Source organism: Vitis vinifera, chromosome 18 (genome assembly GCF_030704535.1).
Source record: "Vitis vinifera cultivar Pinot Noir 40024 chromosome 18, ASM3070453v1".
Lineage (NCBI taxonomy): Eukaryota > Viridiplantae > Streptophyta > Magnoliopsida > Vitales > Vitaceae > Vitis > Vitis vinifera.
This window is the reverse complement of record NC_081822.1, coordinates 34,544,711-34,615,451: the sequence shown is the minus strand read 5'-3', so window position 1 is coordinate 34,615,451 and position 70,741 is coordinate 34,544,711. Positions and strand designations below refer to the sequence as shown.

Genomic DNA, 70,741 nt, shown 5'->3' with positions numbered 1-70,741 from the left:
CCAATCATCTTAAAGTCCGTGTTATATTTGTAACAAAACTTTCGCATAAATAATCGTTTTCATGATTAGGAATTAGAGAAAATTTTGTAGAAGATTTTTCCAAATTTGAAAATAACCATGGAAGGAATTCAACTTAAACACGTTTCTTTGTGGAAGAGTTGCATTGGCAAGGAAAGATACACACATTCATTGAACAGTCTTAGGCCCATTTTTCCAAGCAGCCTAGCACGTTGTTTGAATTAAACCCCTATGGATTGATATTAATTGGATCCATTACCAGTCATGCATTCAATCCCAAAGCGTTGATTATTCTAACTTAGGGATACTTGGTAAAACTTAATACTTATTATTTAATAATTTGAGTTGATTTTAAATTAAATTATACTTAAATTGTTGACTTAAAACTTATTATTTTAAGTATTAAGATATAATATTAACTTAAAATTTATTTAAAATCATTAAATTGACATATTTATTTTTATAAATTATAATTAGATAAGAAAAGGTTGAGTAATAATAGAAGTTATAGCGTTGCAAAAGAAATCATGACGGTAATTAAGACAAATAAAGATAAAAAGATAAAATAAAAATATAGACTTAAAAATAAATTAATTATTTTTATTTATTACATAAAATTATTTTTTACTTTAAATCATATTATTAAGTTATTTTACTAAACATACTTAATTTACTTAATGACTTAAATTAAGTTATTAAATCATTTTAAGTTATTAAATTGATGTATCAAATACCTACTTATTGAATGTAAACATAAAAGGAAATTAGGAAAGCAAAGTAGATGGTTTATTAGGTGAAAGCATATCAAATCCACATATCAATATATCACACTTTTACCAAAAACCCACCTCATGCCAAGCCTATAAGTTGTCAAGTCCTTGCGATCCAACATCCTTCTTATGGTTCCCATATGGATTTCTATTATTATCAAAACAAAAAGTCTATAATAATTTATTTATTTATTATTATAACAATTAAATAAAAAGATAAACTCATTTGTGGAATATAATTAATAAAAAAAAAGAGAAGTGTTGGAGTTTTAAATTATTATTATTTTATATTTTTTATATTTTAAATAAAATAATAAATAATATAATTAAAATAATGGATAAAAAAAAAGTGCACTTTCAAGTTTTATACCTTCAACCTATACGAGTTGTAATATTTTCAAGTTGGTATTCTTTAACATAAGTCAAATTCTAACTTATTCAACTTTGACAATTTTAACCTAACCCTCGTATTGGTACAAATTAGACTATTCTACCCTGCTTAAGGTACCGTCCTAAAAAATTCATGAGAATTATGGACCCATCTTATTACGAATGTTGTATATTAAATTTCCAAAAGTCATATTTAAAAATTAATATTTATGTTTATATTTCACAGTACATATTTATCTTTACTTTAATATATATATATATAGTTGATAGGCAGAATTGTCCTTAATGGCCTTTGTACATAGAGTACGTACCTGGTCATAAGAATACGTGTCAAATATAAACATGCTTTTTAAATTTAATCATTTATATTATAAGTTTATTATTATTATTATTATTATTATTATTAAAATTTTATTGTATACCTTGTAAAAATAAAAGTTATGATCTTACATAAGGTTGAAATTTGAAGTTCAAGTTCATTAAACTGTGCAGAGTTTAGCTTTCTATTACTCTATATACATATATATATATATATATATATATATATATATATATATATAATCAATTCCATCAATTCATTATTTTTTAAGATATTGAAAATTACGTAAATATTGATGGTTATATTTTACGGAAACATTGAAACAAAACAATAATAAATTATTAAAGTTGTTTTACTAAATAAAATAATATAATCATCGTTTTATATATATATAAAAGATCAGTTCATTATTTTTTAAGACATTGAAAATTATAAAAATATTGATGATTATATTTTATGAAAACATTGAAACAGAAAAAAAAAAAACATTATATATATATTCTTATACTTTGTTTATTAATAATTTTGTTCTTTTTCATTTTGACTTAAGAATCTTTTTAAATAGTGATTTACTCTTCATCGAAGATTCAAAGTTATTTTTCAATTAATCGATCATAGGTAAGTGTGAAAATGATTGAGTAAAGACAAGTTAATCATCACAAATAAGTGTGAGAAGGACCGAGTAAAAACAAAGGGTTGAATTGGAAGTTTTAATTTACATAAAATATTTTAATTAATTTGAAAAGAATTTTAAATTGAGAATTTGAAAAAAAAAAAGAAATTTCCAAATAATAAAAATAATTTAGAAATGAATTTTAAATTAAGGATTTAAATTTTAAAATTTGAAAAAGGAAAATTTTTATAAATCTTTTCTAATTTTAAATATGAAATATTTCCAAATCTTTTTAAAACTCTTAAGTTTCTAAATTGTTTTTAATAAAATATAATCTTTAAATTAATTCCAACTATATTAAGTTTTCTCCTATATACATTCTACCTAAATATATATTTGATGACAGTATGACTTGTCTTATCATTCCTGATCTCTAAAGAAAGAATTCATTAGAATGACCTACATCCCTTCAGAAGCTTAGAGGAGCTGGAACATTGGAGGTAATGCGTTGTGGATGTGGATTAAGGTGTAAGTGCTAGAGAGTAAATCATTAAGGCAAAGCGGTTAGGTAAATATGCGTGCTTTGAGTTTAAATAGTGGATTGTAAATTAGAGGTCTTAGACCTTGTGATTTTTTATGCCCACAATTAGTGTTGATATTTTCAACTTAAAATTTCTTGTGTCCCTTATTTGATTATTTTTCTTATTTTGATCTTTAATTATTTTGATTATCCCTATTATCTCCTAGTTTAAATTGAGTTAATATTATTTAACTCTTATATTATTATCTTTAAAAATCACCCCACTCTCAATGTCATCCTCCTGGACAAAAGCACATATATAATTCACAAATCATGAAAATATATTTAATATTAAAATATCATTCCATGTAATTTGGATGTATTCAAAGATGTAAAAGAAATGATAATATATGTATAATTATTTTTTATTTAAAAATGTTAATAATTACATTTGCAACTTTATTTTGTCCTCTTTATTTAATTAATATACAAAAAAATATGAAAATAGACTTATCAAAAGAATTGTCATAATAAAGCTTTATATTATTAATAATAAGTTAAATTAAGGTGATGTTTATTTTTTTACTTAAATCTAAATGAAAATTAATTTAAGTTAATTGTAAATATAACTTAATAGAATTAATTATTATATTGTTTGTTTTTAATTATTTTATTTTTGTTAAGCATTAAATATTAATTAGGCGAGAGTCCTACTAAGGTTGTGCTTTGATTGATTCAAAAAATTATTTTGAGTATTGAGAAAAAAGTTAAATATTTTACTTTTATCTATTCATAAAAAAACAACTTAAAAATTAATTTTTTGTTAGAAAATATGAGAATTTATCGAATTATGGGAACTTGTGGATGATCATCCATATTGATGTATATCTCTTTGTAACTCCCTATAAAAGGGAGATACCTCTAATGAAAATCTATTCTATTCTCTTTCTACATTTTAATTTCTCTTTCTTGTTTTCTTCTCCTTTCACTTTATAATTTTACAACACGTTATCAGCAAAAATAGTCTCTACAAAATAAATAAAAAGATTTTTCTCTATTCAGATAAATAGAAATACGTTCTTCCCTTCAGAGAAATAGAAAGACTCTTCCCTATTCTTTCTCACAAAAAGGTATGTGATAAACTTATATTATGATTTTCTATTTTATTACCCTTTGATCTCTATTTTCATTTATTTTATTTGAATACATAAATATGTATAATCCCCATAACCAGAAGTTATGGGGTAAATTATAAATTGTGGGGTAAATTCATAACTAGAAGTTATGAAAAATATGTGCAATTCCTATAACCAGAAGTTATGGGGTAAATTATAAATTGTGGGGTAAATTCATAACTAGAAGTTATGAAAAATATGTGCAATTCCTATAACTAGAAGTTATGGGGAAAAATTACAGAATTATAGATACATGACCAGAAGTTATGTATATGATACCTAATTATTTATTTTTAATTATACGGTATAACTGGATGTTATACCAAACAATATTATATAGCAAGAAGGTATAAAATAAATAAATAAATAAATGTTCATAGCTTGAAGCTATGTACAAATTTACATAATAAAAGTTCAACCCAAAGTTATACACAAATTTACATAAAATAATTCATAACTTGAAGTTATATATTACGTTGCACATTTTTATTATGATAAAATAATCATAGCCTGAAGCTATGAAAAAGAAACATATATATATATATATATATATATATATATATATTAAATTCATATTTATACATTTTTACCATATTTATAATTGATAAATTTTAGGTCATTATATTTTTAGATATTGTTTACTTGAAATATTGTTAAAGCATTTTATTAATAGTTTATTATAATAATTGAAATATTTCTCTGATTAATATTATATATAGCTTTCAGATAATGTCAAACCTTGCAAAGCTTGAATTTGTTGTCCTCGATATTTTGGACAAGAACTACTTATCTTGGGTTCTAGATGTTGAAATTCATCTAGATGTGAAGAATCTTGGAAATACCATTAAAGAAGGAAATGATGCATCCCTGTAGGATCGCGCCAGAGCTTTGATATTCCTTCGCCATCACATTGATGAAGAATTAAAAGGTGAACACCTTACGTTAAAGATCCTTTCATCATTTGGAATAATCTAAGGGAACGATATGACCACCAAAAGACCGTAATCCTTCCAAAGGCACGCTATGATTGGATGCACTTGAGATTACAATATTTCAAGTCTGTTAGTGAATACAACTCTACCCTATTCAAAGTTAGCTCACAATTAAAATTGTGTGGAGAAAAGGTCACTGAAGAAGATATGCTCGAAAAAAAATTCACGAATTTTCATGCCTCGAATGTGCTCTTACAACAGCAATATCGAGAGCGCCGATTCACTAAATATTCAGAATTGATCTCATGTATTCTTGTGGTTAAACAAAATAATGAGCTATTATTGAAAAACCATTAATCTCGTCCTACCGGGTTTATGTCATTGCCTGAAGCCAATGCCACATCTGTTCAAACCCTTGGACATGGACAAAGACATGGATATGGACGAGGTCGAGGACGTAGTCGCGGTCGAGGTTGTGGTAAACACAATTCTTCTCATCGTAGTGGTTCTCAAAGTAAAAAAGAACAACTCAAACGACCTGAAATGAAATAATTCAGAGGCACAACCTGAAAAGGGGATAGAACCACAAAGTAAACATGCTCGTGAGAATAAGTGTCATAGATGTGGCATGAAAGAACATTGGTCACATACTTGTTGTACTCCAAAACATTTTGTTGACCATTATCAAGCCTCAATAAAAGCAAAAGGAAAAGAAGTTGAAATGAACTTCATTGATAGTGATGGCCTAGTAGATCTAACCCATTTAGATGTTTCAGATTTCTTTGAGAATCCTAATGGGAAAATTGATCATCTAATTGGTGATAGAAATGTTTGTTATGATTAAATGTTATATTCTTATTTAGTTCTTTACAAATAGGTTTATTTTGTTATCATCTTTAAACACATTTTTATTATTCATCTTTTATAGTTTAGTTCACATTTTATTATTTCTTATTTAAATTCTTCTCTTTATTTATACTTGAAGATACATGGATCTTTCTCATACCGTGGTACATCATACGACATCCAATGTAGATGCATATCTTGCAGATTATGCCACAACACACACAATCCTTAGTGATAAAAAATATTTTTCCAACATATCGTTGGTTAAGTCTAATGTTAATACAATATTAGGTCCTATAGACTTGATTCAAAGCTCCAAAAGAGCATCTATTATTTTACCTAAAGGAACTAAAATCCACATTAATAATGCCCTTTATTATGCTAAATCCAAATGAAATCTTCTTAGTTTCAAGGATATTCGTCGAAATGGATATCACATTGAAACTATGAATGATGATAGTAATGAATACCTTCTCATTACTTCAATTATTTTTGGGGAAAAACACATCTTGGAAAAGCTTCCTTCTTATTCTTGTGGGTTATATCGAACAATCATTAGATCCACTGAGTCATATGTTGTCATGAACCAAAAGTTTTGTGACTTAAAAACTTTTATGATATGACATGAACATCTTGGTCATCCAGGATTATCCATGATGTGTCTTATCATCAACAATTCTTTAGGTCATCCCTTGAAGAACCAGAAGATTCTGATGCCCAATAATTACAATTGTGTTGCTTGCTCACAAGACAAATTAATTATTAAACCATCATTTACCAAGGTTGAATATGAATCACCAACCTTTCTAAAACGTATTCAAGGTGATATTTGTGGACCTATCCATCCACCTAGTGGACCTTTTCGTTATTTTATGGTTTTAATTGATGCATCAACTCGTTGGTCTCATGTTTGTCTTCTTTCAACTAAAAATATTGTCTTTGCCAGGTTACTTGCTCAAATAATTCGACTCAAGGCACAATTCCTTGATCATCCTATTAAGACAATTCGTCTTGATAATGCTGGTGAATTCTCCTCTCAAACATCTCTTGATTATTGTATGTCGGTTGGTATTGATGTTGAATATCCTGTTGCTCATACCCATACTTAGAATGGATTAGCTGAATCTCTAATTAAGCGTTTGCAACTAATTACAAAACCATTACTCTTGAGAACAAAATTGCCCTTGTTTGCTTGGGGGCTTGCTGATTCGTGCCCAATTGGTGTCTCAGCTGATTTGTGTTCAGCTGGTGCTCCTTGATTGAGGGAGTAATCAACAAAATTTATTACCTATAACACCATACACTAGGGTAGCAAAGAAAAAGCTACTATAGTATAGTGGCTCTAGGGTCGTTCACTGGGAATGATTAACAAGCAATCAATGATACCAATTCCAAGTGAATTGGTCTTGTTTCATTTCAAGGTTAGATTAAGAAGTAAAACACAAACTTTGATTGGTAAAGGTTTAGACTTAAAATAACTAACATAACAGAAGTTTGGAATAATTTAGGAAGAAAACATTCCTTGGAGAGTTAGGTTCACTAGGGTGGTACCTCATGCAAAAGACACGGCTCTGGTCAGATGGTTCATTTCCTTGTGTTAGAGATTCAACATATAGTCAATTCTCTAACCGGTGTTGTACAGAGACTCCTTCAATTAGATTTCACTTTAATTCTCTCATTGATGCAACTTGCAATGGTTTAAGCCTCTCACTAAGCCTTAACCATTCAAGGTGATCTTTAACCTTGGATTACCCGTCAAAAGCTCGCAAGAGATAACTAATGGATGTCTCCTAGGAGTCCAAAAGCTTATCAAGTGTTGGCTATTCTAGAAAATCCTACCTTGAAATCACCTACCAGAGGCTCGCAAGGGGTAAACTAGTGCATTTCCATGGTTGGAAATCACTTGCCTTACCAAGTGTTAGCCCAGGTGACTCTAAGGTGTTTTAAGTTAACTAAAAACATAGAAATCACTAAAGGATTTCACTTGCTCTTCATTAATAGCTAAAACCACAGAGCTTTGCATTCTTGCACTTGGAACCTTCCCCGGCAACCTTAGCTCCAAGGAATTAGAGATTTAGTTACTCATTCTCTGGGGAAAACTCCTCAGAGAATTCATAACTTAGTAAGAAATTGAAAATACAAAGTGAGAAGGTAAGACAGTAGAAAGAAAATAGACTTTACTTGCTTACCCAAACGTTTACAGAAGGCACTCCTCTCTGAGAACAGGCTCCCGAGAGGTATATATATGAACATAATATAAAACTAATTATTACATAGATATTTAGTCTTTTTACTAACTTAAAAACTAAGGAATCATGTAATTGGTGGTTTACAAGGAGTATTTTGGGATTTAGACAACAAAAATCTAATAGAAAATATCTCCCAATGTTGGTAGCAAATATCGGGAGGCTTCAGGAACCATTTCGCAGGAGAAAAATGGTGTCTGCGAAATTTCGCAGACACTCAAGAGGGCTGCGAAATTATTTCGCAACACCAAGCTATCTTCACAGGGCTGCGAAATTGGCTTCCACCTTGAGGTTCCCAGCTCCCTTCTCGCGGCATGGTTCGCGCATCGTCAGAAGGAGAAACACCTTACTGTACAAAAATGCTGCGAAATCACTTCGCAACAAAAGGGTGATTTCGCAACACTTTGCAAAATGCTTCCTTCAGCTCGGAGTGATTGGCTTGTAATGGCTACAACTTCTTCGTTTCAACTCCGAATTGCACACCGTTTGAAGCATTGGATTGTTGACTTCCTGAGCTTTGAAATGGTATATAGAATACATCATTTGGACTTCAGAAAGTGCTCCAAAAGTGGCTGCTACGACTGTCATCAAGAATAGGCTTCATGGCAGATTCTCTTTGCTTTTTCTCCTTGCAATCCGGATTCACTCTTGGCAAATGACTTCTAAGCTTTGCCCAAGATTCCTCATAGCTCTCCTCAGTCTTGACTTGCTTTGGTGATCAAAATACTAACAAAAACACCAAAACTTGCACAAAGTGATCAAAATTGCTTTAAAGGATCCTTAACATGCCAATTGAGTTAAAAGGCCTAAACTACTACTCAAAAGTGTTTAAAAGGATTAATTATAGGCTATCAAATAGCACTTTTTGAGTAGTAATCACTCCCCCCAACAGACATATTGCTAGTCCCTTAGCAATATAGGAGAGAAAAAAAAAATGAATAGCTAATTATACTAAAATTTACAACATCATGCTGATAGAAAATAATTCTCAAATGGCATGATGATCTAATTCTCACATGAAGCATTAAAGAAATACAAACCCAAATCTCAACAAGAGTCATAACACCTATGCTAAACACTGTCAATCAAGAGAGTGCATTATGCAAACTGAAGTTTTAAAACCATTTCCACTTTCTAAGAACCAAACTTTAATCTTCCACAAAAATCTATGTGTATTGGTTCCTTAGCTTCCGAGAATAATATGCTAAACTAGTCTCACCCCCCAACCTATCTCTTTTCAACACTTTAGCAAACTGACCAAAATCAATAAGAAAAGAAAACACCTTTTTTTTTTTTTTTCAAGGTAGCTTTATGGGGTACTCTTTCTGACTTGTCCATGTAATGGGGGTCCATCGATGACTCCCAACCAATTAAGGTTTAGGGCACCAAGCTTTAAGGATCTTTCAACCACTAACTCCTCGGATTTTTCCCCGGACTTTTAAGAATGAATTTCTAATACCCAAGCATCTACCATATGCTAACTCTACCTATTCACCCTTGTAACGAGCATTGAGGTCGGTGACTCCCAACCAATTAAGGCTTAGGGCACCAGGCTTTAAAGATTTTCACCATATACCCCTCAGACCTTGCTCGGGTTTCAAGGCAAGCAAACAACTTTCTTTATTTTAAAGGCTCATTGGCCTTTTGCAGGGTGTTTCAATTTTTATCAAGTGAGGTCAAATATACCAAGTCCCAAAATTATCCTAAGTCAAGAGGGAAATAGCTTTTCATCTTATAATCGGAATCTAATGTGCACAGTGTGTGAATAGCTTAAAGTGGAAGAACTAAATTCAATTTCAATAGAAGTTTCAACAATTGAACCACTTTAGTAAGCATAATCCATACTCTAAGTCAAGTGAAAAACAACAGTTCAATTTCTCTTGGTTTAATTTGAAAATTTTTCCTCAAAATTCATGGAGAATAGAGTAACACTAGTAAAAAGTAAAATCTACAACTAATTAACCAATATAATTGCAATACCAAAAAGATTTAGAAAACTTCCTTCCTCATACCCCCCAACCGAACTGAGCATTGTCCTCAATGTGATTTGAATGATTGTAATAAAAGGGAGGAAGTGGTACCTCCTTGCTGATATCAAATTCGAATATTGATTGGGGAAAACCACATGTTTCAAAAAGAATAGAATATGTGAGAAAAAGAAATAAGAATAACTTAATGCTAACTTTTAACAAGAAATATTCAACTTGTATTACTTTGAGTTCATTTGATTACAATGCTAAAGACAAGTAACACAAGGAATCCCATATATAGTACCAAAATACTGGGACTTCATTTCAACTAAAAAAAACAAAAATGCATAAAAACATAAACAAAAAATATATATAATGTCTGATTAGTGGGGTGGTGGTGCTAGACAGAAGGATCTGCCTCTTCAGTAGGTGGATCAGCTGGGGCTTCGGGCTCTGGAGGATGAGACTCTGAAGGCTGAGAGTGTGGCTCTGGTGGAGTAGAAATGGAGGGCTCTACAGCTTGTGGCAGATCGAAATGGACTTGAAGCTGCCTTAAGATGGCAGCTTGTTGAGCCTGAGAGGCTAACATCTGCTCTTGGCATGCTTTGATGGCTGCCATCTCCTGAGCAAGATTGCTCTGAGAAGCTGTAAGAGTCTCCAATGCACGACACAACTCTCAATATTCAGATATAGGAATGACCATCCTCGGCTCAGCTGATGTGGATGGCTGAGATGAAGCAGGTGCAGCTGGTGGAGCTCTAGGAATGGCAGGAGCAGCAACTGTTATACCCTCAGGTATATGTCTTGGGGAGGCTCTCCTTGCAGCTGGCTGAGGCTGCCCAGGCTGATCAACTTTGTAGGCCGTCATATTGTTCCATTTATCAAGAGTGAATGGCTCACGGCATATTCGCTTTCTCTCCAGCTGAGGCTCTGAGGGGTATCCCAGATGCTCCAAAATTTGGCATAGCAGCCTTGGGAAGAGGAGGGGAATACAATCTGCTCTCTGAAGCTTCTTCTTGTGAACCTTCTCTTCAAAATAGAGAAGGGCTGCCATGATCAGATGATGAGGCCCAAAGAAAAATCCTTCTGACATCTTGTAAAGAGCTTCCAGGAGAACTCCCCTTCTTTGGGTCCAATGCTGCAATGGATATATATTATGGCGCAAAAAGGCATCAATCAAAAACATAACTGGAGGAAGCTCCCCCCTCAGCAGATGTGATCGATTTGCAGCTCCTCTGGAAAGGGTGCGAACCATCTCTAGCTCAGTAGGATTTGCCCACAATGAATCATGAAGCCTAATAGACCAATCTTTTCTGTTGGAATTCACCACTTTCATCAAGATGTTCTTTATTTCCCTATTAGCTAGCTCAACTTGCCCGGAAGTCTGAGGATGATAAGGTGTGGCCACCTTATGCTTCACTCCATACTTGGATAACAGAGCTTCAAAAGGTTTGTTGCAAAAATGAGCACCTTCATCACTGATTATGGCTTTGGGCACCCCAAATCTTGAGAAAATGTTCTCTTTAAGAAACTTGAGAACCACCCTGTGATCATTTTGCTTACAGGGGATTGCCTCAACCCATTTAGAAACATAATCTACCCCCACCAAGATGTAAGAATTACCAAAAGACATTGGGAAAGGTCCCATGAAGTCAATGCCCCATACATCAAATAACTCAACTATCAGAATGTGGTTCATAGGCATTTGATTTCTTTTTGTTAGCTTTCCAAGCCTTTGGCATCTATTACAATTCCTACACATGATGTGGGCATCTTTGAAAAGAGATGGCCAAGTAAACCCTGATTGCAATACCTTCATGGCTGTTTTCTGAGAGGCAAAGTGGCCTCCACATGCATTCTCATGACAATGAGATAGAATCCCTTGCTGCTCATCTTCAGGGACACACTTCCTAATAATCTGATCTGCACAATACTTAAAGAGAAAGGGCTCTTCCCAATAATAAGCATGAATTTTGGCAAAGAAGTGCTTCCTGTCCTGTGCATTCCACTCACTTGGAATTTCACCAGTTACTAAATAATTAGCAATATGAGCATACCAAGGAGTTTTCACTAGGAACATGAGTGATTCTTCAGGAAAATCATCATTGATAGGCAAGGGATGGGAATTATGTGCTATAACTAACCTTGACAAGTGGTCAACTACTACATTCTCCACTCCTTTCTTATCTTTGATTTGAAGATCGAATTCTTGTAACAAAAGGATCCATCTAATCAACCTTGCTTTTGCATCTTGCTTTGTCAATAAATACTTCAAGGCTGAATGGTCAGTAAAGACAATAATGAAAGACCCCACTAAATAAGCTCGAAATTTGTCCAAAGCAAATACCACAACTAATAATTCTTTCTCTGTAGTTGTGTAGTTCCTCTGAGCTTCATTTAGTGTTTTACTTGCATAGTAAATCACATAGGGCTTCCCATCTTCTCTTTGGCCAAGCACAGCTCCTATAGCAAAGTCACTGGCATCACACATCAGTTCAAAAGGTAATTGCCAGTTAGGGGCTCTCACTATTGGAGTTGTTGTTAAAAATTTCTTCAGTTGATCAAAGCTATTCTGACACCTTTCATCCCATATAAACTTAGCATCCTTAGCTAACAGCTCACAAAGAGGTTTTGAAAGACTTGAAAAACCTTTTATAAACCTCCTATAGAACCCTACATGGCCAAGGAACTGCCTTACTCCTTTCACAATTGTTGGAGATGGTAATTTGACAATAAGCTCCACCTTTGCTTTATCAACTTCAGTGCCTTTTTCAGAGATGATATGGCCAAGGACAATTCCTTGACGTACCATAAAATGGCATTTCTCCCAGTTCAGCACCAGATCTTTTTCAATGCATCTATGAAGAACTGCTTCCAAATTAACCAAGCATTCCTCAAATGTACCTCCATACACGGTGATGTCATCCATGAAAACCTCCATAATTCTATCCACCATATCACTGAAAATACTCAACATACATCTTTGAAATGTAGCAGGTGCATTGCATAAACCAAAAGGCATTCTTCTATAAGCATATGTTCCAAATGGACATGTAAAAGTGGTCTTTTCTTGATCTGCCAAGTCAATTTCGATCTGAAAATACCCTGAATACCCATCCAAGAAACAATAGAATGGATGTCCAGAGACTCTCTCCAGCACTTGATCAATAAATGGCAATGGAAAATGATCTTTCCTGGTGACAGCATTCAGCTTTCTATAATCAATACACACCCTCCATCCTGAAGTGAGGCGTGTAGTAATTTCTTCCCCTTTTTCATTTTTAACCACTGTGATCCCTGACTTCTTTGGTACCACTTGAGTAGGACTCACCCAAGGGCTATCAGAAATAGGGTAGATGATTCCTGCTTGAAGTAGCTTCAGCACCTCAGCTCGCACCACCTCTTGTAGATGAGGATTCAACATTCTTTGAAATTGACGAATTGGCTTTGCTTCCTCCTCCATATATATATGATGAGTACAAACTAAAGGACTAATGCCTTTCAAGTCAGATATTTGCCATCCTATTGCCTTCTTACACCTCCTAAGAACTTCCATTAAACAATTCTCTTGATGACTGGTCAGAGATGAAGATATTACAACAGGACATTGATTATTTTCTTCAAGGTATGTGTATTTCAGCTCCACAGGTAAAGGCTTCAGATTGAGTTTTGGAATTTCTTTTTCAACAGCTGCCTCCTCTTCCTTATTGAACAAAGGTAGAATTCCTTCTATCTTTCTCCAACTTTGTAAAGTAGCAAGCCCAATAGGAGATTCAGAAAAACCTTCCTCAATATCCTCAAGACTTTCATTCGACTTGTCTTGCATATGTTGATTGCAGTGCTCCTCCACCAAAGTATCGATTATACATAGCTCTTCTGGACCTTCTTCTTCCTCCGGAGTGATTTGCTTTTTAGAAATGTAGAAAATATTGAGATCCAGTGTCATGTTACCAAAAGTGAGTTGCATAAGCCCATTTCTACAGTTGATGATTGCATTTGAAGTTGCAAGAAATGGCCTTCCAAGGATGATAGGAACTAAATTAGCTTCCTTTACAGTAGGATCTGTATCAAGAACAATAAAATCTACTGGATAGTAGAAATTATCCACTTGAACCAATACATCCTCAATTACCCCTCTTGGAATTTTCACTGATCTATCTGCCAGAGATAGAGTGATTGTTGTTGGCTTCAACTCTCCAAGGCCCAATTGCTTGTAGACAGAGTATGGAAGCAAATTCACACTTGCTCCCAAATCTAGCAAGGCTTTCTCCACTACCTTTCCTCCAATCATGACTGAAATGGTAGGACTTCCAGGGTCTTTGTACTTCAAAGGAGACTTACATTGTAAGATTGCACTTACTTGCTCAGTCAAGAAGGCTTTCTTGTTTACAGTCAACCCTCTCTTGATAGTACATAAGTCCTTTAGGAATTTTGCATACGTTGGAACTTGTTTGATCATATCCAGCAGTGGAATATTAACTTTCACTTGTCTCAATACTTCAAGGATTTCAGCTGCATTTCTAATCCCCTTTTTCCCATGTAATGCTTGAGGAAAAGGTGGAAAAGTTGATTTCTTCAGCATTTCTTCCTTCAGAAGCTCCTTCTCTGGAATTACTTTCATTGTTGCATCAGAGTCCTTCTTTTCTTCACTGATCTCACTCTCTTTATCTTCCATTTCCTTCCCTTTCTTTATCTCTTCTTCTTTCTCAACATGTGGCTTGGGTGTTGGCTGCTCAATTTTCTTACCACTCCTTAGAGTGATCAAGGCTTTGACATCTTTCACCTGTGATGATTCTCCCTCTTGGCTTTCCACTTCATGGACACCTTTGGGATTTTGGTGAGGTTGAGAAGGAAATCTTCCCTTTTCTTGCAGTGTATTCAAATTTGTAAGCCTTGAAATTGAATATTGGATGTTATCAAACTTTTGGTTCATATCATTTTGCATTCCATCCATCCTTTTATTCAAGATACTCTCCACTCTATCAATTTTTTGATCGACTCGAGCATTAGTGGCTTCTTGCTTTTCAATAAAATCTCCCATTACCTTGCTGAGATTGGCTATTGCTTGTTCAATACTTGAAGATTGTTGAGATGGTGGATCCGACTGTTGGTATTGAGTTGCTCTGGCCTTCCATGAGAAATTTGGATGATTCCTCCAACTTGAATTGTAAGTATTTCCATAAGGTGCATTGTTATTGGGCCTAAATTGTCCAACAACATTTGCTTGATCTCTATACATCTCCCTTTCAGTTGGAATTGCAGGGCACTCCTCCACCAAATGTTCAAATGATTGACAATTGGGACACAACTTCACTTGCACTGGTGCTTCAGCAACAGCTTGCACTTCATGTATTCTTTTCAGCTCCAGCTCCTCCAATCTTCTTGTCATAGCTGCCAACTTTGCTTTCATGTCATCATCTTCTTTTAAATTATACATCCCAGCCTTTGTATTGTAAGCATTCAACTGAGACTTCATCTTTCCCACTTCTCCTTTAGTTGGTTCATCCCATCCCCTTGAAACATCAGCTACATAGCTCAAGAAATCCATAGCTTCCTCTGGATTTTTGCTCATGAAATCTCCTCCACACATTGTCTCGAGGAGTTGCTTCATTGAGGATGACATACCATCATAAAAATAGCTCACCAATAGCTAAGTATCAAAGCCATGGTGAGGACAAGCATTTATAGCTTCCATGTATCTTTCCCAACACTCATAGAATTTCTCATTCTCTTTAGCTGAGAAGTTTGAAATTTGCCTTTTCAAGCCATTTGTTCTATGAGTAGGAAAAAATTTCTTGAGGAATTCAGCTTGTAAATCAGTCCAAGAGCGGATACTCCTTGGCCTTAAAGAATTAAGCCAAATTTTGGCCTTATCCTTTAAAGTAAAAGGAAATAATTTAAGCTTCATCAAATCAATTGAAGCTCCTCCCTCTTGGAATGTATTACAAACATCTTCAAATTCCTTGATGTGTGCATACAGATTCTCACTTTCCATCCCATGGAAAGTTGGTAGAAGTGGAACAAGATACGGTCTGATCACTATCTGCTCTGTAGGGGGCACTATACATGATGGTGCACTCATACGAGGTGGATGCATACGGTCCCTCATTGATCTGAATTCATTGAGATTATCTTGACGACCTTGGTGACTATGCTGATCTTCAGGTGTAGCTTCCATGATATTCAAGATTACTTCAAATTCTCCCCTCTGAGGTGTATCACACTTAACAAGCCTTCCTCCACTGTCTCGTATCCACTTTGGCATACACAACTAGTATCTATCTGCAACTTAAATAAAAATAAAGGACAACAAAAGAAACAGGGCTCCTACAACAAAATTAAACTAAACTAAATTTTAAAAGATAAACTTAGATTATGAATAAACAAAGAAAGAATGAAAATTAGTAAAGTGAAAGAAACTTTACCAACTTGTGATGAAAATCACAAGTGCTCAACAATGGTATCACTATAAACTTGACACTGATCATTCCCTAGCAATGGCGCCATTTGATTCGTGCCCAATTGGTGTCTCAGCTGATTTGTGTTCAGCTGGTGCTCCTTGATTGAGGGAGTAATCAACAAAATTTATTACCTATAACACCATACACTAGGGTAGCAAAGAAAAAGCTACTATAGTATAGTGGCTCTAGGGTCGTTCACTGGGAATGATTAACAAGCAATCAATGATACCAATTCCAAGTGAATTGGTCTTGTTTCATTTCAAGGTTAGATTAAGAAGTAAAACACAAACTTTGATTGGTAAAGGTTTAGACTTAAACTAACTAACATAACAGAAGTTTGGAATAATTTAGGAAGAAAACATTCCTTGGAGAGTTAGGTTCACTAGGGTGGTACCTCATGCAAAAGACACGGCTCTGGTCAGATGGTTCATTTCCTTGTGTTAGAGATTCAACATATAGTCAATTCTCTAACCGGTGTTGTACAGAGACTCCTTCAATTAGATTTCACTTTAATTCTCTCACTGATGCAACTTGCAATGGTTTAAGCCTCTCACTAAGCCTTAACCATTCAAGGTGATCTTTAACCTTGGATTACCCGTCAAAAGCTCGCAAGAGATAACTAATGGATGTCTCCTAGGAGTCCAAAAGCTTATCAAGTGTTGGCTATTCTAGAAAATCCTACCTTGAAATCACCTACCAGAGGCTCGCAAGGGGTAAACTAGTGCATTTCCAGGGTTGGAAATCACTTGCCTTACCAAGTGTTGGCCCAGGTGACTCTAAGGTGTTTTAAGTTAACTAAAAACATAGAAATCACTAAAGGATTTCACTTGCTCTTCATTAATAGCTAAAACCACAGAGCTTTGCATTCTTGCACTTGGAACCTTCCCCGGCAACCTTAGCTCCAAGGAATTAGAGATTTAGTTACTCATTCTCTGGGGAAAACTCCTCAGAGAATTCATAACTTAGTAAGAAATTGAAAATACAAAGTGAGAAGGTAAGACAGTAGAAAGAAAATAGACTTTACTTGCTTACCCAAACGTTTACAGAAGGCACTCCTCTCTGAGAACAGGCTCCCGAGAGGTATATATATGAACATAATATAAAACTAATTATTACATAGATATTTAGTCTTTTTACTAACTTAAAAACTAAGGAATCATGTAATTGGTGGTTTACAAGGAGTATTTTGGGATTTAGACAACAAAAATCTAATAGAAAATATCTCCCAATGTTGGTAGCAAATATCGGGAGGCTTCAGGAACCATTTCGCAGGAGAAAAATGGTGTCTGCGAAATTTCGCAGACACTCAAGAGGGCTGCGAAATTATTTCGCAACACCAAGCTATCTTCACAGGGCTGCGAAGTTGGCTTCCACCTTGAGGTTCCCAGCTCCCTTCTCGCGGCATGGTTCGTGCATCGTCAGAAGGAGAAACACCTTACTGTACAAAAATGCTGCGAAATCACTTCGCAACAAAAGGGTGATTTCGCAACACTTTGCAAAATGCTTCCTTCAGCTCAGAGTGATTGGCTTGTAATGATTGCAACTTCTTCGTTTCAACTCCGAATTGCACACCATTTGAAGCATTGGATTGTTGACTTCCTGAGCTTTGAAATGGTATATAGCATGCATCATTTGGACTTCAGAAAGTGCTCCAAAAGTGGCTGCTACGACTGTCATCAAGAATAGGCTTCATGGCAGATTCTCTTTGCTTTTTCTCCTTGCAATCCGAATTCACTCTTGGCAAATGACTTCTAAGCTTTGCCCAAGATTCCTCATAGCTCTCCTTAGTCTTGACTTGCTTTGGTGATCAAAATACTAACAAAAACACCAAAACTTGCACAAAGTGATCAAAATTGCTTTAAAGGATCCTTAACATGCCAATTGAGTTAAAAGGCCTAAACTACTACTCAAAAGTGTTTAAAAGGATTAATTATAGGCTATCAAATAGCACTTTTTGAGTAGTAATCACTTGCTATTCTTCATGCTGCCACTTTAATTCGAATTTGCCCTACAACTAATCTTGATTGCTCACCTTTACAACTTGCTTTAGGCTCCCAACCAAACGTTTCACATTTTCATATTTTTGGTTGTGTTGTCTATTTCCCATAGCTCTACCTCAACGTTCCAAGTTAGGACCTCAACATCGACTTGGTATATATGTTGATTTTAATTCTCCCTTTATTATCCGTTATCTTCTCTTTTCACTTTATAATTTTACAACATTTTTTGTTTTAATCAAAATAGTGAATGGAGTTTGAGCCGAATTTTAATTATTTGGTAAAATAATAAAATTAATTTTTATTTAAAAGAAAAAATAAAGTTAAGTCAAAGATATAAAGATAATTATTTTATTTTAAATATAAAAAAAAAAAGATAAATGAGCTACAAATTTTAGGATTAATTGATTAAAAGGGATGAAAAGATCCCAAATTTGTAAACTAACCTCTTCCATTTTTTAACTTGAAGAGTAACACATGTTTGACATAAATACCCTTCAACATTTTCATTATTTATATGTGCCTTTTAAAAGAAAATGTTACTTTTGTAAGAAAAAAGTGAGAGTATTCTTATCCAAAATGGGTATTTTTTGGATGAAAAAAAATGGTTTGCAATTTGATATTTCTTTCGCCCTTTTTAATCGGTTATCCCCAAATTTTATTACGGCAAATACAAATTCTAAAAATATTTGGTTTTATTGCTATTTTTAAATTTAAATATATTTTTACCTTAATTTTATTTTTATTTCAAAATAATTGATGATGATTTAGTTGGATTCTAATATTTAATGGAGTTTTAGTTGAATTCTAACACTATAATATAAAGTGACTCGATAAAATTATAAAATCATTTTTATTTAAAAATAAAATAAATAAAGTTGAGTTAAAAATAGTATTAAATAAATTAAATTTTAAAAATAAAAATTAATAGTTTTATCTTAAATAAAAAATATTAAAAGAAAAAAAATTAGATAGATAGGCTTTAAATTTTATTAAGAGAAACATAAATTTTTTTTAAAAAAATTGTTTTTATTTATTTTCAATTTTAAAATTTTATTTCTATTTTTTATTTAAATCTATTTTCAAATTTTATTTTAATTTTATCTAAAAATAGTTAATAGAGTTTTGGTTGAATTTTAAGACTAAAATAAGCGAATAGATAAATTATAAAATGAAATTTTTTTATTAAAATGAAAAGAAAGTTAAGTTAAAGATACTATAAATTATGATTAGAAGAATGAAAATCAATAAATAAAAAAATAGTGGTTTTATCTTAAATTAGAAATATTTAAAAAAAGAAGATAAATGAATAATATATTGAAAAATATGACTTTGTGGTAGAAGAGCAATGACTATGCTCTTTGGAATACCATAGTTTATGTTCATTTTTTTAAATTTAAAAAGAATAAACATCTTTTAGATATTAACAAAAATAAATTTAAAATCTTAAAAACATTTGTTGTTGGCCAAATAATCCAACTATGAGCCCTTTTATGACAAGTGAACCTTCCAAATCTTCTGAAGAATTTTTTATCTTAGTATTAAAATCTAAAAGCAGAATATATATACTATGAGTTACCTTTTTAACAACTTATTTATTTTATTTAATGTAATAATATACATTAATATAAATTATAGTTGACTTGAGTTTTTTTTTTTTAATTTGGCATATGCTTGTATTACTTTGTTAGCTTGGAGGACAAAAAACCTATACAAATAATTAGACGTGAATTGTATGTATCAATGAAATTGTAATTTTTAGATTGCAAAAATGAGTACATACGTTAATATATATGAAAATATATAGTGATTATGACATTTGATAACCTATTTATTTTGAATGATGGGAATTAAACTTCGTAAAATTTTAAGATAGATTGGAAGTAAATTTTTTTGTTACTTAAAATGTGTACAAATTCTTCCTTGTAGTTATGTTATGTGTAATAGAACTTCCATGCACAATCGTTTTCATGATTAGGAATTGAATTAGAGAAATTAAATTTTGTTGAAGATTTTTTCAACTTTGAAAAAATTGCATGTGGAGGAGTTGCATTGGCAAGGAAATCTACACACTCATTGAAGAGTCTATGCCCACTTTTCCAATCAGCCTAGCACGTTTTTTTGAATTGAATAACCACGGATTGATATTGATTGGATCCATTATCAGTCATTCAATCCCAAAGCATTCATTTGTCAAACTCCATGAAATATAGGTTTGGCCGAGTGGACATTTCAATACTAAACTTGTCCAAATACATTAAATTGATATTTTTAGTAAATATGATGCGTTGTCTTTTAGATCCAAAATGGATAATATTTACATGTTAGAGAGTCAGTCGTTGCCTTTTATCTCTAATCCACCCTCTTAAATCCCTAACCCAATCTTGGAGTACCACAGAAAGTTTAAAGATTATTAGTGATTTTATAAAGGATATTGACAAAAAAGAAGATCATTAACCACGTACTAATCATGTTATTTAGTGAATATTCGATCTATTGAATCAAATCATATCTTTTATAACAATAGCTTAACCCTTTTCACTCTTGTACATAACTTCGACTCAAATGATTTTGAAATTAAACGTAACATGCTATTAAGTGAATATGGTCACTCAACTCATAAAATTTCACAAAAAGATTATTTAAATTCACATTTTCTTACATTTTCTTAATAACATTTTTTTTTCTTTTCGATGTAAAGAAATTGCATAAAGTTTTTTCACTTGGAGCTACTAGACATATTGCATTCTCATGGTAATAATTTGGGGTTATTTAAACATCATCTTCATTTATTAAACAGAATCAAGAGTTTCTTTAGAATAATCTACAAAATTAATTGGTATTGATAGATGGGGTTTTAACTTTTAAGAATTAGACAAAATTTTGTAGAAAAGTTTTCCAAATTTTAAAAGATTTGTATGTGGAAGTACGATTTGATATGTCTCTTCCTACACGTACGTGAATTGCATTGTCCTTCTAGCTAGATATTGATTAATGACCACATAAAAAACTTATCGGCAGGCCAAACTGATACTCACCATGTGCCCCAAACTGATCCAAATTGGTTTTCAACAATGTACAACCACTGCATGACTTTATGCATGGTAGAGAAACTTTTTAAAATGTTCTATCAAGAATAATTCTACCATAAATTAGGATTTCATGTCCAACTTTTTATTTATTTATTGAAAAGATAAAAATTTTAAATGAATTCATTTTTGAGAAGACAATTACAAATAATAAATTTCTTTTATTAAAAAATAAGTTTAATGTAAAAAATAAATTGGCCTTTCGAATAGACAATTTAATTTAAAAATAAGATAATAGACATAAATATGGTATTATTATATTTATTTTTCAAATAACTATTTTTTAATAATATTTTTTGAAAATAATAAAGAAAATTCCTCCAATGACACTGGAAGTTCCGCCCTATAAATACTAAGGAGCTTGCCAAGCTATTCCGCTCATACTTGCCAATTCATCATTTAGGGTGTTCTATCATTGTTCCAAGGAAGTAGCATGTCTATTCAAGTCTCAACATGTCCTCTTGTCCAAATTCCTAAACCCGAACACCGCCCAAGGGCAGAGTTTCACCCTAGCATTTGGGGTGACCAATTCATTGCCTACACTCCCGAAGATGAGGTAATTCAATGAAAATATGTGTCAAGATTAATGGTTTATCAATGTGTTAATTGGTAAAATTTGTTGGTACAGGATACACGTGCTTGCAAAGAGAAGCAAGTTGAAGATCTGAAAGAGGAAGTCAGAAGGGAGTTAATGGCTGCTGCCCGTAACCCTTCCCAATTGTTGAACTTCATTGATGCAGTGCAACGGCTTGGGTTGGCATACCACTTTGAAAGAGAGATAGAAGAATCATACAACATATTTATGATAGGTTTCATGATGCCGATGATACAGATGATAATCTCTATAATATTGCTCTTCAATTTCGACTACTGAGACAACAAGGGTACAATATTTCATGTGGTAAGAGACCCAGGAATAAATTATCATTTCATAGGTGAAAAATGCAACCATCTTATCGTACAAAGGGTGGTATTCATGCAGGTATATTCAACAAGTTCAAGGATGAAAAAGGTAGCTTCAAGGAGGATTTGATCAGCAACATACAAGGCATGCTGGGCTTGTATGAAGCTGCACATCTCAGGGTTCATGGAGAGGACATACTTGAAGAAGCACTTGCTTTCACCACCACTCACCTCAAGGCCACGGTAGAAAGTTTAGGATATCCTCTTGCAGAACAAGTTGCTCATGCCCTGAAGCATCCCATTAGGAAAGGTTTGGAGAGGCTAGAGGCAAGATGGTATATATCTCTCTATCAAGATGAAGCTTCCCATGATAAAACTTTACTAAAGCTGGCAAAGTTAGATTTCAATCTAGTGCAGTCCCTGCACAAAGAAGAGCTAAGCAATCTTGCACGGTTGGTTTTTAAATCACCCTTCATGCACTCGGTCATTCTTACAGTTGAGTGTGCTAATTATATATATTGATGTATTTTAGGTGGTGGAAAGAATTAGACTTTGCTACAAAGCTACCTTTCGCACGGGATAGATTTGTGGAAGGCTATTTTTGGATACTTGGGGTGTACTTTGAGCCCCAATATTCACGCGCTAGAAGAATTTTAACCAAATTATTTGCCATGGCTTCCATTATAGATGATATCTATGATGCATATGGCACACTTGAAGAACTCCAGCCCTTTACAGAAGCCATTGAGAGGTTTGATACACGGAGATTACCCAACTTGATTGAGTATTATATGTAAATATACTTCTAATCAGGGTTGGGTATTTTATGTTCAGGTGGGATATTAGCAGCATCGATCACCTTCCGGAGTACATGAAACTCTTCTATGTGACACTCTTAGATCTGTACAAAGAAATCGACCAAGAGTTGGAGAAAGATGGAAACCAATATCGGGTTTACTATGCAAAAGAAGTAGTAAGACACCTTTAACTCTAAATCTCCACATTTTGCATTATGATATTTTAATGAGTCTCATACACATATAGATATAGCTAAAACTTGGATGAATGTTCTTCAGTTGAAGAGTCAAGTTCGATCTTACTTTGCTGAGGCGAAATGGTCCCATGAAGGATACATACCTACAATAGAAGAGTATATGCTTGTTGCACTCGTGACCGCAGGTTCCTGCATACTTGCAACCTGGTCTTTCATTGGAATGGGAGAAATCATGACAAAGGAGGCCTTTGATTGGGTGATCAGTGATCCTAAGATTATCACAGCTTCAACTGTAATTTTCAGACTCATGGATGACATCACAACACATAAGGTATGGTGAATGTACAGGAATTGCTTCCAAAGACAGGAAATGAGTTAGTAGGGCTGTTGGATCAAGTTGTCAGCTTGATATGTTAACTTAGTGAACTTCAACCCAATCACCTAATAACAAAATTTTTAGGTCAAATTTTTATCTTTAGAGTGAGAAAATAATATACTCATGATTTTCCTAAACTTTTTTGTTAATATTATGCATGCAGTTTGAGCAAAAAAGAGGGCAGGTGGCCTCAGGCATTGAATGTTACATGAAGCAATATGGTGTCTCTGAGGAACAAGTGTACAGTGAGTTCCACAAGCAAGTTGAGAATGCATGGCTGGATATTAACCAGGAATGCCTCAAACCTACTGCCGTTCCAATGCCTCTCCTCACTCGTGTTGTCAATCTTTCACGAGTCATGGATGTCATTTACAAGGAGGGAGACGGGTACACACATGTTGGGAAAGTGATGAAGGATAATATTGGATCTGTGCTCATTGACCCCATAGTATGACCAAATGGAGTTATTTATAATAAATCATTATAATAAGGTGTGTTAGAGAAATCCGTAGAATAAAAGATCTACGGATTATTACAAATGGTGTCTTAAATACAGTTTTAGTGGTCAAGATCTAGGACTGAGTTTTTTCTTGTTCTGTTTTCAACAACTTAATAACAACCTGTAACAGCAAGCTAGTACTGAGATCCTCAACTCTGAGTTTGTGTCTTAAGGCTGGAAAATTGGAAGTAGAGATGGCCTTTATGAGAACATCAGCTATTTGATCTTGAGATTGCACATGATGAACTTCTAGCTCCTTTTGCATCACTTTCTCTCTAGCAAAGTAGAGATCCAATTCAATATGCTTTATTCTGGCATGTAGTACTCGAGTGTAAGCTAACATGATAGTACTCAGGTTATCATTAGGAACCTGTAATTCAAACAACAATGATTGTAACCAAGATAATTTTGTTGTTAAGTTGGCCAAACTGCTACACCCATCTTGGCTTTGGACAAAAGATCTGCTATATACTTAGTTTGGGAAAGATGCAAACCTTCTGAAGTTTGCTTGACTTGTATTCCCAAAACATAATCAACTAAGCCAAGATCTTTTAGAGTAAAATGATCATGGAGCTTATCATTCAACTTTTGTACTTTTATGTCATTGCTTCCTGTTACAGACTAAGATAAAAGTGGAATGTTGTGGAGTGATGCTTACAAAGAGAGACTGATCTGACTTTGCTGACTTGAATCCAAGCATGAGTAGAGCTTTATACAATTTTTCAAATCAAGCTCTTGGAGCTTGTTTAAGACCATAAAGGGATTTGCACAAACAACAAACCATTATAATTTGATAGGGATCTTGAGAACCATATGGCTACAGCATATATACTTCTTCTTGCAAATCTCCGTTGAAAAATGCATTATTAACATCTAATTGTTTAACCACCCAATTTCTTGCTACTGCAATTAATAGAATTACTCTTATAGTAGTTGGTTTCACCATAGGACTAAACATTTCATTAAAGTCAAAGCTTGCAACTTGATAAAAGCCAATTTTCGTTTTGTATTGCTTCATCAACAAATTCAAGTTGTACAGCAGAATATAGACTTTAGGCTTGTAAATGACAACCTTGGATCTTGTAATCATGTTGTGTGAATTGGTGATATGCAACCTGTCCTTGTTAGGTAAGACCGAATCAAACAAGTCAGTAGCATCAACACAAATGGCTGAATTAGGAATACCAGTACATATAGTAGAGTCTGGAGATTCAACTCGATGACCAAGAGTTTCTTGAAATTGGTTGAAAACTAGAAGATGAAGAAGTAGAGTTGGATGGTTTTATAGAAGAAGATGTCAAAATTAGAAGTTTGGCTAGTGTGCAATGTGAGTGAAAGTAGAGGCAGCACAGGGTTCTATTATAAACAACATTTTCTCGACTTTCATATTAATTTTTTTTTAAATATTGTAAACTCTTTGAACAAAATTAAACAATGAAATATAGAAACTCTAATGAAACTGTGGACCCCACATTTCGTACGATACATTCCCACTCGATGTCGAGCTCAATTTTTTTATTTGAAAATGATTTTATTTACTAAAATAATGATTTGGAGTCGCCACTTATTTTTGTTTTATTTTTAAAAGGGCAAACAAAATAAGAAAGAAAACCTTAAGTGTGACTCCTTATTTTGGAAAATGTGATCTGTGAAAAATCGGATCAGGCTCGAGGGTCAGGTTACTTATCGAGAAGGTACGGTAAAGACCGTAGCACCCCTCTAAGTCCCTAAAGTAGAGTCTCTACTAATAAAATGAAGCTGACGTGACAATCAATAGGAAAATCAATGGATACTTAGGGTGATCATGCACATGGGAGAATCAAAACACTCAATAAAGGACGACAGAAGTGAGAACGAGGCATACCTTGGCATCAATCAATCAATGCGCTATAAAAAAAGAGGGTTAGTATACAATTAAAAGAATAATCTCATGCATGTCATAGAGCAGAATGAATCAATCATGTGTGATAATCAAATCAATCAATCAATCAATCATAAAATCACTTATGTAAGGCCCCCACCGAAGCCCGTTTATTTTGCATGAATTAATGTCACAGATTCCATTATTCTGGAATTATGAAAAATTCATTCATGCTTATTAAAATCAAGAGGAGCGGAAGATTGTTTGAAAACCAGAGTGGAATTAAAACTATTTGAGAGAAAATTGGATTTTTGAAATTTATTCGAAAAATTTGAGTCTCGAAGATTACTTGAAAATTGGAGTTTTAGAGTTTATTTGAAGATCGGACTTTTGGAAATTAAATGTGAGAATGAGAATTTTAGAAATTACATTTTGAAAGAGATTGAAATTTTGAAAATGATTTGAGAGTTCGGGATTTTTTTAAAAAAAATTAAATTACGAAAATTGGGACCTTGGAAATTAAAATTTGAAAGAAATCAGAATTGAAAGTTATTTGAGAAGCATAAATTATGGAAATTTAATTATAAAAATTGGAAATCTTGGAAATCGCTCGAAGGTAGAATTTTTAGAAATGAATGAAAATAATAATAATAATAATAATAATAATAAGTAACGAAATAAATGCGAGAATTGGAACGTTGGAAACTGGAAATTAAGTTTGGAGATGGGAAAATTGGAATTTCAAATAACTAAATTTAGAAATCGGAATTTTGAAGAATTAGATTTTAATAATTGAGATTTTTAAGAGAAATAAATAGGTAAATATGGAATAATGTTACTAATTAATCAAAACGATATTTGAATGGATGAAAGTGAATAGTGAGATTTTTGAGGTTGGAAATTAAATTTGGGTGATTAAGATATTTTAAAAGAAACAAACAGATAAATATAGAATGATGTTACTAATTAATCAAAAACAATATTTGGATGGATGAAAGTGAATAGTGAGATTTTTAGTTGAAAATTAGATTTGGAAGTTAGATTTTTGATGAACTTTAATGATTGGAATTTTTTTAAAAGAAATGACTAAATAAATAAATGGAATCGTAATAATAATGACCAAAATAATATTTAAACGAACGAAAGTGAATAATAGAATTTTTGAGATTGAAAATTAAATTTGGAAGTCATATTTTTTTAAGAATTGAGCTTTAATGATTGGAATTTTTAAAGGAAATAAATAAATGGAATAATGCTAATAATAACGAAAATAATATTAATTAAATAAATAAGTGTGAAAAGTTGGAATTGGAAATTGAAAATCGGAATTTTGAAAAATTGTTTAAAGATGGGATTTTTAAAAATAAATAAATAAATAGAACGAAAAATTATTTAAGGGTGAAATTTTAAAGTGAATAAATAAATAGAATAATAATAACGAAAATAAATAATTAAATAAATGAACGTAAATATTAGAATTTTGAAATAGGAAATTGAATTCAGAGGTCGGAATTTTGAAAAATTGTTTAAAGATGAAATTTTAAAATAAATAAGTGAATGAATAAATAGAATAATAATAACAAAATAAGTAATTAAAGAAAAGAACGTGAATATTAAAATTTTTGAAACAGGGAATTAAATTCGGAAGTCGGGATTTTGAAAAATTGTTTAAAGATGAAATTTTAAAATAAATAAGTGAATGAATAAATATGAAAAATTTTTTAAAGATGGAATTTTATTTTTATTTTTATTTTATTTTAATAAAAGAAAATTAAATTTGAAAATAATTAAATTTTAGGAAGTCAAAGTTTTGAAAACTAAATATTTTTTGTAAAAAAAAAAAAAAGGAGTTTTTGAAAAATTAAATTAAAATTGGAGCTTTGAGAAATTAAATTAATATTGGAGTCTTGAAAAATTACCTTGAAATTAAAATTTTGGAAATGAAATCTTTGACATAAGAAATCGGAGAAAACTAAGGAAGTAATAACAATAATAATAAAAAGGAAATGGCCACACCAAACGTGTACAGCAAGTCCATAAGGAATAAACAAATGAAAAGAAAAAAAACAAGCCCATTCTCCAATGCACCTCTCTGCCATACCCACAATAGCCATTCACTTAATGCCCTGAGGATACTCCATTTCTTTCCTCTGTTTTCCTCTGTTTTCTCTCAGTTTCTCTCCGAATCACAGTCATTCAAGTATAAAATAAGACGCCGATCAATAAGATCATTCTTAAAGTTGACTTGACAGAGCAAGATTTCCTTATCAGCTCCCACGAGGAATTATTGCTTGGAGAAGAATCAAGGACAGCTTTGTATGCAGGATTTGACATGGCTGTAGCAGCTAAAACACCAACAAGCTCACCAGCAGGGAAGAAACGCTGGGGGTTAATTCTAGTCTTCACTCCATACTCAAATTGGATAATTGAATTGCTACAAACATTCCTCACTGTACCATCATAACAGATAACAACATCTCGAAGAATAGCCATTAAGTTTTTAGACAAGGTTCTTGGTTCAGACAAGCCCCTTGATGATCGTACAATTATTTCTCTTGTGGAAATTGAATGGACCATTTCCTCATAAGGATAAAAATACATGGGCATGATCTCCAAAAAAAAAAACAATTGCAGTGATGAATCTACACTCAGAACATTCCAAAACGAAAAATAAAAATGCACAAGTAGTCTTCAAGTGTCAAAGGAATCCACAAATGACAAGAAACAGAGGAGAACAGTTCAAAATGGGAAAAGTAAAAAAAAAAAAAGGCAGAAACCATACCTAGACTAAAAGAATAAGGTCGAATGGATCTTCTGATTCTCCTCAACTTCCTCTCCTCTCTGTCTCGTTCCCCCCTGCACCTTCAAGCTCCCTCTTGACTTTTTCTTTTCACCAAAAAAAAACTCTGTTTTTTTCTTCCTTGGCAAGCCACTACTTGCTTTCCTATTCATCCCTCAGCAAGCATGGCATTTTTAACCACCAGCATGGCCGCCATCTCCCTCTTGCTGCTACCTGTCCAATGCAGCTGCCTTCCATGCATAGGGAGGTCCCCCCCTACTTAAACAATGGATGGAAAATTTCTCCCCCGGGTGGTGCAAAACAAATGAAATACAAAACCTTGGTCTTTGAAGGGGTCTACAGAAACCTAAAAAATAACTTTTGACTTCTCCAAAATTAATTCAAATAGGAGCTACAAGTATATTTAATAATAACTTTTGGAAAGTTTAAAGTTGTAACTTATTATTCGAACTATTTTCCTTTCTAAAAAAAGGGAAAAAAGAATAAAGAAAAACAAAGAAGAGGTTGTTTTTGAAGAAATTTAAAAATCAGAGAGTTACTTGGAGTGACTTTTTAAAATGCCACCAAAATATTATTTTGATTTATATCTAAATACTAACTCACAATCCACAAAACTCAAAAAGTATCCCTAATAGAAGATATTATCAATAAAAGGGTTGATGATAAACACTCATATTTATCATTTGGATTTGCATATCTATAGGATAAACACTCATATTTTTCTTCTCTATTTTATTTTTATTATTATTTATTTTCTTTCTTTCCTTTCTCTTTATCTTCTTATAGTTTTTATTTATTTTAAAAAGCTATTATTTTTGTAAATTTATAAAAATTTTAAAATAATATTATTGTAATCATTACCTTTAAAAAATATTAATTATTATATTTCTTAATTAACTTCTTTGAAAAAAAAATAGAACATAAGAATGAAAGATATGTGATTTTTAAAAGTATTTTTTGAGGATTATATCTTTTCCCAAGTTTTTATCAAATAAATAAATAAAATATGAAAACATATCATAATTATTTTTTAAAAATCTCTATAAAATTATTTTTAAGAAAAATTTTATGAAACTTTATGTTTTCAAGAAAAATAATTTATTGTTAAGAATAACTTAAAGATATAATTATTATTACAATATAAAAAAAAAAAGTATTGCAGGATATCGGGGAAAGTTCTTACTTCTTAGATGCATATAAATATTCTTAATTTTAAAATTTATATTTTAGGGCAGGGGGGGAAATTACGTGTCTGAATGAATTTCTGTGATTTTCGTTTTACCCAAACAGGTTAGTGTTACCATTTACCATTTAGGGATTTTCTTTCTTACCAAACAGGACAGGGAAAAGGACTGTTAATTTCCGAGGGTTTGTGGGTTAGAAAAGCACTGTAGGGATTCGGCAACCACATCACCGCCAATCATCGCCGCCACAGTCATTCACCAAGGCAACGCACCATGTCGAGGTAATTTGTGTGTCTTCTCCTTTCTTCTTCTTCTTTCTATAAATGGATTGAGTGGGGATGTCTGGGAGAGCCAGAGAAAAGGGATTTGGATCTGGACCCATGGCCATTTTGGAGGTCCAAGGGCCAAACCGACTTTCCCACCCTGTTTGGTTTGATCTCAGTTTTACCGTTTGATTTAATAACGGTAGCCTTCTGATCTGATGAATTTGAAGCTCAGTAAAGTTATGCGTAATTTTTCAGAAATTTAGTGGTTTAGCAATGATATAATTACACCCCTTTTCGTTATAGTGAAAATCATTTGGTAGATATGTGATTTCTTTACTCTGAAAACTGTGGTTTATGTGATAGGGTTTTTTAAGATTTAATGAAAAATCGAAACTCCAATAAATGATGAGTGATTTTGAAGAAATGTGGTCGTTTAACATGTGATTTGATGATAACCCTTTGATTATATTATAAACCATGGATGGGTTTTGTTGATAAAGGATATGATTGCAATGAAAACAGTGATTTAATGTGAGTTGAGTGTGAGCTTTGATTTAATATCCATGCACACAATAACATGATTTAACATCCATGCACACAATAACATGATTTAATAAACTTATAAACCCAATCAAAGGCCTCTTTTATTATCATTTCTCCTCTTCCAAATGAAAGAGAGGGTTGTGGCTAAGCTTACTCGTACAACTTGCATATATTCCTCTATGGTAGGTACATGTCCTTCATGGAACCATTATGCTTCGTCAAAGTAAGAGTCAACCTGAATTTTCATCTCACAAACATTCCTCAATGTTACGTACTTGTGCATATGCTTTAATTTTTTGCTTGATTCACCTACATAACTCAAACTTAACACATTTTTTCACGAGATCAGATTGAATATAAGTGTATTTAAGTTAAATTTATATTAACCTACGTAATCTATTGACTAAATAAGTTGTTTTATACTAACCTGTATAACACAAATTTAATCCGAATTGATCTAATTATAAGTTCAATCTATTTAATCTGATTATTTAAAATTTGATTTTGATAAATAAATCAAATGAGTTAAACAAGTTATATGGTGTATTATATGTCGAATAATTAGGTTATGCTTGGGTTTATGTTTTGAACCCAATTATTATCTGTATTATATTTAAGTTGATCTGTTTAGTCGAATGTCTGGCCACTACGGAACACCATCAAGTAAAAATGGCACTTACCGCTTCTTTTGCATAGTGGAAGCAATTTGCTTTTCCTTCTTTGTCCATCTCTTCCTCAATTTCTTTGTAGACATCTAAGAGTACCTGATAGATCACTTCCATGTATTCTGGCGGTTGACTGTTGCTTTCATCCCACCTGAGGATAAATGAACATCCAGGTCTTGATTAGGTTTAAATCAACGCAAGTACATATTTCAAAATTGTGGACAAAATCAAGGTGGATTATTTGCAGAGAAGAAACCTCTCAATCACTTCTGCAAAAAGCTTATGTTCTTCGAGTGTACCATATGCATCATACATGTCATCTATAGTGGATATTATGGAAAGTACTTCGGTCTTGAATATTGGGGCTCAGAAAACATAGCAAGCACAAAGAAGTAGCTTTCCACCAGTCTATCTCGAGCAAATGGTATCTTCATGCCAAGGTGTAACGACCCGCACCCAACCATGTAGATATTGTTCGCTTTAGGCCCAAGGGGGCCCTCACGGCTTTAAAACGCGTCTACTTGGTTAAGAGGAGCCTCTACATATATAGCGCCAGGAACTTGCTCCCCTATCCGATGTGGGACATTACAAATACCTCCCCATGCAGACACAACGTCCTCGTTGTGTCCCATGGGATTGCGGGGCCAAACAGACAGACACCCCTTACGGAGCCAAACAAACCCCCACACCGGGGTCGGGGATCGGCTCTGATACCATTTGTAACAACCCGCACCCAACCATGTAGATATTGTCCGTGAAGGCCCAAATTGTAATGTCCCACATCGGATAGGGGAGAATGTTCCTAACGCTATATATGGAGAGACTCCTCTTAACCAAGTAGACGCGTTTTAAAGCCGTGAGGGCCCCCTTGGGCCTAAAGCGGACAATATCTACATGGTTGGGTGCGGGTCGTTTCACAAGGTCTAGTTCTTTATGCCACCTAAAATAAATTAACATGGTTAGCAATAAGAGAAAGATTGCTCAGCTCTTCCTAGTGCAGTGACTGCACCAGGTTGAAGTCTAACTTCGCCAGCTTCAGCAAAGCTTTATCATGCGAAGCTTCATGTTGGTAGATGGATATAAACAACCTCGCCTCTAGTCTGTTCAAACCTTTCCTAACGGGCTGCTTCAGGGAATGAGTAACTTGTTCTGCAAGAGGATATTCTAAATGTTCTACGACCGACTCAAGGTGAGTGGTGGTAAAGACGAATGCTTCATCAAGTATTCCTTCTTCATGCACTCGGAGATGTGTGGCTTCATACAACCCTAGTATGCCTCTCACATCATTGATCAAAGATTCCTGGAAGCCCCCTTTTTCATCCTTGAACTTGTTGAATATATCTACATTTATTCACAGAAATATGATATAAAAGCGTTCCAGAATAAGATTGTGATGATGTTATTAAGATTTCATTTTACCTAATAGATGATAGTTCATCCCTTACCACATGACATATTGAATCCTTGTTGTCTTAGCAGTCAAAATTAAAGAGAAACATTGAATCAATCATCATCTTTATGATCAACATTATAATAGATATCATAGATATGTTGCAATGCTTCTTCTATCTCTCTTTCAAAGTGGTATGCCACCCCAAGCGGTTGAATTCGATTAAAATAGTTCAAATGTTGTGTGCGGGTTACCAGCAGCAGCCATTAGCCCTCTTCTCACTTCCTCTTTCAAATCTTCAGCCTGCTGCTCTTTATGGCCACGGGCTATCTGCATGTACAGCGAAATTGCATACACAAACTATTGTTTAGAAAAACATTGGATGGTTAAGATGTGTTATATGTGTATATATATATGTCAGAAATTACGTCATCAGCTAGAGTGTAGCTAACGAACCTCTCACCCCATATGCTAGGGCCAAAATCTGCCTTTGAAACCCGTAACCCCAATTTCTAGAGTGGGAGTTCTCCTAGGTTTCTTACCTATTATAGTTGGATAAGGCTTGTCTTTTGCTGAAAGGCAAAAGATATCTGAAAAAATAAGGCTTACATTATAATAGTGATGCAATTCTTCAATTTGGTTTAAGATAATAGTTCCAAAGTCTGTAGTCAATTTCAAGTAAATTGGTAACTATACGATTATTGTATCCACATATGCCTATAATAATGTGTTATTAACATTTGATATATAAAAAATAGTAACAACAACGATATATATAAAGAAGTTTGAGGAATACATTATATATGCAAGAGAATGAAATAGTAGAAGGCTTTGAGGAATTATCATTGTTGTAGCTAGGAAATATACATACAAGGGTGAGAAGGAAATAAATTGCTTTAGCTCAATTTTAATTATGGTGAGTTTGATAGTTATTTTAGAAAGTGTTTTTAATATTACTAACACTTAAAATTTTTTATATTTCAAATATTAGAAAGGTTATAAATGCTATCTAAAATTACTGTCAAACACACTCTTAATCAATTGAATTATGCTGATATAAATGAAGAGAAATAAACGGTGTTTCTATTTTATAGACCAAACAGTGGCTAAATGGTTATGTGAACATATACTAATAGTTAATATTGGTCCCTTGAATGTATAATTTGGTGGAAGGAAGACCAATTGCAATAGCTAGTCTTGCATTGTCATATTGGTCTCAAATGGCGAGCGGGTGATTTAGTTGGTTATGGAAATAGTTGTGTATGTGATATTTTATATCGGGTAGAGGAAAAAGTTCTCAATACTATATAAGTATCAATTTCTCTTAACTCTATAGATGCGTTTTAAAGTTATGAAAGTTTCTTTAGACTTAAAGTGGATAATAACTACATTGTTGGGTGTGAATAATTACAAATGGTATTAAAACTGATCTTCTACTCTAGTGTGAGGGTTTGTTTGATTCAATTGGAGGTGTTTGTCTAGTTGACCCTATAATTTTATGGGACATAATAAGGACATCGTGTCCCAAAGTGGACAATATTTATACGACTGGGTGTTGATCTATCAGTGCTCCTCAAGATGGTGAAGATCATGCAATGCATTGCTAGCTTGAAGCAAAATTCCGTGAGAACCTTTATTTCTTGGTGAGGGCTTGGTAAGAATATCCTATACATTTGATACTTGATTCAACGAACATATCATTTTCCATGTTGTAGTTGATTATACATTTTGATAATTGGTTCAATGAACTTCATCATTTTCCATGTTTTTGTCTATATATTATACATTTCATTATTGATTCAATGTTGTACAACTTTGATAATATAAGAAGACTAGTACCACTTTGCAGTGCCTCGTAGCATGCTATATGTGAGCGGATGTGAAGTTTGGGAAAAGTCCAAGGGAAAGGAATCAAAAGTCAAAACGGGAAGAAAAGTAAGCGAAAAGAAAGTGGGAAGGAAAATGAAATTAAATTCAGGGAATATGGAATTAGGATTGGAAAATTTTCCATTTTAATTAAAATCAAAATCCATTCTTTGAGGATTTGATTCTTTTCTTTCATGTTGTGATTTATGTATTCCAATTTTCATTTCGTTTTATACCATCAGTAGCTGCTCAATAATTTTATTTATTTTTTCTATCGGGGTTCTTTCATTTTTCAAAAGAATGAAAAAAGGTGTAAATATGATGTATTTTTCTTTTATTTTCTCTCCACTACTTAAAACCGATACAAGAAAAAAAAAACATCTTTAAATATAATTTTTTTTTAAATTGTATTTATTTTTATGAATTTTTTGAACTTTTTAAAAGTTTTTAATTAAGCAAATAGATTTCAAATAAAATAATGCTTAATATAAAATTTTATTAATTTTTAAAAATAATTTCAAAAAAAAAAAATCAATTCAATTAGTATTAAAATATCATATAACTCAAAACGGATAAAATTAACACTAGAAAATCACAACCCTAAGTTCATTCTAAATCCCTTTGCCAATTATTTTATATAATCATAATTTTGTGATTTTTTTCACTAGTTAAAAAATTTCAAATTAAACAAAATGTAAGACAATAAATTCACTAACCAGTTTAATAATTTTTAAAAATAATTTAAAATTCAAATAATGATTCAATAAATACCATAAATATATTAACAAAAATTGATATAAAATAACTTTATTTTTTTGTTTTACATAAAACTAAATTTTTGTGACTTTGTACACTTAAAAAATAAACTTCAAATCAAGCAAATCTCTATATTAAATTTAATGATAAGTTTAATGATTATATATAAAAATACCATTAAATGTTTCACTACAAAAGATTCATTACATGTATGAATACAATTTTACTATTTTTCTTGTACACAAAACAATATTTAAAGTAAGATATAATTAATGTTTTAAATTCTTTACTGAGTTCTTTTGATTTTTAAAAATAATTTGGAATTCAAAAAACTGGTTATAAAGATTAAAAAAAATAAATTATAGAATACTTAATTGAGTATTAAATATGTGCATATAATAAAAAAAAAACTTAGTTCATGTATAGGTTCAAAAATTAAACTTTATTTGTTTTTAAAATTTATTTAAGATAAAATAATATTAATAAATATGAATTAAATTATTATTATTAAATATTATTTATTTGTACTTACAAAATATTTTTTTTTAATAAGATTTGAATTAAATTCAATTTACATTACATAAGTTGACTTGATATGTTTTTTATAAAATAAAATAAAAACATTTTTAAAAATAATTTACCCAAATGAGTATTTTATTTTTTAGAAAGTGTATATAAAATCAACTTACAAAAGGAATCAAAATACTTCTTATAAAAGATTAATTGAAATCTCATCACTTGATAGTGATATTTCATTTCTATAGGAATAATTTTTTATTTGAGTGAAAACATGAGGGTGAAGGAGAAAAGGAATATGATGTTGATTTGTGTAAGCCAAACATTGCCTAATTGTAATCAACCATTTCCCATCTTATTCATTGCATAATTGTACGCCAAACATTACCGAAGATTGCAAGCTATCTTATTCATATATTGAGTGCTTGTGTACTGAGTTACAGTTCTCGTTACCAGCAACATGTCTACTGATTACTCAGCCTGTTCTCCAGCCCCAGATGCTAATCCAGAGACTAATCGCCGGGCTGCAAATTTTAACCCTAGCACGTGGGGCAATAGTTTCATCATGACCAACTCTCCTGATGATGAGGTAATTTTGTGATATATGAAGTTTGCACAACCATCTAAAGATTTTCTTAATTTTTGTTCTTGAAATTTATTGATGCAGATAACTCTTGCCCATAAAGAGCAACAGTTGGAAGATCTGAAGGAGGAAGTGAGAAGAGAGCTAAAGGCTGCAGCTGGTGACCCTTCAAAACAGCTGAAGTTTATCGATGCAGTTCAACGGCTTGGGGTGGCATACCACTTTGAAAAGGAGATTGAAGAAGCATTACAAAATACCTATGATAACTATCATTGCATTGATGACATAAAATGATGATCTCTATGATGTTGCACTTCGATTTCGACTACTAAGACAACAAGGCTTCAATATTTCATGTGGTAAGCCTCATGAATATCATGTATTATAAGGTGCTTGAATATCATCTAGCAAAGCTCACATATAACATTCTATGTTTTGGTGATGATTACAGATATATTCAACAGGTACACAGATGAAAAGGGAAGGTTCAAGGAGTCTTTGATCAATGATGCATGTGGCCTACTAGGCTTGTATGAAGCTGCACATCTCAGGGTGTGGGAAGAAGATATACTAGATGAAGCACTTGCTTTCACCACCACTCACCTCAAGTCTATGGTGGAACTTTTAGAATACCCTCTTGCAGCACAAGTCACTCATGCTTTATACCGGCCCATTAGGAAAGGCTTAGAGAGGCTAGAGGCAAGGCCTTACATGTCTATTTACCAAGATGAAGCTTCACATAGTAAAGCTTTACTGAAGCTTGCAAAGTTAGATTTCAACCTACTTCAGTCACTGTACAAGAAACAGCTAAGCAATATCTCGAGGTTAGTTTTCAAATCGTGTATGAACTCAAGTTCAAACAGTTTACTAGGTCCTTTATGTGAGTTAATGTATTTTCTCAGGTGGTGGAAAGACCTAGATTTTTCTTCGAAACTACCTTTTGGAAGAGATAGAGTGGTGGAATGCTACTTTTGGATAGCAACAGCTTGTTTTGAGCCCCAGTATTCATATGCTAGAAGAATACAGACCAAAATACTCGCTCTGATAACAATTATTGACGATATGTTTGATGCATATGGGACACTGGAAGAACTGGAGCTCTTTACAGAGGCAATTGGGAGGTTTGATATATGCAAAATTTACCCACATCCAATGATTTATTTTATTTTATTTTAATTTTTATATGTTTGAACTTTAAAAGGGAACTTGGTACTTGATTTTCAGGTGGGATGTTAACAGCATATATCAGCTTCCGGAATACATGAAGCCATGCTATCAGGCAGTCTTGGATGCCTACAAAGAAATTGAGCGGATGGAGAACAAAGAAGATCATATTGTGTTCACTATGCAAAAGAGGCAGTAAGGGTCTGAGTTCTATCTGTGCCCCTATAACATGTACTGCACACTAGAGTAATTATTTGTTGGCAATGGTTGAACATATTTCAGATGAAAAGGTCTGTTCGAGCTTACTTCAATGAAGCCAAATGGCTACATGAAGACTATGTACCTACGATAGAAGAGTACTTGAGTGTTGCACAAGTTACCTCTGAGGTCACCTTGTTCACTGTCATCTGCTTTGTTGGAATGGGAAGGATGGCAACCAAAGAGGTCTTTGAATGGGTGTGGAATGACCCAAAGATCGTCGGAGCTTCCTCCAAAATTATGAGGCTCATGGATGATATGGCTTCACACAAGGTACTATGTTATATTACATATCGCAAAGACAACGGGATCTTTATAAGAATTTAATTACCTTTTTGGTAAACATTTCCTGTTGGTTTTTGTGTAGTTTGAGCAAGAGAGAGGACATAGCGCATCAAGTGTTGAATGTTACATGAAGCAACATGGTGTCTCAGAGCAGCATGCATACCAAGAGCTTAACAAGCAAGTCGAGAATGCATGGAAAGATGTAAACCAGGGCTGCCTTAGACCTCCTGCTATTCCAATGCCTCTCCTTACACGGGTTCTTAATTTCGCACGCACCGGGGATTTCATGTACAAAGGCCGTGATGATAGGTTCACGAATGTTGGAGATGTGATGAAAGATAGTATTGCATCACTGTTCATAGACCCTGTGCCAATATGAGCCTGGAGATTTGCAATAGGCTTTCTGGCTTCTGTTTTATAATTAGCCCTTCTAGTTTGGGGTCTATGTTGGAGAGTATGATATACATATATATATTATGATATCAATGCTATACAAAATTCTCAACCATATTAAGGCAATGACAAAGTCACAGTGGGAAATGGTAAGAATCTGTTAATCACACATGTTGGATCCAAGACACTACATTCTCATCACCAAGCTTTTCATCTAAAAACCATCTATCACGTTCCTCAGCTTACCACAAACCTCATCAGTGTATGAAAGTTTTGTTCAGATAATCACATATTCATTGAATTCCATCCTACTTTCTTTTGTGTCAAGGACCAAGCCACCAAGAAGATTCTGATCCAAGGCACTATTGAACATGTGCTCTACAAATTTCCTAGCTCTTCTCTTCCACCATCATCTTCCTCCATGGCTCTCACTGCTTAGTCTACTGCTGACATCTCCCTATGGCACCAAAGGTGTTTTCCTAGCTCTTCTCTTCCACCATCATCTTCCTCCATGGCTCTCACTGCTTAGTCTACTGCTGACATCTCCCTATGGCACCAAAGGTGTGGTCACCCGACAGCTCCAATATTAAGACATATCCTAACCTCATGTAATGTTCCTTATTCTACAAACAAGTTCAATCAAATTTGTTGTGCTTGTCAGCTTGCTAAAAGTCACAAGCTACTGTTGTGGAAACTCCTGCCTTTCCTGCACCTCTTCAATATTCTTCCCTACCACCTCTATCTCCTAGTTCCAATTCCCTACCACCTGCCACTACATCATCTATCCAGTTTCTACCTCCTCTAATTCAGGATCCCTCTACTGCCTCCCCCACCTCTGCTCCACCCTTACCTTCCTTCCTCAATACTCATCCCATGGTAACCCGTTCAAGGCAGGCATCACAAAACCCAAGGCTCTTCTTGCATCTACTCCCACTAAACCCTACACTTTTCGACAGGATATTAAGGATCCTCAATGGCAACTGGCAATGGATGTTGAATATCAAGCTTTACTCCGTAATAACACTTGGTCTGTGGTTCATCTCCCTTATCATGGGAATATTATTGGATGCAAATGGGTGTTTCAATATTGATCGTCACAAGGCTTATCTTGTGGCCAAGGGTTTCACCCAAACTCAGGGAATTGACTATTTTGATACCTTCGATCAGCCCTATAGTGAAGTCGACCACCATTCTTATTGTTCTCACCCTTGCACTTTCATCCCAATGGTCCATTTGACAACTGAACATTCAAAACGCATTTCTAAGTGGTGACCTTCAGAACCAGGTCTTCATGCAACAACCCCTTGGCTTTGTTCATCCTCAACACCCATCTTACGTCTGCTATCTTCACAAAACCCTTTGTGGTCTTAAAAAAGCTCCAAGAGCTTGGTTCCACAAACTCAATACCTCTCTTACCACTTGGGGATTTGAATCTTCTTGCGCAGACACCTCTTTATTCTTCAAACATGCCACATCTGATGTTCTCATTCTTGTCTACGTTGATGACATCCTCGTCACTGGTAGTTGTGCCTCTCAGGTTACCTTTTTTATCTCTCAGCTCAGCTCCACCTTTGCTCTTCGTGACCTTGGTTCCCTTTACTATTTCTTTGGCATTGGGGTTACTCACAGTACTGATTCTCTTCATCTCTGCCAACAAAAGTATGTGCATGACCTACTCACTGATAACCAAACAGACTCTACCCAAACTGCTACCCGAACTGCCCCTCATTCTGTTGTAACTAAGCAACTGTGTAACCCAACTAAACAACTGTGTAACCTCTCCAAACCCACCCTAACTGATCACTGTACTGAGCCTATAAATACCGGTGTCAATGTAATCTTGAAATAACGAGAAATAATTCTCTTTTCTCTCTTCTGCATATTTTCTTCTCAGCTACACAAGCTTAGCTGTCATGGTATCAGAGCAAGCCCTGTCTTCCACTTGCACAGGCTCCCTTTTCTCATGCCATGCTTGCTGCCGCACCAGATCATCAAGATTCTTGGTTCTTTGACACTGGTGCAACTCACCACCTTAGTCATTCTGCTCAAACTCTCTCTTGTGTTCAGCCATATTCAGGTACTGATCAAGTCACAATTGGTGATGGCAATTCGTTACCCATTCTTAACACAGGTACCAAGTCATTCTTCTTCCCTTCCAAGACCTTTTCCTTAAATCAAGTTCTTCATGTACCTCATCTTTCCACCAATCTCATCAGTGTCTCCAAATTCTGCACAGATAATGCTGTTTTCTTTGAGTTTCATTCCTCCTGTTTCTTTGTCAAGGATCAGGTCACCAAGAAGATTCTTCTCAAGGGCTGGCTTAGGGACGGTCTGTATGAGTTCTCCTCCTCATCTCCTCCTCATGCGTTTGTGACCACAGGCTCATTTTCTGATGGTGCAATTTGGCATTCCCGTCTTGGACACCCAGCAGTTCCTATTCTTTCTAAGGCTTTAGCCTCTTGTAATCCTTCTGTTACATTACAGATTAATAAAATTGCTCCATGTATCATTTGTCCATTGGCTAAGTCTCATTCCTTACCTTATTCTTTGTCATCTTCTCATGCCTCTCACCCCTTAGCCCTCATTCACACTGACTTGTGGGGACCTGCTCCTTCTACCTCTATAACAGGAGCCCGTTACTTTCTTATTTTTATTGATGACTATTCCAGGCATACCTGGATTTATTTCCTTTCCACCAAGGACCAGGCTCTCCAATCTTTTATTACCTTCCGCAAGATGGTAGAAAACCAGTTACAAACCACCATCAAATGCATTCAGTCTGAAAATGGTGGAGAATTCTTGGCCTTCAAACCTTACCTTGAAGCTCATGGTATTCTTCATCAGTTTTCATGTCCTCATACACCTCAGCAAAATGGAAGAGCAGAGAGGAAAATTAGACATCTTGTTGAAACCGGTCTTGCTCTTATGGCTCAAAGTTTCTTACCCTCCAAATATTGGACATATGCTTTTCAAACAGCAGTATATCTTATTAATCTTCTACCAGCCAAACTTCTCCATTTTCAGTCACCCACTCAAACCCTTTTTCATAAACTTCCCAACTATCATCATCTCCGAGTCTTCGGTTGCCTGTGTTTCCCATCCTTACGTCCTTATACACAACATAAACTCTGCTATCGCTCCACTGCTTGTGTCTTTCTTGGATATGCACCAGCTCATAAAGGTTACTTATGTCTTGATGTCTCCACTAATCGTATCTACATTTCCAGAAATGTGATCTTCCATGAATCCTCTTTTACATTTCAGTCTTCATCTCCTCCATCTTCACCCTCTCCAGACCTCCCGTCTTCTACACATGCCTTAATCAATTCACCCAGCTTGTCTGCCCCTTCATCACCAGCTGTGTCCTCCCCTATCATCACTTCTGATTCTATCCCTCCACTAATTCCGGTCCCCTTTGCCACCTCCTCTCCAGCTGCTCCTTCACCACCTCCTTTACCTCTCAACACTCATCCCATGGTGACCTGAGCAAAATCTGGCATTCATAAGAAACGAAGCTTTATTGTGCAGCACACAACAGAACCTCGCACTTACAGTCAAGCCTCTAAAAATGACTCTTGGGTTCAGGCCATGAACAGTGAATATCAAGCTCTTCTTCGCAACAACACCTAGAGTTTGGTTCCTCCACCTTCATCTGCTCACATTGTTGGCTGCCGTTGGATCTACAAGCTCAAATATCGCCCTGATGGATCCATTGACAGACACAAAGCTCGTTTAGTTGCCCAGGGATTCACCCAAACTCCGGGGATAGACTACTTTGACACATTCAGTCCAGTTGTGAAGCCTTGCACCATTCGACTTATCCTTGCTTTGGCAGTCTCCTTTCAATGGTCAGTTCGGCAATTGGATGTGGAGAATGCTTTCCTTAATGGAGATCTGGAAGAAGAGGTTTTTATGACTCAGCCTCAGGGTTTTGTCAATCCCACCTATCCTACATATGTTTGCAAATTACACAAAGCATTGTATGGCCTCAAACAAGCTCCTAGAGCTTGGTTTCAAAAGCTTCGGATTGCCTTGCTTGACTATGGTTTCCAATCTTCTCGTGCAGACACTTCTCTCTTCATCTTTCACACTGCAACTGATATTCTCATTCTACTGGTATACGTAGATGATATCCTGGTCACTGGTAGTAATCCCACGTTGGTTTCTCACTTCATCTCCTACCTCAGGACTAAGTTTGCACTTCGGGATCTTGGACCTTTGTCATATTTTTTGGGTATTCAAGCTCAACAACTTGGCTCTGTCTTGCATCTTAATCAGCATAAATATATTGCTGATCTTCTCAACCGCACTCAGATGGAGACTTCGAAACCAGCTCCCACTCCAGGACGTCTCGGTCGTACCCTCTCTCAATCTGATGGTGTGTCTCTGTCGGATCCATCAGAATATCGTCGTACCGTAGGAGCCTTACAATATGTCACTCTCACCAGGCCCGACATTGCGTTCGCCGTGAACAAAGCTTGCCAATTCATGGCAAAGCCTTCTGATGTTCATTGGATGGCTGTTAAAAGAATTCTACGGTATTTAAAAGGCACCATCCATCTTGGTCTTCACTTCCAACCTGCTGCTTCAATGGAGCTTCAAGGATACAGTGATGCTGACTGGGCATCTTGTCCAGATGATCGTCGAAGCACCAGCGGCTACTGTGTATTCCTAGGCTCGAATCTCATCTCATGGTCCTCTTCTAAACAACGACTTGTCTCCAAAAGCAGTGCTGAATCCGAATATAGAGGGTTGGTATCCCTCACGGCGGAGTTGGTGTGGATTCAATCCTTACTTCAAGAGCTCTGCTTGCCTACCTCTCCACCTATACTATGGTGTGACAACCAAAGTGCAGCTCATCTTGCTGCTAATCCGGTCTTTCACTCCCGTTCCAAACATATCGAATTAGATTTACACTTCATCAGAGAAAAGGTGTTACGCCAAGAACTTCAAATCTGCTATGTTCCCTCCGGTGATCAGCTTGCAGATATTTTCACAAAGCACCTTCCTATTACACAATTTTGTAACCTCCGTAGCAAGCTCACAGTCACCTACCCGCCTCTGAGCTTGAGGGGGGATGATAACCAAACAGACTCTACCCAAACTGCTACCCGAACTGCCCCTCATTCTGTTGTAACTAAGCAACTGTGTAACCCAACTAAACAACTGTGTAACCTCTCCAAACCCACCCTAACTGATCACTGTACTGAGCCTATAAATACCGGTGTCAATGTAATCTTGAAATAACGAGAAATAATTCTCTTTTCTCTCTTCTGCATATTTTCTTCTCAGCTACACAAGCTTAGCTGTCACTCACTCGTACTGCCATAACTGATACTAAACTTGTTCTTACACTGGGTTCCTTGGCTTGGCCAAGCCTCTCTCTCTCACTGATGGTGATCTACTTCATATCGCAACATTGTTGGCGCATTACAGTATGTTACTGTTACACGTCCAAACCTTTCTTTTGCTGTTAACAAGGTATGCCAGTTTATGGCTTCCCAACGACCACCCACTAGCTGGTTGTCAATAATATAAAAAGTAATTCAAAATAAAATGAAAATATAGATTTAAAATAAAAATAAATAAATTAAACATTAATAATTAAAATTTTAAAAAAAGATAAATATTTTTTTTTAAAAAAAGTTTTCAAAAAAATCTCAGATATTTTCAGATATATCAGCGATATATCCGATATATTCGTCGATATATTTCCAATATTTTAATAGGCTTCTTCTACTGTTTCGCGCGTCACTTCACGTTTAATTTTTTTTGTCAATTTATCGGTTCTAAACCGAAATATCGACGATATTTCGATGATCTTTTCGATATTTTTTCGATGTTCCTCCCATTCGATAATCGATGTTCAATATCCTTTCGGGGTTGTCCGATACCCGATATATCGATGAAATATCATTGATAAAAACCGATTTTTCAATCCATGCTTAATAGTGGGTTTCCCTTTTGGCCTCTATTCTTTTTCTTTTTTAAAAAAGAATCCTTTCCGATTCTGTGGCCTTGAGTGAGCACTATGTATTTCAACTATTTTGACATGTTCAAAATAAATTACTAAGAATTTAAAGGGAATTTGTTCGACAAGTACTTTTTTTTTAAACATATTTATTTATACCTTGTTTAGTTTAGATTGCATTATTTTATGTAAATAATTTATTGGGTTTATGTAAATAATTTATTGGGTATGGTAATTATTTTTATAAATGGCTAAGTAGATTTAATTTTAAATATTAATTTATTGAGCAGGAAAATTATTTATTAAAACATGGTTTAACAACTATGCGATGGACCTAACTTATTAAACAAAATAAACCAATACTATATTATTATAGCTTAAATTATTTTTTAATGGTAGCAATGTTGAAAAACCTAACCTAATGAGAAAATAGTAATTAATTAACATAATTTTATATTGACTTGTAAAATTGGGCCAACATATAAATATATTGATGGTAACAAGAAGACCTACGTTGATAATGAATCATCAATATTAGTCTATGTTGTCAACTTTGGAATATTAATATATGTATATGATTTTAACAGGATGTTGTCATTATATCTTTTAGATATATATATATATATATATATATATATATATATATATATATATGACATCTCAATTAATTACGCTAACCCTCATTATCAATATAAGTCAACGTAACCAAATCCTTCTTCCTTGTAGTGAATGTTAGTTCTCATATATGGAGGTAGGTATGGATGGTCCAATTATCTTAAATTTCGTGTATCTTTATTTTATGATTTGTTTTATATTTTTATTATTTTGTCAATATAATCGTTTTCATGATTAGGAATTAGAGAAAAGTTTGTAGAAGATTTTTCCAAATTTGAAAATAACTATGTAAGAAATTCAACTTAAACACGTTTCTTTGTGGAAGAGTTGCATTGGCAAGGAAATTAGATACTTGTCTTTGCATTGGCAAGGAAATGCTACACACATTCATTGAACAATCTTAGGCCCATTTTTCCAAGCAGCCTAGCACGTTGATTGAATTAAACCCCTATGGATTGATATTGATTGGATCCATTACCCGTCATGCATTCAATCCCAAAGCGTTGATTATTCAAACTCTATGAAATATAGGTTTCGCTGAGTGGAGGAGTTCAAATACATTAAATTGATATTTTAAGTAAATATAATGCGGAAAATGAAACCTACTAGATCGATAATGACCACTAGCTGGCTGTCAAGAATATAAAAAGTAGTTAAAAATAAAATGAAAATATAGATTCAAAATAAAAAATAAATTAAAAATAAATAATTAAAAATTTAAAAAAGAATAAATATTTTTTAAAAAAAAATTTCAAAAAAATTGCTGATATTTTAAGATATATAGGCAATATATCCGATATATTTGTCTATATATCCGATATATTCGTCGATATATCGTTGATATATTTTCGATATTTTGACAGACTTTCTCTATTGCTCCGCGCGTCGCTTCACACAATTTTTTCTTTGAACTATTGGTTCCAAATCAAAATATTAATGATATTTCAACGATTTTCTTAATATTTTCCAATATTCCTCCCGTTCGATAATCGATGCTCAATATCCTTTCGGGACCGTCCTATATCCAATATATCGATAAAATATCACCAATAAAAACCAAAATTTCAATCCATGCTTAATAGTGAGTTTCCTTTTGTTTGGCCTTCGTTTTTTTTTTTTTTAAAAAAAAAAAAAATCCTTTTCGGTTCCATGGCCTTGAGTGAGTACTATGTATTTCAACTATTTTGACACGTTCAAAATAAATTACTAAGAATTTAAAGGGAATTTGTTCGACAAGTACTTTTTTTTTTAAACATATTTATTTATACATTGTTTAGATTAGGTTGCATTTTTTTATGTAAATAATTTATTGGGTATTTGGGAATTATTTTTATAAATGGCTAAGTAGATTCAATTTTAAATATTAATTTATTGAGCATGAAAATTATTTATTAAAATATGGTTTAACAACAATGCGATGGAATCGACTTGTTAAACAAAATAAACTAATACTATATTATTTTAGCTTAAATTATTTCTTAATGGTAATAATGTTGAAAAACAAATATCAATAAAAACTAACCTTAATGAGAAAATAGTAATTAACATAATTTATATTGACTTGTAAAATTGGGTCAACATATAAACATAATTTTATATGCATAAAGTTATAATTAAACTTCGTAAAATTTCAAGGTAGATTGGAAGTAAATTTTTTTGTTACTTGAAATGTTTACAACTTCTTCCTTGTAGTGATGTTATTTGTAATAGAACTTCCCTGCACAATCGTTTCCATGACTGGGATTGAATTAGAGAAAATTTTGTGGAAGATTTTTCCAAATTTGGAAAAATCGCATGTAGAAGAGTTGCATTGGCAAGGAAATCTACACACTCATTGAACAGTCTATGCCCACTTTTCCAATCAGCCTAGCACGTTTTTTTTAATTGAATAACCACGGATTGATATTGATTGGATCCATTATCAGTCATTCAATCCTAAAGCATTCATTTGTCAAACTCCATGAAATATAGGTTTGGCCGAGTGGACATTTCAATACTAAACTTGTCCAAATACATTAATTAAATTGATATTTTTAGTAAATATGATGCGCAAAATGAAACCCACCAGGTCGATAACGACCACATTACAAACTGATCTGCAGGGTAGTTAGGGCAATCCCTCAAAATTCATAAAAAAAGAAAAAAAAAAAGTGAAGCAAATAGAATCAAATAGTAGTTCTTATGTTATTTTTTCAAAAAATAGTTATCGAGTCTGGAAATGGGTATTTTTCATTTACTTGAAGCAGATTGAGGATCTGAAAAATGAATTGAAAATGGAATTATACGTAGTGTTGACTATAAGAATTTCAGTGGATTCAAAAAGCCCCAATTTATACCTTAGCCGCCCCTAATAGTTTCGGCTCTTGCTTCATAAATTTAGCCAAGGGACTCGTGAAAAAACTTTTTCTTTCACGTCATCAATCCCTTTCATACACTACTTTCAACGTTATTATTTTACATTATCTTCAACAATAGAACATTTAGAATATCCTCTTGCGGAACAAGTTGCTCATGCACTAAAGCAGCCCATTAGAAAAGGTTTAGAGAGGCTAGAGGCAAGGTGGTATATGTCTATCTACCAGGATGAAACTTCGCATGACACAACTTTACTAAAGCTGGCCAAGTTAGATTTCAATCTAGTGCAGTCCCTACACAAGGAGGAGCTAAGCAATATTGCTAGGTTTGCTTTCAAATCACTAGCAGATATACCTAGTCACCTTCTCATTTTACCATGAGCTAATTGTTTTAATGAATTTTAGGTGGTGGAAAGAATTAGACTTTGCTACAAAGCTACCTTTTGCGAGAGATAGATTGGTGGAAGGCTACTTTTGGATACTTGGGGTGTACTTTGAGCCTCAATATGTCCGGGCTAGACGAATTCTAACCAAAACAATTTCCATGACATCCATTATAGATGATATATATGACGCATATGGCACATTTGAAGAACTCGAGCTCTTCACCGAGGCCATTGAGAGGTTTGATTGATGCAAATTACCAACCTTCATCATTTATACTGTATGTGATACTTAAATCAAGCCTGGTTTTATTTTCAGGTGGGATATTAATAGCATAGATCACCTTCCAGAATACATGAAACACTGCTATGTGGCACTCTTAGATGTGTACAAAGAAATTGAGGAAGAGATGGAGAAAAAAGGAAACCAATATCGGGTTCAATATGCGATAGAAGCGGTAGGACATTCTGCATCGACTTTGTTTTGTATAGTAACATATCGTAAGGATATAGATGTAACCTGATTGAATGTTTGACAGATGAAAAACCTAGTTAGAGCTTATTTTCATGAGGCTAAATGGTTCCATGAAGGACGCATACCAACAATGGAAGAGTATATGAGGATAGCACTGGTAACCTCAGGTTACTACATGCTTACAACCATTCTTTCATTGGTATGGGAGAAATTGTAACAAAGGAGGCCTTTGATTGGGTGATCAGTGACCCTAAGATTATCACAGCATCAGCTGTAATTTGTAGGCTCATGGATGACATCAGTTCACATAAGGTATTGTGAATATAGTATTACTTGTTAAGCTATAATTTGACCTTGACCTTAAAGCTCAATCAATTAAACATATTTACTGTACTCTTCTTCTTAAACTATATATGCAGTTTGAGCAAAAGAGAGGGCATGTTGCCTCAGGCATTGAATGTTACATGAAGCAATATGGTGCCTCTGAGGAAGAGGTATACGATGAGTGTGGACCCGCATTTTTCACGTGCGTCCCCACTCGATCAGCGAGACTCGCTTTTTATTTATGAAAAATTAATTTTAAAAAAAAGTTGGAGTCGCCACTTATTTTATTTTTATTTTAAAGGGAAAATAAAACAAGAAAGAAAAACCCTAAAAAAGTGACTCCATAATTTTTGGAAAAAGCATGTCTTTGAAAAACCCGAGTCTAAGTCCGGGGATCAGGTTACCTATTGGGAAGGTACCTTTAAAAGGTAGCACCCCTCTAAGCCCTCTAAAGGTCTCTACTAACAAAGTTAAGGGAAGTGTGGCCATTAATCAGTTAATTATGGATACCTAAGTAGGCTAGGTGATTTCAAATATTGCATGCCTAAAGAGAAAACAAACCATAAGAGAGAGTCGAAGTGCGTACCTAAATGGCTTCTCAAGCGCTATCATGAAACATAAGAGATTAGTTTGGAAATATGACACAACATTTGTTTTATCTAAGCAAATCAAGCATATATCAAAACACCCAAAAATCACATCATGTATGGATATAGTCATCAATAACGCATGTGTCCATGGAATTCTCAAAAATAGGTGTGAAGGAGCGTACCTGGATGGCGAGCTAAAACGCTACTATGGGAAACAAGATTGCTTAATAATAGGTGCATAATAATCTCACGTATCTCAAAGAGAAAGCACAATTAATCAAATGTCAAACAAACACTATTGAAGAGGATATCATGAATGTCGGGCCCCCACCAAAGCCCTAATTAATTTCGCACGAGTTGATTCCATAAATTCCATGACTTGGAATTATGGAGTTTGTTCGTGCTTGAGAAAATCGGAAAAATCAAGAAAATGGTTGAAAATAAAAATAAATAATAAAATAAAAAAAATAGTGAAAACTTGTGCCAGAAGGAAAATGGCAGCAAAAGGGTGTTGAAATCTGGATTTTATTGCCTAGAGAAGGTCTAAAGATGATTCTCTAAAATCAGGATTATTTGGATGAAAACGATTTTGAAAACACAATTCAAAACACGTAAAATCATGAGGAAAACAAGAGGGGTGAGAAGGGAAGAGAGTAGTGTGCACCGAACTGGTCATGGCGAGTGGGGTTTGGGGGTTTGGCTGTGACTGCGTTGCTGGTGGTTATAGGCGCTGCTGTCATTTTCTCTGAATTTTTCCCTCTACTCTCTCGTATGCATTTAAGTGCTTTACATCACTGTGTTCTTGAGCTTTTCCCCATTTCTTCTTATACCTTGACCTGCCACCTCTGCTGGTGTGTTCTGTTGAACTAAGTAAACTTGCTGGCGCGTTCTGTTGAACTGAGTGACACTATGTCTGCTCTCAAATTTAAATCCTTTAACCTTATCCATCAATAGGGATGCCTGAATTTCAGGAGCCCGCAACTCATTCGGCAATGCTGAGGGAAATGGCGTTGTAAATGTTGCTTGAGGAGAAGGCTGCTGTGGAGGATGTTTTATTATATCCTTGCTGACATATTGACATGGCGTGAGATGATACACCAGCAATTTGAGTAGTTTGTGGTCAGCCCAATTGAGGTTGCTTTCAAACTTTCGCTACAAAAAAAGAAGATCGAAGATGACGAAACCCATGTGAATCGCTCTACGGTTCTGGCAGCGAATGAGGATTGGACATGCAGATTCTGGAGACAGTGACTTGAAGCTTCTTGCGAATCTGTAGCAAGTTTAATCAGACCACTCTTGAGGGCAACTTCTTTCTTCAAACAAAGTCATGCATTCCAGAGTACGCAGCTTTCCTCTTTCTGAAGTACAGAGCATGCCTAAGATCTATGTTTGGGGGCAAAATGTTTTCGTAATCTGCATGGGATTGCGCTTTATTGCTTACAAAAACATCATTGAATCTCACCGTTCCAGAATGGCACATAAACAGTAGCGGACTTTGATGTTATCTTCATTCAGCTGTTAAGTGACCATCATTAGTCTTGTTTCTATCTTTTAGAACATATACAGGGATGTGCCTTAGGAAGTCCTGCATTGCTTGCATCTCGCTTGACCTTTTGCTCAATAATTCAACCTGAGTACGGGGTTGAGACATCTGGGTTGCAAAGGTGACTATGGACTGTACATTCGCTTGTTTCTCTTCCCACTATTTTCTGAATCAAATTACCTGCTGCTGTATCTATTGAAGCTGTAGCCTCATCTAACAATCTCTCAAAAGGCATAAATATCAGATTCTTCAACTATGCTATTCTCAGATCACCTCAGCAGTATAAGGGGTTCTATGCATTTAGGAACCATCAGCAATGCTTGGATTTTTGGGATATTATACAGAACAAAGCAAAGTTGTGCGACATTTCCCTTTGATTATGAAGATGAAGTCGAAGATGGCAAAATTTTGTAAAGACTTTCAAGGGGATTCCCTCCACGTTTGTCATCAAAGATGCTTTTTGACGAATTTCCCATAGTCAACTTGATTAAGGCAACAAGAACAACTTTTTGCTTACTCTATGATGCAGTATTAAGCATGTCAAACAATGAGTGAGCCACCTGCTTAGCTGACTTAAAATCTCTGATATTCTCAACATCGAGAGGCTCAAGTGAAGCTCTACTGAATATAACATTTCTTGACTCCAAATGTAACACAGTTATCAGTTGATTCACGGAATTGATTGATGCTTCGCAATGAAGAAAATCAGGACTGCTAAATAGTATTTTCAACAATTCAGACACTATGGCCTTAGAAGGGTCTTGAGGGCTTAAAGACAAGTACTTGGTTAGAGCACCCAATGCTCCAGCTTCAGCCATGATCAGTTTGTTCGCATCAGACATTAGTTCAAGGGGTTTGGCACCTTCCCTCACATGCATCTCAGAATGAGCTTTCATACACTCCCAGTAGAAATAGTTTCAGAATCTGCATTTATTATAGTGGCTTTAGTTTCGATGTCGTCTTTTGAGAGAGTCATTTTCTACCAAAATCACAATCTAAGCAATCGTCAAGCATTAGGTTGGAATTTCCGTCACAAATGAATTTCTTGTTAGCATCATTAGTAATCTTCAGCAATCAAGCTCACTGAATCGTCTCCTGAGTACCCATGACAGAAGAAAGCTGATCATTCATGGCACCCAAGACTGAGCCATGGTGATAACTATTTAAAGTAGTGTTTGAATTAGCTGATCCGTCAAGACTTTGATGGGATGATACATTCCTGATGGGTTAAGTGTCATCAGTTGACATGGTACTATTGCTTACAAAAAATTATGAGCCCAGGTTCTTCTTCCTGCTATTGTCCAATTCTGTAGGAGTAATCTGGTCTTTTCCAGTTTATTAAGCTCCATCATGCCTGCCTCAAGAAGGGCCTTTGGCGTATATGTCAGTAAGTTCAAGTCTGGACAGTGTCCTAGTAAACAGATGCCTTCCCTGATCTCTATCAGTATGCATCCTCTGATTAGGATTGATTTCTGGACTGATCTGATCAAAGATCCTCGAACTGTTTAAAGTCCCATGATTCTTTTGGCTTTGAGAGTCTTCTCTGGTTTTCCGTGCTCAAGTAATCAAGCAAATTGTCCCACATGAATAGAAGATGCCACAAGTTTAGCAGTGCATTTTTCATCAGTATTCAAATCAAACATTGGAATTTTCTGTAGGTTGGCGGAATTGTTGGCAATTTCGACATCATATATTGCAGCAAGGCCGAAATTCTGACTTACACTTCTAAGTGTTCCAGAGAACTTAGTCATGTCTGCCTCCTATGTCATCTCTTGATAAATCTGGTTCTCTTCAAATGCTTCCGAAGGTTGAAATTAGTACCCTTGTTCGTCTCAAGGAAACAAACCGAGAGGTTTGGACAGTAGGATCTGCACTTTCTCCACAGAACTGGAGCACCTTTTCAGAAGTCCCTTCTTTGGTCTCAGCAAAAGACTTTAGAGCTTCAACAAGAAAAGTAAGAAACTCTTTGGCCAGATGCAATCGTCTTGCTGTGGTCTTTTTGCATTTGAAAACATGTCCTGGAGTAAAGCTTCTCTGGTCAAATCAGGTCTTCGTCCAAAAAGCTCTTGTACAGGGCATTCGAGAATTCAACTGCTTCAAGTCTCTTTAGTATATAACAATCAGCCGAGGCTAAAAATAAAATAAAATTGCATCACCTGATGTTCCTTTCCCCAAGGTTAAGATCTCCAGATTCCTTAAAGAAGACATTGCTGTCATAACCAGCGAGTGAATTGAAGGAGCACCAAAAAAATATTCACTTCAGTGGCATTCGGATATCTACGACACATATCCTCAAACTGTTCTTCAGATATGTTCTGATTTTCGAGATTCAGACACCTCCAGAAGTCTTCATGAGAACTACCAGCTCGCCACTACTTACAGACTGTAGCAGCTCGACGAAGATTAATATAGTCCAAGAAAAGGAAACCATGTGCAATAAGTCATCTGTACGATCCATCCGAACTTCTAAATGTTCCATTTTTGAAGTACTAAATCCATCTCCTTCTTTGTCTCTCCCACTGGCAGTGCAGCTATGGACAGATAGTTTGATGCACTAGGCTTATCATCCTTCATAAGAGTTGCCATCAATTTACCCCGTTGGGTTCTCATCCCAATAGTAGTCACAAGCATTTTGCAAGACCCATCCTGAATTTTAGTTCTGAACAAGGGAAAAAGGATTCTCAGAATTCACATGAACCGTCTCACTTTCTCCTGTCAAACTGAACTCATTTATCGACAAAGAAAAATCCCAAAACAAAAAGTCTATCAGCTGGGACCTGATCTCCAATGGAAAGATGAACAATATCACCTAGAATTAGATCATATACTGATATCTTTTGCCTCTGTCCACTTCTAGTAACTTGAGCTGTCTTTTTCTTCTCTGTGTCCAAATCTTTGAACTGCAAAGATTGTCTATAATCACTTATAGCGGTGACACATACAACAAGCAGAACACTTGCAACGATTCCAAGTCCATTTTGTGCACCCTTTGGCCATCCCTTCATCATTATACTAATAAGAAAAGACACAAAGGCACAAATAGCAAGTATCATAATGGTCATACCATGGAGGACTTCCCACACAAAAAACCCAGAAACCAAGGACTTTGGTTTAAGTGAATTCATTAATTCCATAAATTTCCTTTCTTTTATTCAACAGATCATCAGCCATAGGAATACCATCGGTGGTTGACGTGGAGAGCTTCTCTGCAATACCCTGAACCTTACCATGAATTTTAAGCCTTTTAGTCATGACTTTCCACAATTGATCCCAACTCATCAGCACAAATTTGAAAACCTGCAGCTGTTACTTCCTCAGGTGCAATGTAGTCACTGGACAAACCATGAATAAACTGAAGTGCGGCCTGTGAAACTAGAACTGCTACTCTAAACTTCTCCTCATTGGAACGTCGAATAGTTTGAGCTTCGAATCACTTGCTGAGATTAGCAGTGAAACGGGACCTTCGCTTAGGTTTTTAACAACCCAGCGAAGCTTTCTCCGTGTGAGCTTTAGGTGGACTTGAAGCCTGAGCTTCCAGAATTGCTTGGTTAGCTGTCTCATAATAACCAGCTGAGCAGCAGAGCTTTGCATATTGAAGCCAGCAATCACCAACTTGAGCACCAAGACCGCTTGCACCAAGAACCAATCTTTGTAAAGCCAGAAGTGACTCTCTTGCCCAAAGGGATGGCTGTGTAAATCTGAGCTGATCTCCCCAATTTTCCATCATTTTTGTGAATCTCAGATCAGCCAAATCGATTGATTTCAGCAACAGCTAGAAGAGCAATCAGAGCTCGTTTGGACAGAGCAATTTTCTCAGCAACTGAGAATTGGTCTTTCTTTATCAGGGCCTGAGGAATTTTCACAACATCCATGTCAAAGGAAGCATTATTCTCAGAGCTGCTGCAAAGTAAACCTTCCTTGTCAGTCCCATCAAGGTACTCATCCATCAATTCCCACTTGCTAAGCCTCCATGCTGCCTAAACACCTTGTATGCACCAAGTTTTCTTGTATTTATGAATTTTAGCTATTAAACCATCCACGTGAATAACCATAGTCTGAAAGTGGCACATGTCAGTAAACAATTAAGAACATCTGAATGCCTCTGTACTGAGGTAGGCTCCATCTGCAAAGCCTGCTCTGAAGAAGTTAAAACTTCTGCCCAGTTTCCTGCTTTCTTGTTGATTAGAAAGCTGGTCTTGCAAACTTAATGACGTGTGCAAACATGCTAGGCCAGATAGACCATCAGGCTCATCCAAACCACTGTATATTTTCATGAGGTATCTTCATCCTCTCTCTAAAATTCTGGTGCTTCTCTCTTTTAAGTGGTCGATACTCTTCTTTCCAATGGTGATTCTCGCTCCATGGTTACCCACATTGCACATATCCCGAAATCACTACATTCCGTGTAATAAGGTTCTTATGGGGCATTTTATCAAACAACTTCCGAGCAAAGGTAAAGATCTCCCATCTTGGCACATGCATTGACCATTACAATCTGATACACCAAATTTGGCTCACAAATTGATGAAAACATCCATTAGCAAGCAGCCAAACCACCCAATTCCTGCATACATATAAACTAACCACTTTGAACATATGAGTCATACTCGAACCCACTTTTCAGAACGGCACCCTGTACAAACGAATTGATCCCATGCATCAATAGCTGAGCGGAGGTACGAACCCAGAAGGTGAAAGTGTAGTTATCAAAGACCAAATAACCAGCAGAAAGATCCTCTATTTCCAGAACCATGCTTCTCAATCTGTCCTTAATCTGCATATCCTTAACAAGCGAATAAACAGCCGACAAGCTAGAATTTTGAAACGTTTGTTCTCTTTGCTGAATCTCATGACTGCATGCCCAAGCTTTGGAATCACCCCCATATAAAGAATTGATGGCCATAGGACGGATAGGAAGAAAAGCAAAAACAAGTATGGTAGAGAATAGCGGAAACGATGGGAAAACGGACATGGGAGATTAAAAGAAAATAAAGCCACATCTCATAATTTTTCAATAGGCTCTGGTTAGTGGGAATAGGCACAGAGATATATGCTTCCGAAGGCATTAATGACATCCAAAATCAAAACAAGGCAAACAGGCAAGTAACCAATCTCAACAAAGCAAATTGTGGCCCTTTTCATCCACACAAAAATCAACAAAACAATTATATATTCAGGAATCGAACTCACGGAAAAAAATCAAATATAGGTAAGAATTCCGAAAGCAACGAGGTGCATACCTGGACAGCTTTGGTTGCAATGGCTCGGCTTCTGGCTATCTTTTCTCTTCCTTCTGAGGACAATTCCCAGATAAAAATCCTCTTTTTTGCTTGTTCTTTCTTCCTCCTCCTCCCTCTCTAGACTCCAATACGTGCTCTGCCCCCAAGAAAAATCCTCCCTTAATAAAAAAAAGCTCCCCTTTTTCTCCTTCCTCTCTCACGTATATATACGCCTTTCCCTAAAACTAAATCTCCCTAAAAAAAGGCCAAATCCCCTATTTTCTCTCTTCTTTTCTCCTTATCCTTTTTTAAATCTTCCAATTCAAAAGCAATCTTCCCAACTTCAAATTCTCCTCCAAAACCTTCCAAGGAGAGTCCCACTTTCCTTAAACTCCAATGGTAAGTTTCCTTGCAAAAACATGAAATTTTAGAAGTTAAATAATTGCATGAATAGATAAATAAGTAAATAAATTAGAAAATGGTAAAAATAATAAATAAATAAATAAGTTGAGGAAAATAATATAAAGAGGAAAACGAAATAAAATAAAATAAAATTAAACAAATTAACAAAAAAAATGGACCCTACAAGCCATGCAAACACGCAAGTCAAATAAGTCACGCTAAAAATGTCCAAATGGGTCAAGTGTGCCTAAACGGGCCTATGATGAGACTAAGCGGGCCTAGGGTGGTGCCTAATGGGCCAAGTGTATCTAAAGGCTATCCTAAAAAAACAAGAAAAGCCTAAGTCTAAATTAGGGCTGCCAAGGGTCACGATAAGGGATCAAATAATCCTTTAACCAAAGTCTCCAAGGTGACTCAGAAAAAGGTAAGTCGTACGAGTAGTAATGGGCCACCAAGGAACTACCGTGGAGCACTGGAAGTGGATTTAAAGACATGTGCTAAAAGGGCAAAATTGAGGGTCTACAATGAGTTTCAGAAGCAAGTTGTGGATGCATGGAGGGATATTAACGAGGAGTTCCTACGACCTACAGTTGTTCCGATGCCTCTCCTAATGTGTGTGCTTAATCTTTCTCGAGTGATGGATGTGATCTACACGGGGGGAGATGGGTACACTCATGTTGGAAAAGTGATGAAGAATAATGTTGCATCACTGCTCATTCACTCTATTGTATGACCAAATGGATCAAGTTGATCACCATCTACATATTCTGCCTTACCTAGGGAGTAGGATGAATAAAAATTATTGTAATAGTATGGGAGAGACCTATAATGTTTGCTACTCTATCTCGGTTTGGTGGTGTTTTACATCATACTATCATTTGGGCCAAAGGTATTAATGTTATTGCGTTCTAAAAACTCCATCCTAAGATGCAAACATAAGCAGGTTTTTTTTTATTGATTTTCGTTTTCTATTTCTTGCATCCATTTTAATATATGTTTAAAACACATGGATCAAGTTTGAAACTTTTTTGTTATTCAAAAATCGTGTCATGGAGAAAATTCTCCATGGCAAATCACTTGATGGAGAAAATTCAAAATACATCATCATCATGATGTAGAAAATCACTTGACCGAGAAAATTCAAGTATAAAAATCACATGGTGTAGAAAATTCTCCATAGAAAATCACAAGAAAATTCAAAATACATCAGCATCATGATGTAGAAAATTACTTGACGGAGAAAATTCAAGTATAAAAATCACATGGTGTAGAAAATTCTCCATAGAAAATCACGAGAAAATTCAAAAAACATCGTCATCGTTGTCATCATCCTCCTCCTCCTCCTCCTCCTCCTCCTCCTCATCATCATCATCATCATCACTAGACATGCTAAAAGTTTTGTTTCATCATCATCATCACCAGACATGCTAAAATGCTAAAAGTTTTGTTATATACCATGTAAAAAATATAAGTTATGATCTTATATAAGGTACCATGCAAAGTTTAAATTTTTGCAAAACGAAAAGAGAAAAAAAAGGAAGTTATGAAGAATCAAATCAATCAACTCATCATTTTCCAAGCAAGGATTAAGATATTAAAAATTACATAAAGATGATGATTATATTTTTAAAAACATTAGAAAAAAAAAATAATAAATATATTGAAGTTGTTTTTTTACATAAAACAATATATGTATAATAACATAAATACATTTAATTATAAAATATATATGATTCCATGTAATTTGAAAATATTCAAGGATGTAAAAGAAATAATAAATATTTTTTTTACAAACAAATATTTATAATTTCATTTACAACTTTATTTCTTCCTTTTATTTAATTAATATAGACAAGGAATAACAAAAGACTTACTAAAAGAACTATCATGAGCACGTTTTATATTTTTAACAATAAGTTCAAATAAATTTTAAAAATAAGACAATTAAATTAATATATTTTTTAACATTTTATTTAATATTTAATTTTGTGCATAGATATGTCATAAAATTAGGTTAAATATAGTACATGTAATTATAAACAATAAGGGCAAGCAGCTCAGGTGGCAAAGTAGCCACCTCCCTTCCAACATGCACCTTCAAGTTTTTTTAGCATACTGATGTAGCGAATTACGGGAGAAAGTCACCATATATTGCCAAAATTAGTGATTAATCGAAAAAATAAGAAAAGAACATGATTAATCGAGGTAGATTATGAAAATTTGATAAAAATTCATTAAGTGAAATTCCTCCATAATTTTCTATATCGGTGATATTTCATGAACACTAATCATGATTTCCAAGTTCATGAGTTTACCGTATCTACAAATTGGTATGTCAAAGAAGTTCAAGAATAATTTTTAGATGATTATAAGTGTTTTTTAATAATTAAATTCATTTTACAAATAACTACATGTTTAATTAAGATTATATCCTAATGGTGCTGAAAACAAATTAAGACAGACGTCAAATCACATTTACTTTGCATTGAAACAAATTATGCTTAATAGACATATTTATGTTTTTGAAGATGATGGATGTTAATTTCAGATTTTGCTCTCAAATTAAGCCACCTAACACAGTTGTCTTTTAAACACTTAAGCGAACACAACTTCAAATCACCAATAATTCACGGTAGCACAACTTCAAATTAAGCCAAAAACCCATCAACCCTCACCACCGTCGATAGCATCGCCGGCAAGCCGTTACCGGTTGGCAACCCCCTCCTCCCCTCTCATTCTCCCCTTCCACCCACCTCTCCTCTCACTACTTTCTCTCTCTTTCCTTTTCATTTCTTTCTCCTCAACTCCATTGCCACCCTTCAACAACCCTTCATCCATGGTCTCAAAAAAAAATAATAAAAAATATCCCCATGTCGATAGCCCTAGTTTAAACTTTCCAAGTGAATCACTAAAATACAACACAATTAGCTATCACAAAACAAAATAAATTCAATTAGGCCTAAATTTAATATCTTATAATCCAAACTTAATTTAATACACAAATTCAAATTCACAATCAAAATCAAGTCCAATTTAATATATAAAGCTCAAATGTAACAAAATTATACTATAATATTAATTCATGTCCAAATTAAACTATTCAAATGGGCAAAATTCATTCACCAACGACAAATAGGCCCAAATTTCATATTAATTAACATCCCCAAAACAAAATTTATTGGACCAATTTGAAGTTTGGATTTGAGTTTGAATAATTATTTTGGACTTTACATATTTTTGGATATTTACCTTTGGGCTATTTTTGTTTTTTCATGAGCCCATTTTACAATTCTGTTGACTGAGCACAAATTTGTGATGCGTAGAGGGTTAAATTTCATGAAAAAAAATGTGGCTCATGAAGGCTGTAAATTGAGCATTAAGCTTGCTATAGCCTTGTTTGGATATATTTTATTTCCCCACTTTTATTTAGTTCTATTTTTATTGTCCTGTAAATATTCTTTCTTATATATTTCTTGGGTGTATACAAAGTTGAACAATTGATAACTCATGAACTTTGTTTTAATAAAATAAATAGTTCAGTAATCTTTTTTTTTTTTAATAAAAACAATTGCTTAGAAATTATTTTTTTTTAATAAAAAAAGGTTTTTTTTATAAAAATTCAAAAAAATGTTTTTAAGAAAATCCGAAAAATCATTTAAATAAGAATATGTATCACTTAAATCACCTGAATATATTATTTATTATATTATATTCTTTAATACATATGTATTATTGTCATTCAACTTGAGGAGTATTGATACTGAGTCTTAAAATACATATGTATGTAGAATACATGCCTACAACAAATCTGGATCTCCTTGTTAATATGTAATGGTGTTTTGGAGTACTACAATACTCACCAAATAACTTCTTTACACTTTATAATGGACACTGACTGGTGAGTTTATAGTTAATTAAATATTTAACTCTATAGCAAATTATTATTATTATAATTATTGTTGCTAGCGTTATTATTATTTAATTCATTATTATGAAAATTATTAGTATTATTACTATTTAATTATTATTATTAGCTATTAATTTTAGTTTTTTCTTTTTCATCTTTTCTTTTTTGTTGTTTCTTATATACTTCATAAAATTATAAGTTATGATCTTTTATTAGGTTGAAATTGGAAGTTCAAGTTCACTAAAGTATGACACAGTTAACTTAGGTTCACTAATTTTGTAAAAAATTCAATGCATTTATAGGATAATTAAATAATTCAACGAACTTATCATTTTATTAATTAAGGTTTTTTTTTTTTTTAACCTTTTTTACATGTAAGAATACAAAAATTTATGGTTCAATGTGAAACTTTGGAATTGCATGAATAAGAAAGTGAAATTTGTTGGTGTCGTTCCCAACGAGAGTTAGGTTCATCCAACTTCATTGGAGTCAGGTGGGTTGCTTCCCTTGTTCGTGCTTCTTAAGAAGTCCGTCCAGTTGTATTGGAATTAGATAGACTTCTTCCCTGCACAAAAGAATGTCCAGACAGGTGGTTCGAACATGCCCCTCCCAAACTTAAGTTAGTTAAGGATAACTCTAACTTATTTTTATGGTAGAAAATGAGCGTATGTGCATGCCTACCTTGTTTGTGCCTTTTGAGGGGTTTATATAGAGCTTATGACACTGTCACTATAGTGCTGACTATACACTCTAGTCTTTCTTGTGATGATGATTACCCTTACGGCGGTTGGGCAATCATATCAGATAAGGGAGGTTGATTGGTGCCATCTACTGACATGCCAAATCTCGGACCATGCAACTGATTGTCCATTTAGCTTGCCAATGTCTGGGATTGTGTGTAACAATTAATTGACATTGACTTTTGGGTGTAAATGGAGTCCCGTCCACCGCTTAGATGTCAGACGTCTAATCCATAGCTCAAATGTCATGTGTCTAGGCCAACGCTCAAACATCAAGCATGGTTGATCATGCATGCCAGAAATCCTGAGGACTTGATTTGACTAATTTTTTCGTCGGAGAGTCTAGCGATCCCAGCTTGTCGATTCTGTCTGACCTTGTGGAAGAAGAGAAACCTCTCACTTTTGGTGTCAGATAGAACTTATCTTGGTCTAGATGGATTGATCCTAGACGGGTTACAAGTTTGTCCTGGTCGGCCAAGGGGTCTTGAGCTTGAAAATGACAAGTGAAGGGAAATCCCCCACAATGCCCCCTTAATCTGTCTACCTCTATCCAGATGAAGAGGAGATGTTTTTGGAGCGTCCAGTTAGTCTCCTATCTAAACAAGAATTCCGGGATCGTTTCCATATTCCGGATAATATCCCTATCCTTCTAATAGACGACGAGGCGTTATCTTCCGTTGACCTGCCCAACAACATGATGTATTTTACTAAGGAACAATTCGTTGCGGGGCTCCGTCTACCTATCCCCTCTCTCTTCAAGCAGTTCTTTCATTTTATGTAAATCCCTTCAACTTTTCTTCATCCGAACGTTGTCCGGTTATTGATGGGATGTAGTGTTCTGGACATGCTCTTTCAGTTGGATCTCTCCTTACTGGAAGTCTTATTTGTTTACACTATCAAAATGAGCTGGAAGGAAAGGTTAAGATTTTCTTCCCATATTCCTTCCTTACAGCCGGTGACTGGCCTTCCAGATTCATGCAAATGCTAGGTGAAGGGGCATGTCCTAGTCTCCAGTCCTTGGAGTGGTTCATCTAAGAAACTAGACGAGGTCTTTTCTCCACAACATTTGTTGGGGATTCCGAGTAAGATACGCTTTCGTCACTTTCTCTACATTTTTCAATTATTTCTTCCTCGTTGTGAATTTACTGCTGATCCTTTTGTTTATGTGATACAAGCAAGGAGAGGCGGGGACGCCTTGTAGAGTGGGTAGACAAGGCTTCTTTCACCCGACTCAACAAGTTGTTCGAAATAGACGCGTTCGAATGGGCCCCCAAAGTTTTTCTGCCAAACAATAACTTACTAGCACTGATCGATAATCCAAAGTCGTTCATCATCCCCGTATTTTCTCGTCTGGCTCCCCCATCTTTGGTGCTTGGTGAACATTTCGTGCTAAAGGATTTGTATTTCTATGAGGTTGCCTGTCTAGCAGATTCTAAGGCACGCTAGGCCCGTTTAGAGGAGCGTGAGGAAAAACATCAGGAAGGGACATTGAGGCAAGCTTCGACTGTTGGTGGTCTATCCTTTAGATCCGTTGTTTGTCTTCTCACTAAAAAGAGGAAGAAACCTACTACTCTGCCTATCCAGAGATAAGGACTCCGCCTCCTTTATTTTTTTTCTTCTCCATCAGCTTCATCATCTTCATCATCTCCATCTTCTTCATCTTCCAATGGCGAGCCAGAAGCATGGGTTGACCAGGTAGTGTCCCCTATTATTTGCGATGAGTAAAAAGAAGAGGATATGGCTTCAAACTTGAGGGCCGAATTTCGTGAGAGACAGTGCAAGCACCTGTCCAAATCCATTGCTGTCAATCCTACTCCCTCCAAGAAAGCTTGTTCAAAACCTGCTTTTGCTCCTACACTCATGTCGGTTCCTCCTACTATTGCTACAGTCTTGACCCCTGAGCTAGATAAGAAATTTCCTTCTACTAATGAACATACTTATCATGAGATGAGGAGATCCTTCATCAACTCGGACAACTTCAGCAAAGAATCGTTCAAATACATGACTTCTTTTTCTCCTCATTCGAAGTCAACCTATGTCCACAATCGGGAGGAGGTATCTGAGCTTTTGAAGCGAATCCCTTTCTTCACCGAGGAGAGTCCTCGGTACAAAACATGGGAGTACTCTTTCCACCTACTCAGCAAATCCCAATTGAGATAGACAATGATCCCAGTCGATCTTTCATGGCATGGCTTTTGTACGGCACTCCGAACACCGCCATTTCTCACATTATTCCCATGCAAGACTATAAGGCTTTTGAAACGACAAAAATGGTAAGCCACCTATCCTTTTCTGCTCATTTTGCCTTAGCCTCTTGTTTCACAACGATTTCTCTATTGCCTCTTCAGATGATAGTCGGAGTCTAAAACCTCATGTGGCAGCACGCTCCCCTTTTCTACCGATTGGAAACAGTCGAGACCATGAGGGCATACTTTGCCCATAATATGAACAAGAATGAGGATCTTTTTGCCAACTTGGAGACAACGTAGAGTGAAGCCGTTGCTGCCCAAAAGCTTGTTGAAGAAGAAGCCAATCTATTGAGGAAAGCCGAGGAAGAAAAGGAGACAGTTCAAATTGAAGCTCGTCGGCTGGCTGAAAAGAAGAAAACCATGGCGGTCGACAAAAATAAGCCTGAAAAAAAGGCTGCCTGATTCGTGCCCAATTGGTGTCTCAGCTGATTCGTGTCCAGCTGGTGCTCCTTGATTGAGGGAGTAATCAACAAAATTTATAACCTATTACACCATATACTAGGGTAGCAAAGACAAAGCTACTATAGCATAGTGGCTCTAGGATCGTCCATTGGGATGGGTTTTCACTTCACAATTGATATTAATTCAAAGATGAATTGGTGCCTTTTCATTTCAAGGTTAGCTTTAAAAGAAAACATAAACTTGTTTGAAAGAAAAAGGTTTGGTTTTAAACTAACCACAAATAGTAACTAATTTTACTTACAAAGAAAAGATGTTTCTTGGAGTTCAGATCACTAGGCTCAGATTCCTCATACAAAAAGGGAGTTCCGGTCACTTGTTTCTTTTCCTCGTATTAGAGAATTAACATATAGTTAATTCTCCAACCGGTGTTGTACAGATGCTCCCCATTAATGGGTTCAAACACTAAATCCCTCTCACTGATGCATCTTGCAATGACTCATACCTCTCACCTAGCACTTGCCATTCAAGGTGATCTTTAACCTTGGATTACCCGTCAAAAGCTCGCAAGAGATAACTAATGGATGTCTCCTTGGAGTCCAAAAGCTTACCAAGTGTTGGCTATTCTAGAAAATCCTACCTTCAAGTCACCTCCCAAAGGCTCGCAAGGGGTAAACTAGTGCATTTCCATGGTTGGAAATCACTTGTCTTACCAAGTGTTGGCCCAGGTGACCCTAAGGTGTTTTAAGTTAACTAAAAACATAGAAATCACTAACGGGTTACACTTTCTCTTCATTAAAAACTAAAACAACAAAACTTCCAAATTATGCATGTGGAAACTTACCCGGCTTTCCTCACTCCAAGAGACAAAAAGCTTAGCCTCTCATCCTCTGTGGAAAAATCCTCAGAGTTTGGTTGGCTAGAAAATGAAAATGAAAGAGAAGACAAGAATATATATCAAAAACAGAGCAAGTGCTCTGTTCGTTGATTCTATATATTGGATTACATGATATCACATACTTCCCCCCAGCGTCTCCTGAGAGTGTTTACAAGAGAGTTTATATAAGAAGGTAATTTACCCTTCCTTGGATACTTCCTAGCTAAGGAATTACATGAGTGGTTGAATACAAGGAGAAAATGGAAATTTAGACACAAAAATCTGAAGAAAAATATCTAAAAGAGTCGGTGCAAAAATATCGGGATGCTTCGGGAACCATTTCGCAAGAGAAAATGGTGTCTGCGAGATTTCGCAGACACTCAAGAGGGGCTGCGAAATCACTTCGCAACATCAAGCTATTCTCACAGGGCTACGAAATTGGCTTCCTCCTTGAGGTTCTCAGCGTTCCAGCTTGCGTCATGTATCGGGTAGCTTCAGGAGGAATTTCATAGCACTGTACAAAAAGGCTGCGGAATTCTCGCAACAAAAGGCTGATTTCGCAACACTTTGGAGTGATCTGCTTTCAATGGCTGTAACTCCTTCGTTTCAACTCCGAATCGCGCACCGTTTGAAGCATTGGATTCTTGACTTCCTGAGCTTTGAAATGGTATATAGAATGTAGAAAATGGACTTCGGAAAGTGCTCCAAAAGTGCAAAAGAATACTGCAGCTAGCTTTCCTCTGTTTTCTTCACTCTGTTTTTCCTCTCTCCTTGCTTCTCTCCTTGCATACTTTGAACGACTTTGGCAAAGGGATATGGGGCTCCAAAGCTTGGTTTCTTCATGAATTTGAGCTCTTCATTGCTTTGCCATGAATTCCAAATAACTCTCCTCAATCTTGGATTGTTTTGGTGATCAAATTACTAACAAAAACACCAAAACTTACACAATTTGATTAGAATTGATTGCAAGGGTCCTTAACATGTTAATTGGGTTAAAAGACAATAACTACTACTCAAAAGTGTTTAAAAGGATTAATTACAAGCTACAAAATAGCACTTTTTGAGTAGTAATCACTGCCCAGCTGAGGCATGAGCTACAAGATCTCCGAGTGGGGTTTGCCGCTTGAAAAGAAGACTTGGAGGTTGACTACCAAAAGCAAGTGGATGATATATTCCTGTACGAATATCGTTGTTATATAAAGAAGCATGGCATCATCCATGATGCTCCCACCTTTCCTTCGGATGACGAGAATGAGTTTTTAGGCGACCCTTCCCAAAAAGGAGGAGATGTTTTCGAAGGCGGTCCCTTTGGCGAGTAGGCTTGATATTTTGTTTGTATTTATTTATTATGGTTGGATGTGGCTTGGACTGCTACATCTATAAAGACAATGGATGCTTTATTTATTTGAATATATTTACTTTAGTCATTTGTCTCTCATACATTGTTTTCATAAGCAAACTTTATTGAAATTACTACTTTAAATTGGATACATTCAAAGAGTAGAGCAGGGGTACGACGTCCAATATTTGAAGATGGTATGTCCCTGAGTCTCTAGCCTTAGTTACAATATATGACCCTTCTCAGTTAGCTTGTAGAACTATAATACTTTGGTTTATACATTTAAGGTTATATAAAGTGTTAATTCAAATTAGTGATGTTATGTTGTTCACCCGTTTCCTTGATAATTTAAACAAATAAAACTCAAATGCATCCTAAAGTCTAAATGAAAGAAATTCTAACTAAACAAATTATTACAACCATTACCTATTTTTCTTTCATATAATTAAAAAATTATACATTTTAACCAAGACATAAGTTCAAATCACACTTAATAAGAAATAACCTAAAATCATAATCATTGGCATTAATTTTCATATGAAAATATAAATTTTTAAAATAATATAAACAATTTCTTTAGTTATTTTAAAATTTTAAAATACTATAAATAAATAATTTTCTTTAGTTCATATGTGAAAATATTCATAAAACAAATAAATATTTTATTTATCATAAATATATAAATTTTTATGGGAATGCATGTAGACCAAATTATTTTCTCAAAATTTTAAGGAAAATATGAAAAAATAAAGATAAAATATATATATTTGTAATAGAACTTTCGCATGCACATTGTTTTCACGATTAGGAATTAGAGATAGAAGATTTTTATAGATTTGAAAAGAATCATGGAAGAAACTCAACTTAATTTCCAATTTTGAAAAGAATTGTGGAAGAAATTAAACTTAATTTCTAATTTTAAAAAAGAATTGTGAAATAAAATCAATTTAATTTCCAAAATTAAAAAGAATTGTGGAAGAAATTCAAATTAATTTCTAATTTTAAAAAAGAATTGTGAAATAAAATCAAATTAATTTCAAATTTTAAAATGAATTGTGGAAGAAATTCGAACAATTAACACACCTTTGTGGCAAGGGAATCTACCGCATTCGTTGAACAGACTTAGTCCCATTTTCCCAATCAACTTAGCACGTTGTTTGAATTAAATACCTACGGATTGATATTGTTTGAAACTCAAGCAAACCAATATTTTATAGTCTATTCTGAGCACGACTATTTCACACCTTGGGCCCCAAAACTAAACCAAATCCCACATACCATTCAACTTAACACAACCTTAGCCGCCCCTAACGGTTTGGGCTTTTGCGTGAATTTAGGCAAGGGGTTTCTCTTTCATGTCATCAATCTCTTTCATACATTATATTCAACAACATACAGCTTCTGGAGGCCATTGCTGCCCTATAAATGCAATGGAGCTTCCCAAGCTTTTGCACTCATACTTTCCAAGTCAGTTTTCAAAGAAGTGTTCTACTACCATTCCAAAAAATTAACATGTCGGGTCAAGTCTTAGCAAGCCCTCTAGGCCAATTTCCGGAACTGGAAAATCGTCCGGTGGTCCAGTATCACCCTAGCATTTGGGGTGACCAGTTCTTATCCTACACTCCCGAGGACGAGGTAATCGAATGAAAATCTGTGTTAAATACCTGTATATTCGAAAGTTGTTTTTCTTGATGTGTTGTTTAGTAAAATTACTTGGTTGCCATAGGTAACACGTGCCTGCAAAGAGAAGCAGCTTGAAGATCTGAAAGAGGAAATTCGAAGGAAGCTAATGAATACAGCTGGTAACACTTCCCAACAACTAAAATTTATCGATGCTGTGCAACGTCTTGGGGTGGCATACCACTTTGAAAGAGAGATAGAAGAAGTGTTACAACATATTTATGATAGCTATCCTAATGGCGATGATATGGAAGGTGATATCTATAATGTTGCTCTTCAATTTCGGTTACTAAGACAAGCTGGGTTCAATATTTCATGTGGTAAGAGCCCAAAGAATTATCATGTATAAGCTAAAATGTATCCTTCTCATAAGTCCAATCTTATGTATGTTTAAATTACGGTATTTATGTAGGCTTGTTCAATGAGTTCAAGGATGAAAAGGGTAACTTCAAGAAAGCTTTAGTCAGTGATGTAAGAGGCATGCTAGGCTTGTATGAGGCTGCACATCTCAGAGTTCATGGAGAGGACATACTTGCAAAAGCACTTGCTTTCACCACCACTCACCTCAAGGCCATGGTAGAAAGTTTAGGATATCATCTTGCAGAACAAGTTGCTCATGCCCTGAACCGGCCCATTAGAAAAGGTTTGGAGAGGCTAGAGGCAAGATGGTATATATCTGTCTACCAAGATGAAGCTTTCCATGATAAAACTTTACTAGAGCTAGCAAAATTAGATTTCAATCTAGTGCAGTCACTGCACAAGGAAGAGCTAAGCAATCTTGCAAGGTTGGTTTTAGATCACCCCACATGTACTTGGCCATTGTTATCACTTTCCTGTATGCTGATCATATTAATGTCTTTTAGGTGGTGGAAAGAACTAGACTTTGCTACAAAGTTACCTTTTGCACGAGACAGATTGGTTGAATGCTACTTTTGGATGCTTGGGGTGTATTTTGAGCCTCAATACTTACGGGCTAGACGAATTCTAACCAAAGTAATTGCCATGATATCCATTCTAGATGATATCCATGATGCATATGGCACACCTGAAGAACTCAAGCTCTTCATAGAAGCCATTGAGAGGTTTGCTCCTTGCACATTACCAACCTTGATTGTGTATAATAGATGTATTTATATATACTTAAATCAAGGATCATTATTTTATTTTCAGGTGGGATATTAACAGCATAGATCAGCTTCCAGAATACATGAAACTCTGCTATGCGGCACTCTTAGATGTGTACAAAGAAATCGAGGAAGAGATGGAGAAAGAAGGAAACCAATATCGGGTTCACTATGCCAAAGAAGTAGTAGGACATCTTTAACTCTGGATCCCCACCTTTTTCATTGATGATATTTTATATGGTCTCATATATACATAGATATAACTTGGATGAATGTTCTTTAGATGAAGAATCAAGTTCGAGCTTACTTTGCTGAGGCCAAATGGTTACATGAAGAACACGTACCAACATTTGAAGAGTACATGCGTGTTGCACTAGTAAGCTCTGGATACTGCATACTTGCAACCACGTCCTTTGTGGGAATGGGAGAAATAGCAACAAAGGAGGCCTTTGATTGGGTGACCAGCAATCCTAAGATTATGTCATCTTCAAATTTCATTGCGAGGCTCATGGATGACATCAAATCACATAAGGTATGAAGAATATATGATTCAAATGGGGAGAATATAACACACTGGTTTTTTCTCAACTTTTGTATTATACATGCAGTTTGAGCAAAAGAGAGGGCATGTGGCCTCAGCTGTTGAATGTTACATGAAGCAATATGGTGTCTCTGAGGAACAAGTATACAAAGAATTTCAAAAGCAAATTGAGAATGCATGGCTGGATATTAACCAGGAATGCCTCAAACCTACTGCTGTTTCAATGCCTCTCCTTGCTCGTATTCTCAATCTTACACGAGCCGCGGATGTCGTTTACAAAGAGCAAGATTCGTACACACATGTTGGGAAAGTGATGAGGGATAACATTGCGTCTGTCTTGATCAACGCTGTAATATAACCAAATGGAGTAGTTGATTGCCTTGTGGAAGCCGTAATATCTAATAAATCACTATAAAAGGAAAAAAGAAAAGAAAAAAGGTCCAATTCATACCTTAGCCGCCCCTAATGGTTTGGGCTTTTGCGTGAATAAAAACTATTGTAATAATATGGGAGAGACATATAATGTTTCCTACTAGTTTCTCTCTCGGTTTGGTAGTGCTTTACATCATACTATCACTTGGCTAAATGTATTAATGTTGCTGCGTTGTAAAAACTCCATCCTAAGATGCAAACATAACCAGGTTTGATATTGATTTTCCTTTTCTATTTCTTGCATCCATTTTAATATATGTTTAAAACACTTTGATCAAGTTTGACACTTTTCTATTATTCAAAGATCACGTGATGGAGAAAATTCTCCATAGAAAATCACTTCTTGTAGAAATGGTCTAGAACATACAAAAGAGATAAAAAAATCTTAAGAATTCATCCTAACGGGTAAAATATTATTATTATTATTATTATTAGACATGCTAAAAGTTTTATTATATACCTGTTAAAAATAAAAGTTATGATATTATATGAGGTTGGAATTTGAAGTTCATTTGCAACTTTTTTTCTTCCTCGTTATTTTTTTAATATACGTAAAGTATTTTTTTTTAAAAAAAAGACTTACTAAAAGAATTGTCATGAGAAGGTTTTATTTTTATTTTTTAATAATAAGTTAAAATAAATTTGAAAAAAAAAATAAATTAATATTTTTTAACATTTTATTTTAATATTTAATTTTGTGCATGGATATGTCATAAGATTAGGTTACGTACATATAGTACATGTAATTATAAACACTAAGGGAAAGTAGCTCAGGTGCAAAGTTGTCACCTCCCTTCCTACATGCACTTTCAAGTTTTTTTCAGCAAGCTGATGTAGCCACTTACGAGATAAGATTACCATAAATTGCAAAAAATTAGTGATGAATAAAAAAAAAATAACAAAATGTCATGATTAATCAAGATAGATTA

General features: G+C 34.8%; 1 protein-coding gene and 3 pseudogenes across 1 annotated transcript; 3 read left to right on the top strand and 1 right to left on the bottom strand.

Moving 5' to 3' along the window:
- Window positions 1-21,745: 21,745 nt before the first annotated feature.
- LOC100854571 (valencene synthase-like) lies at window positions 21,746-24,100 on the top strand (annotated as a pseudogene).
- A 7,277-nt stretch (window positions 24,101-31,377) lies between these two features.
- On the bottom strand, window positions 31,378-36,427 carry LOC104877984 (valencene synthase-like; annotated as a pseudogene).
- LOC132253176 (valencene synthase-like) lies at window positions 36,426-38,634 on the top strand (annotated as a pseudogene).
- A 28,913-nt stretch (window positions 38,635-67,547) lies between these two features.
- LOC100267145 (terpene synthase) lies at window positions 67,548-69,738 on the top strand. The gene is made up of 7 exons (NM_001281134.1): window positions 67,548-67,670; window positions 67,762-68,035; window positions 68,128-68,500; window positions 68,579-68,797; window positions 68,886-69,024; window positions 69,123-69,371; window positions 69,448-69,738. The coding sequence occupies exons 1-7, from the start codon at window positions 67,548-67,550 to the stop codon at window positions 69,736-69,738; spliced, it is 1,668 nt and encodes a 555-aa protein (NP_001268063.1).
- Window positions 69,739-70,741: the final 1,003 nt, after the last annotated feature.

Bases quoted from the DNA above. Each gene is read 5' to 3' on its own strand.
- LOC100267145 (NM_001281134.1), top strand. From the start codon at position 67,548: ATGTCGGGTCAAGTCTTAGCAAGCCCTCTAGGCCAATTTCCGGAACTG. The intron at 68,036-68,127 runs GTAAGAGCCCAA...GTATTTATGTAG, and splicing joins TGGGTTCAATATTTCATGTG to GCTTGTTCAATGAGTTCAAG. The intron at 68,798-68,885 runs GTTTGCTCCTTG...TTTTATTTTCAG, and splicing joins TTCATAGAAGCCATTGAGAG to GTGGGATATTAACAGCATAG.